Source organism: Topomyia yanbarensis, unplaced genomic scaffold, assembly GCF_030247195.1.
Source record: "Topomyia yanbarensis strain Yona2022 unplaced genomic scaffold, ASM3024719v1 HiC_scaffold_7, whole genome shotgun sequence".
NCBI classification, from domain to species: domain Eukaryota; kingdom Metazoa; phylum Arthropoda; class Insecta; order Diptera; family Culicidae; genus Topomyia; species Topomyia yanbarensis.
Window position 1 is genome coordinate 443,521 of NW_026683935.1, and position 65,802 is coordinate 509,322.

The 65,802-nt window shown below is 38.3% G+C and overlaps 1 protein-coding gene across 2 annotated transcripts; it reads left to right on the forward strand.

Moving 5' to 3' along the window:
- Nucleotides 1-13,045: 13,045 nt before the first annotated feature.
- On the forward strand, nucleotides 13,046-60,493 carry LOC131696081 (bumetanide-sensitive sodium-(potassium)-chloride cotransporter-like). 2 transcript variants are annotated; one of them, XM_058984614.1, is made up of 10 exons: nucleotides 13,046-13,300; nucleotides 14,161-14,459; nucleotides 22,387-22,483; nucleotides 57,186-57,570; nucleotides 57,632-58,167; nucleotides 58,224-59,200; nucleotides 59,259-59,518; nucleotides 59,587-59,866; nucleotides 59,931-60,204; nucleotides 60,264-60,493. In XM_058984614.1, exons 2-10 carry the CDS (start codon nucleotides 14,266-14,268, stop codon nucleotides 60,375-60,377), a joined length of 3,117 nt encoding a protein of 1,038 aa, XP_058840597.1. In that variant the 5' UTR covers nucleotides 13,046-13,300; nucleotides 14,161-14,265; the 3' UTR covers nucleotides 60,378-60,493. The 2 variants fall into 2 exon arrangements, with proteins under 2 accessions (XP_058840597.1, XP_058840599.1); XM_058984616.1 differs by lacking the exons at nucleotides 13,046-13,300; nucleotides 14,161-14,459; nucleotides 22,387-22,483 and adding an exon at nucleotides 55,075-57,115.
- The last annotated feature ends 5,309 nt before the right edge of the window (nucleotides 60,494-65,802 follow it).

The following is a 65,802-nucleotide window of genomic DNA, read 5'->3' on the forward strand; positions in this document are numbered from 1 at the left end:
AGGTTAATGCTTGAGATCGAGTTTGTAAGTTTACAGGTGCTAAAACGTTCACTTAATTACCGGGGTGTTTTAATGTTGGCGAAATCGCGAGCGTAAGTATGTTTAGATGATTGCAATTGCATGCTCGCGTTTGTGACCAGGTTTGTGTAATCGTGAAGGCCACGAGTGTTTGTTCGTATGTGAGCGAATATTCAATTGTGTTAGTGAGTGTTAGTATAAATCTAATTTAGGATATAGTAATAAAACAATTCATACAATTCCAAATAAAGAAAGAAGATGCAAAGAGATTGATTAGAAGTGTATATTAGAGTGACAAGAAAAATGACCCCTATTGGCCCACCCCTGAGTCGATTCCTAGTCCCACCAGGAGTACTTACTCCAAATTTTAAGCTTATCGGATAAGTCTAGCTACCGGACCAACGCGTCTGTAGTTTGTATGGGATTTCCGAATTATGTACACATGACAAAACACTAACGTGAACGGTTTGTTTGGGGTACATTTGTACCCGAGACAAACTTTAAGCTGGCACTGTTAATTTGTTCAAGAGAAACAAATAGCTTGCCCCTGCTTTAATGGAAGCTTAAAAATCAAATTGATTTATGATAGAGATTGCTTATGGTTAAAATAAACCTTTACGAAATAACAGGGATTGTAAATAGCTCTGGGGTGCAAATATATCCCACAAAACCGTTCTAGGGTTAACAGGACGTTTAAAGATTTTGAAGTTAGTGTGAAGCATTGCAAGAGAAATTTCCACCTGATTAACTCGAGTAAACACTTTGTTGTAGAAGTTTAACTACACTACTGCTTGAACCAGTGAATAAAAAATTAAAAAATCAATGCACTTATTATTAAAAATCTGGCGTTTTCTTGTTATCATGGTGGTTTGAACTTTGACCATTTTTGAACTTTTAATGGTTCATGCATTTAATGATCCATGCATGTCAGCATGGTGCCTCAGATAATAATTCACGACTGCAGGATTTTCGCAGTTAAAGTCTTCCGCGGGGAGCAATTTTGGAAGATCGTCTTTAGAACTGTCATTTTGTGTTGTTCCTAGAATTTTTTCATGAGATTAAAACTATATCTAAATATACGCAAGTAACAACGTGTCTTGTTGTTTTTTCTAAAAAACTAGGGGAGGGTAATGTCCGGGGCAAAACCGCGGTGTTGACGTAGGAGTATTCGTTGAAGTATCGTATTATTAAAATTCTGCTTGTATCTGTTTCAAGCGGCTAAATTCACACATTAAATCTGATTAACGGAGTTCAGTAATTTTTTTCTGGGGATTTGAATAGTATCTCGACGGTAATGAATTCAGTAAAACAATTATTATTGACGTCTCCGCATAAAATATATAATATAAGAGTTGATAATTATCGGTAAATTTCTGCCGATAAAATTTAAAGAATGCTGACTAATTCAGTTATCGGAAAATTAAATTTAGTGAATTATCAGTAAAAGTGGCATGTTTTAGTCAGAAATTTTAAGGTTATACTGAAAACTTGTACATACACAAAATAATTATCCTGCGTCAACACCCCGGTTATGTTCCGAACTTCACCTATCCTTAGCTGTTTTCCGTTGTTATGTCCCACATATTCTAAAATTTAAAACAGCAATGCCAAACATATTTTCAACAAAAGTGGGAAGAAATTGATTAATTCCGTTGAGTACAACAAAAGATATAAGCGTTCCACGACTTACACAACTTTTTTTCCGGAATTTTGAAAGGGGCCCTTATATTGAAAGGTAAGTCGTTAGTCACGACAAAACTTCTACCGTTTCTAAATGTTTGCGTTGCGTTGCGTTGCGTTGCGTTATGACGATGATTTTGGCGGATTGCACACTGACTTCATCATGTTTGACTGCTGATTTTCTAATAAGAGTTGCTTAGGAAATGGTAAGTAAGAATTCATACCAATCCGACCCATATTAAAACCTCAACAGCATGATAGCCATCATTGCCGGCCGCCCCCATCTCCATCGTTCACGGGGAAGGATAAAGGATAAGGTAGACAGGAAGTGTTGATGCTCCACTTACTTAACGGAAAGACGACGATTCATTAGACTCTTCCATAGGTGTCGCGGAGTTGGTAGTTTGGAAGGGTATCAGGTCTAGGATTCGCTCCAAGCAAGCGATGCGACCTGTAAAGCATATTTTATTAGGTAAATGTTTAGTTAGTCTTCGAGTGCACGATCACTCGAAAAAGAGAAGATCTTGTTTAGTTTTTGGTTTTTTTTAAACTCTGGGCAGCCGGCTACCGAGAGTATACTATGTTCCCTAAACAAAAGCAATTTGAACTCCACACAGCCGACCGTGGGAGTATTGCCTAGAAAAGCTAATCTTATCTGCGTAATGGGCCGGATCACTATTCATTGCAACAGTATTTGGACAGAATTCGCTACTTCTTCTCAACGATAAATTTATTGGCTTGAAAACTACCGTGTGATAACACATTATACAGGCAAAAATAGCGCGAGATGTTATAAATCAAGGAAAGTATTTCTTATTTTCCATATCGGATTGTTTGGAAATTGGATTGGAGCTTGAAATTAGGTTCATAAAAACAGACGCGGCGAATTTTCAATACGTATTGACCCGTGATCATAGATACTAGTCAGATTAGTCGTATTGGGGCTAATTTCCGATCAACTATTCATTTTTACGGCAATGTTTTCTCGGCTAGATCTGTTCGCACCCTCTCATTCTGCTACTATCGGCGGAAGGCTGATAGCACCCAGTCGTCGCTGGTCTAAGGACCAAATGTCATCAATAGACTTAGACTCGCGTGGAGGCATGAGATAGGAAACTTGTGAGAATTTTGTTATCCCACCGTTTGACGACCCTTCTACCGTTTCTAAATGTTTGGCAGCTGAAGTTGCCGAGCTGATTTCAACGTCAATTATTTCCGCTGTATTCAGCAGAATAAAGAGATTTTTGCACAATCTGTTAAAAGGTATTCTTAACAATTATGTAACAAATTCCGTAGAGGATGCGATTACCATAAATTACGATAAAAATGATTTTGTGAAAGCAGCTCTTAGCTGTCATTTGATAGGTATCTACACTTTAACGAACATAAATTTTGCAATCGAATGCAATGTAAATTTCCACTGTTGCTATCGGTAACGTAAATTATTCACAATTATTGTTTACTTCATAGCAAAACCCGAAATTAAATGTTCACTCTAAATCTTTAATAAAACAAAGACTCTTTTTAAGGAAAATGTCAAGCAATTTTCATAATTTTCATGAACGATCTCAAAATTATTGTTGTTTTCATATTGTTGTCGCAAAACTGCACAGTACTTTTGACAAAAGAACATAACATAGCAGCATACAATTGCGTTCTTTTCAGATTGCATTGCATTTGATGAAATCTACGAACAATACTAAGACAGTTGAAAAGTACAAAATCACTGTAGCACCGTGTTATGGTACGAACAATCCGCGCTCGGAGGTATGGGGAAAAGCAAAAAACGGTGAAATGATGTTTTATTTCAAACAGTCGTACAGAAAAGTATGTCTTGCCTGCATTTATTACCGCTTATAGTAAGTCTAGGAACTAGAGATCGCTTCTTCCTTTGATTGAAGTCAAGTCAACTTTGCCTGAATTCTAGAATTTCTCGTTTACCTGTCATTCATGTATGATCTATAGCGCCGATACTCACATCTCAACTCTCAAAAACAAACATACAATTATCACGAAGAGGACATGGGCGTTTCTTTGCACTGTTTCGATTCCAATTTCTAGGACGTACGTAGAGCTAAGGTTTCATTCAGGACAACTCTAACAAATGGTCCTTTTCGGGTGTGGCGCCAAACCTCCCCGCTTTCACCCCGTCTTGAGGAGCGTTTTGGTAGTCTGAAACCATAATTAACCATTTGTTCCATTACTCGTGGGCGCCCATGGTGGGGCCAGAGGAATGACGAATGAGAAAGGCTTGGCCTGCCGATTCTATGCGTCACTCGAATGCAGATGGTGAAAAAAGAAAAATAAACCGTCGATCGGACGTTCGACGCTAAAAAGCTTTCAAATCATCCAATAACCTTAGCCCTTTTTATTTACAACTTTGCACGCATGGAAACTTTTACCAAATATTTTTAACTGGTCGAATTCTATTTAGAGGAATACCATTTTCATCAAAGTTGCTGGATATGTCATGTACTACCTGGTTTTCCAAGGCTCAGGCGGAATTTAACACGACTACACTATACATTTTTAATTTTGTTGGCTATGCTAGCGGAAGGTAAAGAATGATCGCATGGTCGTTCTAAGTGAGGATTTGTGAAGTATTTTTTGGCATCGGCGGTAAAACATGATGATGAGTTAGGTTTTATAAACGACCATGCGGTAGCTTTGGGTAGAAAGCCTAACTCCTACCAGCAGAAGGCAAAGGATTCTTCACATTTCTTTTCGATCATGTCCATATGGGCCTGCCTAGTCCTAGTTTCTCGTTCTAAGTTTATAACTGATTCGCTCTAGAAAACCTATCTGTCTTTCAATTTGCTTCCGTTTCTCTTAGTCTTAAACTTGTCGAAAATAGTCAACAAAATCGATACAGTAGATTATATATATATATATATATATATATATATATATATATATATATATATATATATATATATATATATATATATATATATATATATATATATATATATATATATATATATATATATATATATATATATATATATATATATATATATATATATATATATATATATATATATATATATATATATATATATATATATATATATATATATATATTGGAGTCAAACAAGCTTACGGCCAAACGATGACTGCAAAGTCAAAATGTGAGCCACTTCCCTTACGAAGGATGACTTTTCCATCTTAGCAAACCAGTAACTTTGACAGGGATTAAACTTTGACACGGTAGGGTAAAAAGCAGTCAGGCTTATTAGTTAACTACTGGTGTGGCTATATCATATGAGTAGGTAGATAAAATCGTTCAATTCATTTTCTACGTCATCCAATGCCGGTCATAATAAACGAGTGTACAAAACGTCTCGTGAATGTTTTATTAAAAATACCTATTTCAACAAAACAAAATTGTACAAAAACGGAAATATTACAAAGAGCCGTTATTTCGATTCCTACAGCACAAATGGAACAAGAATAATCTTTCTAAGCGATATGCGTGCTTAGAATCAAAATTATATCGCTTGATCTTAAATTCGGCGAGATTCAGTGGATTGAAATGTTCATTGGAAGAGAATATGTGGCTTTCTCCGAAGTTGGATGTCGACTCCGACCAGTTTCATCATATCAAAAATATTATATGTACTGCTCACTATCAAGACGCTCTGAACAAATCTAAAAGGGCACAATTCTATTGCGTACTCGTATAATTCTCACTAGGTTTCTTTATTTGACAATGAAATTATCCTTTGCATTTTTGGAATTAACGTCTATATCGCGATTAAGCTGGCTGTTATATGCTCATCAGAAGAATTCAAAAGGTTAAACCAAACTTATCCTGCACATTTAAATGGTGTACATTTCCAATCCAATAAATTGGACAATCTTTAACTTTAGACTATTTCCTTTTTTATTTAGACTAATATGTAGTCTTTTATACTTTTTAATGACATTCAATTCTAGAGATTACTGAGTAGGAAAAGTTATGAAAATTTAAAGCCATAGTACTCGTGTGAGAGCAAGGATGTGAATTATATAAATCGGAAAACTAAAAGCGGCAGGATCTTAGAAACAGGCTTAAAATGTTACGGACTAATCTTTTGTCTTCTACTAGCAAGAGTCGAGCTTAGGCAGCATTACTACGAATCGCTCAAGTCTACCAACATGTCTCCCGGTAAAGACAGACTTGTCCCTATTTACCATGAGAACCGACAAAAGAGAAGTCACGTAAGATCACCACTGAAAATCTGTCGACGATTACAGCCAGTGTTGCCACAATTAAATCTGTACCGGGAGTTAAAAAATCTATCTCTTCTATAGAAAAATCTGTACCGGATTCTGTACCCAAACAATAACAAGGTTGTTTTATAAATATCGTTTTGTCTTACATATTTTTCATTCGGGGAAGTTAAACCAGACGCTCTGACTCGGTTGTTTTATTTGAGCTGGAATTACGCAAGAAACCAGTTAGAATTCCGGATGAGTGTGACTGGGTAAATCCAATATCAGATCCAGCTCAAATTTTCGCTCCCACTTTGTTTGCAACCAAAGGTGACCAACAGGGTGGCGGCGAGAAGCTGAGATGGGGCTGGTAATATCAGTAGGATACGAGAAACCTGCTTGCAGGAATTCAAATGGAGAAGGTCAGAGCAAACGTATGCACTCCGAGAAGATTCACTCGGCTTTCACTTAGACATCATCCCTTGCATTTGCTGGAAGCAGGTTTCTCGCAAATCGCATTCTAATGTCAACTTCAGTTCAAGCTCAATCAGTACCAGCTCCACTTCAGATTCTTGCCATCCCTGCTGCCTAACTCAACGTTTACCTGCTGTTTACTGGGATGCATCGCAGGGTTAAATTATTTTACCTTGCTGTCATGTGAAAAAATCTGTACTATTCTGTACTTTTTAATAAAAATCTGTAATCTGTACCGTACAGAATCTGTACCAAAAATGTTTCAAAAATCTGTACCTTTCCAGATAAATCTGTGCTTGTGGCATCACTGATTACAGCACCAATGAAATGCTGCTGTTGATCTCTGTTTGCCTTTCGAATGCCGAGGTAGATTTTTATTAGACCATTGCTCTTGCAGTGTTAGTGGGTTTGCTACTATGTGTAAGGTGGTGGCTTTGCCTACCTACAGCGACTACCCACCGCTGATGATGGGTTTCCATCAGTTCCTTTTTATTCTTTTTTTGTTTCGACTAATACATTTTCTTTTTTACTTTTTAACGACATTCAATTAGCTATAGATTACTGAGTAAGTTATAAAAATTTAAAGCCATTGCACTCAATTGAGAGCAAGGATAACTTTAGGCCTATGGCAAGGAAAATCTGAAAAATCAACGACAATACAAACGAACAGCGGTCAAAATCAACAACAATATTTTGTCAATATTCAATATTTTGTCGGCATTGTGAGACTTAGAATTTGTGATAGGGGAACAAGGGGAGACTTGACCAAGCGCAAAATTCTATTATTGGCTATGACGTATTCTATAAGGTTCTTAAAAAAAATTTCAAAAATTTAATTTTAAAGTTGTTTTGGCCTTCTCAAGGTAATTTTAAACGTTTGGAATGAAATATCTTTCCTTATAGAAAATATTCCGTAATTAATAAATTTGCGTTAAATGATGTAATTTTTAAACAGACTTTATATGGATATATCTTATCTACTAATAATTACTTTTAAAGTACTCATACATTATTTTATTCGTTATGAACTAGGGAAATAATATTGCATAAATCGGAACATTGTAATAGTTAGTACTAAAATTTTCACGACATTAAACGCAATAACTAATGTTGGGGAGACTTGAGGAAGATTTTATGGGGAGACATGACCAAGTGGTAATATTTACTATTTATTTATTTATTTTATCTCCGCAGTGAGGACTTGAGCAAAAAAAATGATCATAGAAAAACTTTTATATATTTTGAAAAAGTAAACTAAAAATTCTGCAAAAAATCCTGAATACGCACAATAGCTTTGCACATTATATCTCAATGACTTTGGAAGGATTGGAAGCTTTTTTAGAGATTTATGCAGGTTTAGCTGAAAACCTGATCAAGTCTCCCCATGTTACCCTATATACTTTATTATACTTAATCCTTTAAAATGGCAACTCTCGCCTACTTGTTAACGAAGTTTGGCAACTAAAGCTTCGATTCAGATTAAACCTGTAAAAAATAATCAAGAAATAGAAAATTTCGCGCTTTGTTCACAAAAGCCACCTTAAACTCATCATGGAATACAAAGATATTTCCTGGTCAAGACAACGTTCAAATGGTGGACGGTCTCTACTTCTGCATTCCCTCTTGGCCAAAGCACTCATCAACCTTAAACAACGCCATGGAACTATGAAGGTCAGATTATTACATGTTAATTCTGTCAGGTTACTGCTTGATTATGTAACTGCTATTTAGGGAAACACCACGCAAAATCTTTTATTTTTAGCCTTAGAATGCCCTGTTATCTTATAGCCATTACAATATGTCTTTACCATTGAAATCTATAGTAACTCTACCTTAGGGTGTCCGGGATTTTGCTTTTTTCGGAGATCGTGCGCATGATAGAGTCACTTGTCAATAAATCAGATGAACTCAGATCTTCTTGCATGTATAATTTCCCTGGAATTTATAACCATGCACTTCCTCCATATATTCCAATGGCTTTTACATTTAAACTTAACCATCAAAAAGGCACGCGGGTCTGCCAGGCCCGGCGGCTATCGATTTCTTAGTTACAAAGCGTTATGCATGCAGCAAGAGCTTGATCATGGAAATTCTATTAACTGACGCTAAAATTTATTGAAAAAGTAAGATAATACGGAAATGTCACATATGGTGTGCTTCATAGATTCGTATAAACTTTTTACATGCACAATAAGGCAAGGGGGGCCTAACAATCCCGCTAGGTATTGACGAATTTCGCGCCAAATCGTATTCGGAGTTGGCAGCACCCTCTCAGATTTTAATGAAACTTTCTGTACATGAAGACTTTGTCACAAAAAGCCACTTTGCATACTTTGATTTTCCAAAAATGATCTAGACTGTCTTTTGAAAAGGGCCAAACTTTTTTTACCAATTTTTTTCAAAAAGCTATAGTCTAAAGATGACAAATCCTACAAAAAAATGTTGTAGGGGTGATTTTCACAAAATTAGTCGAATTTTCAAATAAAAATATTGAAAGAATTCTTCATTGAATCCTACACTGAAAAAAATCGATTTCAAAAATTTAAAGTCGATTTACAAAAAAAAACCCATTTTTGTTTTGGATGAAATTTTGTTCCAAGATAGATAATCATGACATGAAAATCAAAAATTCAAGTTGGGCACTTTCAAGGAAAAAACGTTGTTTGAAAAAAACTTTTCCTTGTCCAAACTGATTTTTTTTCTCAGTGTATTTTTATAGAAAACTAAACCAATGAAAGTCATAATCATTCCAGAATCCAAAAAAACTCAGTTTGTGAGAATATATTGACTAATTTAGCAATCAAGCAAATTTTTATTAAGGGGTTAATACTTTTTTCATTTTTCATAAAATCGAATTATTTTTTATTGCTTTATCTGAATGTACAACCCCTCGAGAATGTTTTTCCAAATTTTTATAGAGATCCGAGAAATAGATCGAAAGTTACAGCGCTTCCAAGCGCGCTTCGTCTACCAAGACCAATAGTAATTTGAAATTTTAAACTCGATTATCTCGAAATGTCGTCTTACTAAAAATGATTGCTCCGTGATCACGATTGCCGAAAAACTACTCAATCAATTTTCTTAATTTTTTTTTTCAAATGATCGTAATTAATTTTTCTCGTACTTTAACGTTTCCTTTCATAAATTTTTGCTTACACCTGTTCAACGAAAAGAGCCCGTTACTGCAAAAGTGCCCAGGGGCCTTAAGACGGCTCTAAAAGTAATATATTATATCTCTCTCGGAGGTGCTGATATTTTCCTTCAATTTTAATAAGCAGTATTTTTCACGCCTTCGTAGCGAAAGTATTTCATTAAACTTCAGGTTTTTGCCATTTCAGCAGTTGTGTTCTGATTCCTGATACATTTGATGAATTCACGTTTCTAAAACAAATCATTAAAAAATCTGTTTTCTGGGCATCCTATCCTATCCTACATGATTTAAATAATGATAAATTAAAAAATCGGGGTATCTTCAATCATCGAAGTAACTTTGATCATATGGGACTTGTTTCAGTAACTGTAGGGAGTAGTTGACGGTTTTGGCAAGTTAACGGATTCCATTTTTCTAGAGTTTATATTAGTTATATGGTGCTGTCTCTTGGTATATACCTCAAGTAATGAAAAACATAACATGTTGTTTTGTAGAAGCTGTTGGCGATGTTGTGTTTTCGAGCATACTAAGTAAATTTTCAAAATTTTGAACATTTTATGTGATTTAAGGTGATTTTAAGTCTATTCCACGAATGATTTTATTTTTCGATAGTGACATTGGTCACTTTTCGAAGTAATCATTGCATATTTTTAGACGCAAGACATTTTTTTGAATTTTTCGTATTCCGGGGTGACTTTGATAACCTGCATGTTCACCCACATTAAGTTATTGATGTCAATGTTTTTCATTCAAATGTTTTGTCTAAACTAATTCTGGAAAGATACTCATTGTTAAATAGATGTTAATTAGTATTATACAAAGCGTTCAATGTACTGTAAAATTCGAGTAACCAAAATTCGTATAATTTGTGTCCAACTAGAATAAAAGATTCTGAAAACCTTCAAAACTGCTAAAAATGTTTTATTTCAGTGCTTTATCAATGTACAAAATGTTTCATCCATTTTAACACGTTGGAATATTGAACAATAAAAAAGTTGCGAGTTTTAGCTTAAAAAAATTTAAAATAATTGCCAACTAGTTTCACAAAAAATTGCATTTAAAATAAACAAACTCTTAAAAGTAAATTTGGTACATCCCACTCTAAAGGAAAATAAAATCTCGCTTGTAATTTATTACTCTTGCTCAAATCTGAGATTTATTAGTTTAATAAAAAAAAATAGACACTTTATGAAGCTTCGTAAAAATAAGGTAAAGTCAAATTTCGGTTTTTTGTAGTTTTTGTACCCAAAAACCGAACAATATACTCAAAAAGTATAACAAACCAGTATTTCATAAGTTTAGAGTAAAAATCATTTCAAACTAAAATGACTCGGTAGACTATTCTGGTTTAATAAGCGATCTACGAAAAAAGTTTCGAGTGATCAAAATCACCCCGATGATCAAAGTCACCCCAGTTTGCGGTACGTGAAAAGAGCTTTCAGTTATTTGTTACATACTTTTTTTTATAAAATATGCGGTTGTGGTAAGTTGGCGGTACTATTTACAGTGCAAAACTAGTCAAATATTTTTATTTCTAGAATTCGACCCAAGGTAGGAATCCTTTTCTTACGTATCTCGTCAATTTAAGAAACATTTACTTCGTCCAATCGTCTGAAAAATATCGAAAATTTACTTTTCAACATGAATCCTCCATCGAAGTCAAAATGCTGTCAAATTTAAATATTCGGTTAATATATATTTGTATTGAAAAGACATCCAGCACGTTCAATTAGGATACCTAAAGCAATACAATTTCAATTTGATTGCTTATTTTTTAGCGTACCGCTAACACCCCGTACATACCGCCATCTTACTCCGAGGCTGCTGGGGTAAGTTGGCAAGTTTTCCGCGTCACATATGTTTGTCTACAAAAACAAAGACAATGTAACAACCACTTTGAAAAAAATCAGACATGGTGCCAACAGGCCCTTTTATGTAACGTTTTCTGTTTTGCACGATCTACCTAAACAAAAACGATAAAAAATGAAAACTGAAAACACCGCTAACTAGCCCCGGCCTCCCCTACAATAAGACGATTCGCTCACACAAAATAGCGAAACAAAAAACCAAGTAGCTTCTAAATATGTTTCAAGATCTATCAGTTTCTATTGGTTTTTTTGTCATTTAATGATCTTCTTATGAACAAAAATTTTAATTGACAATGATCTTAATCCCTTTCGATCAGTCCACACAATCCCTTGTAAATAAAGGTAAATATATCAGGCGAGTAAAATCCAGGGCAGGCGAAATGGTTGCCCCCTGGGGAGCACCAGACCAGAATGTTTTTTGTGACAATTCGATCACCGAGCACTTCTTCGAATTTACACTTACGCGGTTCTTGCTACACCACAATCAGAGAAGTTTTTAAGCTGTAGTTGGAGCTGCAGTCGTCAATTGAGTGGATGAGACGAAATATTTTTAAATCGTCTGCGAAGGACCGAAGAGGAACCTTCAATACTAATTACATGTCATTGAACTAAAGCAGAAACATCAACGGGCTCAAAGTAGCTCCTGGGGCTATCCCGAACATAAAATGGTAATTTCCAATGAATACCATTATCTCTCGATCTGTAAGCTAGAATCTAAACAAATATAAGAACTATCGTTAATTTCGAATTACTGCCATTTCGACCATGTTATGCCCTGATACACTCTATCAAAAGCGGCAAATATGTGCAACTCTATGGAACCATTCAAAAATTACGTAATACTTTTAGAAGGGAAGGAGTATTATAAAATGTGACACGTTAAGACATATAGGGAAAGACGAGCAAGTGTTGCGTAATCTGTTTCAACTGGAGAAAACAATTGTTCTTAGAATTCGTTACGTACTAAAAGAGGAACTATAATTTATGAATTGTCCCTATCAAATAAGGGTAAATAATAATACAAACAATGACATCTACTTGATTTCCAGAAAGTTATGCGATCCACGTTTGAAAAGTGATAAATGTTCTCGCATTTTACGGCCCGCATGATATAATTTTAGTACGTATGTACTGAATATTGGTCACTACTCCCAAGCTTTCATAAGTGACACGAGTACATCCTCGCGAACACAATCTGTACAGTGCGGTAACAGAATGTCACGAGGCAATCTTTGTAAGATCATCCCGCTACGTATCGTGAATTATTTATCCTAACATTTACCTTACGATTAGCGAAAATGTTTTTTTATAAATAGGCTATCATACGGACACCAAATACATACATCACAAACTCATCTCCGTTTTCGTGACATCATCATAACGAACAATGCCTATCTGTAATACCGCTTTCTGCCCCTCAGCATTATGAGTATTTTTCGAACGATCGATCGATCGCAGGTACGTCACACGGGAGCCCTAACGAGCAACCACAACAACCACCCCCATAGATATCAACGAGCGCTTCCGAGCAGCAAAGAATAAGCAGAAATAACCAAGAACAAAATAAGCTAGTGCTAATTTACACCCCAAACCAGCCGACAACGCACCGCCGTATATATACTACGGGAGGGCGAAAATGGCGCTTTTCACAGTCGATCGGTCGCCGTGATCGTAAGTGGTGTGAGCTGTCGCTAGTTAGACAAAATTGACATAAACGAGAGGGTGGTTAACAATTAGCAACGGGTGGAATGATTGCAATGCTCAGTCAGTGACGAACCAGATTTAAGCTATGCTGTTCACAATAGAAGAATAACAGTATCAGAGTCAGAAACTATTCTGAACGATAAATTATTTGTGATTTTTTGCAAAATCAAGTGAAGCTGTTGGTTACAACTGAATGGTCTAGAACGTGGTATGTGATGTTAAAATAACGAATTGTGGAAATATAGTGTAATTATCAATTTCACTAATCGTTATCAAGCATGTGTAAAATAGTTGAAGACAGTGTATAGACATAAGGTCGGATGTTTGGCTAATACTGTTCCAGGAAGCTGTTTACATATTAGTTAGCAAATTACAGCATTTAAAGTTGTAAACTTGTCCAAATACTTTTACTAGAAAGCATAATGTTAGCTACGAATATTCTTGACTCTCAAGAATCTATTGAAAAGGGGTCAGCGTGGAAGTGATCATGAAGGGATAACACAAAAAAAGAGTCAAGGTGTAATTATACAAATACGAATATCCCGCGGAAGTGCTTAACAGTTATTTTTTAGGTAAATTGTACGGTCAATTAATTTGTATTGCAAATAAAAACTAATAACCGCACATTCTATTACACGAAATCACCAGAACGTATAAAACACGATTAGGTGGTTTTGAGAAGATATCTCAACTTATATTGTTAGGCAACTGATATTCAAATTGCTTTTGGAAGTAATTGCCCATAGTGGTACACAGCTGGTTGTACTCCCGCTTTACTCTTTCAAAGATTAAGTATATCAACTAATGCATGGATCTGAAAATCCCATTTACTCATACTCCCGTCTGTTGCCCCATCAATTTGAGCCAATTAGAGCAAGAACATTTGTTTTGTAAATTCGAATCAGTTAAGCTCTAATTTAATAACTTGATATAATTAGCACACACTTCGAGCACGGATCGATCGAATTAATAAATAATCACTACACATGCCTCATCTACGTTCAATAACAATCGATTTCACTCTGGAGTACCATTCATCATAGCGTCATACAATTCTACCACCCTCAGGTGAAATGTGTCCAGTTTACTGAACGTCTTCGAGTCCTCTCCTTATCAAATCGGACAATCGATTGATCTTAGTGCATCACACATCATCATCACTTAACAATCACGATGAAGGTGGACCGTTTCTCGATAACTCGCATCAGCAATCGCATTCTGGGAAACTTCAGGAACAACAATAAAAACAATAACAACCAGCATGCGGCTACTTTCACCATAAGCGGCAATTACAATGAAACGACGCTAGACCTTGATAATCGCACTGTCTCTTCGACTGATTCTGACTATGGCAGCTACCTGACCAGGTGGGTAATTCACGTTATTTCTATATATTTATGTTACCGATCGTAAAAATCCTATTTACAATGCATCATCGCTAAACGGTCTAGGTTTTTATTTCTCCTAATCTTTATTTGATGGGTTCGGAAGTCATTCGGAGATAATAAGCCGGGAGCAGTTAAAAGTTGGGTAGATTGTTACATAAGGGGCCGTACACAAATGACGTAGCTTTTTTTCGGCGATTTTTGATCCCTCTCTCCCCCCTCGTAGCATTTGGTCACAAAATTCTAACCTCCCCCTCGTAAATAACGTAGCATTTACCTACCCCCTCCCCCTCGTCCCATGCAAAGCGACCGGGTGATGAAAAAAAATTACATATGTTTTTCAATTATTTTAAATTCATGTCCTTTCAAAATGTTTGACGACTTCTATCAACATTTTCATTATAACAGCAAATTGCGTGCAAAATAAGCCCATTTCATAACAAATATAGTGTTGATAATTTTGTTTTGAATTTTAAATGTTAAGGGGAGCATGAAGACAAGTTCTCTCAGTTCACAATCGTGCAGCTACCAATGATTCTAAGAACCACACGTTCATCTAAATTACTAAATTTTGTTTGGTTGAATCCGAACTGAAAATTTAATTCAGCTCCAAACTAAGTCTACTAGTTAGCAACAATAGCTAACTAATGTAGCAAGTTAAATCCGTATACAAAATCTTTTCGTATTTTTGCGAACTTGTAATTCCGCGAATCGTAAAATTTACCTCATGAAAAACCGCATCAAAAGTTGAATTTAAATTCATTTCTCTTGGGAATGGAGGAACATTAAATTATTTTCTCTAAACAATTGGTTTTAAACATAATGCTACGTCGCACAACTTCTGACCCTACCCTCCCCCTCGTCACACTTCGTCACAAATTTGGTATACCCTCCCTACCCCCCAAAATGCTACGTCATTTATGCATGGCCCCTAAGAGTGTCTCGTCGTCTGCTTTTTTTTCAGCACAGCACATTTTGAATTTATTCTGTAACTTCAAATGCTGTGCAGTTTTTAAGAGGGATTGAAATTTTTTACAAGTAAGATATGTGGTCATTCGCTGGGTTTCCAAAGTTCAAAGAATAATCATTTGACAGCCTTGTTGAGTTGCTTCAGTCACATTTGTCTATTTTTAACGCAACAAAAAATAAATATTGAACCACCCTAATGACGATTTTTTGATATACCCTAATCAACAGCCAATTTTATTTTCAAGATTTTATAATGTCAAAAAACAAAGCCAGCGCACCAAAATTACTTGAAAAAAACTTATTTGGTCAACAACGATAAAAAATTTTTGAGTCTCCCTAATAAACAGTTAATTTTATTTCATATATTTTCCGATGTCAATACTTAATAAAAATTACTTGAAACCACCTTTTTCGAACCATTAGAAAGTGGCGATTGTGGTCTACAATCTCTTCTATACCGGGCCACACTGTGGTATGCGGTGTGTCCTGTTCTCAATCAATATTAACCCATTATTGCCCAACTTATTTTTCACGCGCATCACAAATTAAGTTTTCCGATCGGAAAAAATGATGTGGTCATTCCAGTATAATTATTTCTGTACTTAAAGTAGCTGATATAATAAGGGACAACCTGTGAAAATTTCAGATTGATCGATAAATTGGCTCTTGAGATATCGTGATCGCCGCGAATGAACTTTTCAACAAAATACAACTCCGAGATAATCGAGTTTTACTGTCGGTGCAGCGAGTCAACGGTCTAGCGTATCAAACACTACGCGCTGCCTACTAGTGGTCGATGGGTAGCGGCCTTTGAATAGCTGTAACTCAAGATGTAGTATTCCGATCTTAATGAAATTTTGAGAAAATTTTCCTCAGCGTATGTAGTTTCAGAATATCTAATTTACAAAAATTCGATTTTTTTCATCCTGACAAAAATGTGTAACCCCTTAAGGAAAAATTGATTGAAAACAAAACATAAACACCAGTTTAACCACTCTAACTTCTCTAAACATATTCTGGAAGAGTATATGAACAATATTAACTCATTGATAATGCCTGGTCTGCGTTATTGTTTTAGTAATAGGAGTTCTTCTTAGCACCTACTATATATAGTAGGTTGGGCAATAATGGGTTAATTTGATTCCTAAATATCATTTGTCAAATACACATAAAGGTAAAACTATAAATACAGCTAGTTTGGCATTTCAAATCTTTATTTTGAGATATTTACAGGTTTAGAGGTAATATAGGGTGATGAGCCTATTTGCGCCATGTTTCTATTATCACCCTACCCATTTAAAGCCGTTGGTTAGAGCAGTGTCTGCCATCTTTGTTCACCGTATTGAGTCAAATGGTAGCGCAACAATAGGGGCACTCGATTCGAGTTTTCATTGTGCTCAAACACGAGAAATTTACTGTTTTCAACGCATTTGTGTTATTATATTGGTTCTTAACAACGAAGCAAAGCGGTTGATGTATTTTTTTACGCATTCCATTGATTGTAAGGCAAGAAATTACCGAATTAGTGAGGCACCTTGCTTAATATGGTGAAAATAGGCTCATCACCCTACATCGCTTTGTTTGAGCTTCAGCAAACACTTCAGTTGCGTTAGGGGACAACACTTCATGTGCGACCGTTTGTGTTCATTTTGGTGTTGTCCCCTAACGCAGCGTTTGCTTCGGTCGTGGAAAAATTTTCATGAAAACTCGAAAATCTAAGTAAACAGTATTGTTCTGTGACTATCAATGATCAAATTCCTAGAACAAATGGATGCTCTAAAGATTGAGATAGAGCAGGTTTTTTGATAAAAACAAGTGTAGGTTAAAAATCAATATTTTGCTCTGTTGTCCCCTAACGCGACATTTTCACCTCTCAGAATTAAATGACAACCTGAAAAACAACGAATCCACAATTTTAACGTTGTGTTAGAACTTTTAAAGTATTCAATTCAGCTCTTTTAGCGTACATCGTAGGATTTTTCAAACGACGAGCTGTTAACAGTTGCATGATGCGTGCAAACGTTGTCCCCGAACGCGGGAATGTGCCCTAGATTCTTTAAACATGACATCAAATTTTGATCTCATTTTGCTATCCTTGTCTACTCTACGTTTCTTAGGAGAATTTTCTTTGTTTATATTTCTTTGGTAGAACATCAAAGTGAATACATATCTTCTTATCAAAAAAATTTCAACATCTCAATGAGCTTTCAATTTACTCGCACTGATAGGAGCAATAGTTTTCTGTTTGATATCATAGAACAATTTTCCTGCTCTCCAAGTTTGATTCTTTAACCGTTAAAACGACCAAAACGACAGCAACCTGAGTAATCATTTGCCGAACATCACAACATAAACTTTAGTTTTCAATTTATTATAAGACTCAGCTCGGGTAATGTTCGCACCAGGTATAGGAAGGATATTTTATGCCCAAATGGTCTTAACACCATAAAATGTTTTCGAAAATATTTCGAAACAGCCACGGTAATATTAAATTGGAAAAAAGAGCGAAATTCCAAGTCCCAAAAAGTCGATCTTAGTCATAAAATTTTTTGAGATAACATAAAATCTCGACGTTTCAGGTGTTTTAAAGATATTTGGCATCAAAAATTCTAATTCCATTTCTGAAATTTCATGAGGTCCCCCCTTTGAAAAAAATGTTCAATTCAGTTCTCTGGGAATTTCATATATAACGGGACATTTCACTCTATATTTCCGGAACCATACAAGCGATATGCACGAAATTTTATAAATGTCTGTGGGATTAATATACCTTTCATTTTGGACTAAGTTTAAAGAATATCGGCCCACCCATCCACAATGAACTGATGTGAGTTTGTTAATTTTAATAGGTGGTCACTTTCCCGGGGCACTTCCGGAACCGTCGATGGTGGTCAATGTAGTCAACGAAACTTCGGTAGGCCGTCAGGGGCTTAGAACTGCAAATGTAAGTTGTTTGACAGACATTTAAGCGGAATTTTTACCTTTTTTGCTTTCGTCGGAGTATCGGTTTGACTTGGAATTTACTTTGTGACCGCACGCCGTAACCGGAAGTCGGATCGGGATGAAATTTAAAAGCCATCTACGGGAATAAAACACTTTTCGTTTGAAGCCAAGTTTGGTTAGGCCATCTCCGAGAAACCGATGTGACTGTTATTTGGATACATCCGCCGGAGCTCCGGAACCGATGATGGTGGCGAATGTGGCCAAAGAGACATTGAATCGCTGTTAGTGACCTAGTACTACAGAGCCGAGCAGTTGTGGCCACATTTTGGAAAAAAGTCACGTTTAACCTTTGAAACCCATTATCCATTGTGTTTTGGTTGCAAAACATTTTGTTTTGTAGACGTTGTGGGCGATACTGTGTTTTCGAGTACACCAAGTAAATTTCCTATATTTTAAACACTCTGAGTTATTTAGAGTGATTTGTAATCTATTTCCCGAATGATTTTATTTTTCGATAGTGCGTTCAAAGAGCTTTCAGTATCTGTATAGATATTACATCTTTTCACGAACAAAAGTTATTTTTTGAACAGTTTTTATAAAATATGCGGTTGAGGTAAGTTGGCGGTGTTGCTCACAGGGCAAGTTGGCGGTACTATTTACGTTGCAAAAATAGTCATCAAAAATGTTTATTTCTAGAATTCACTCCAAAGTAAGAAAATCTTTTTCTTGTATATCTCGTTAATGCAGGTCTTCTGCACTTACTTTACTTCGGACAATTACCTAAAGAATTTCAAAAAATTGCTTTTGAATATGGGAGTACGTGTCAAAGTCAAAATGCCGGGGTATTGAGACTGAAATATAATAGGAAATGTCTGTTAATATACAGTTTTCTTGAAAAGACATTCAGCACGTTCCAATAGGACCTCTTAGGTCTTTTATTCTTCATTTGATTGCTAATTTTTTACGTATCTACACATACCGCCAACTTACCCCGAGGCCGGGGTAAGTTGACGGTTTTTCAGTGTCACATATTTTTGTATCTAAAAATGGAGACAATGCATCAAACATTTTAATAAAATTCAGAGATGTTGCCAACAGTCTGCCCTTTCATGCCACGTGTTCTATTTTGCAAGATTTACCACAATTGACCTCCTTTGACACCGGTTTTGCCTTACTAAGCCTTAACGCGGGTGTCGTCGTGAAAACTGTCGAATAGGAGTTGAGCACAGCTTGAAGCAAAATGTGACGTTGTTCCTGTTGTATATGATTCAAGACATGTCTTGGATCCTCCATCGCGCCTAGTTTGCGCACCGTGCATACCCAGACTCACTGTTCTCCATTCACCACTTTTTAAGTGTTTTATAATATTCACAATATTATTTGAAAAAGTTTGTTTACTCAAATTTTGTAATCTTTGTTAGAGAAATTAATGAAAATCCTTAAACATTCTCGATCTGCAACATACAAGAAGTCTTAAATGCATCTATTAATTTAGGAAGCCGCCAATGGCGCAGCCAAAAATTCGGTCTGAAGGGGGGTTGTTGATGATAATCGTTAATCTTTCGAAAATGCTAAAATTTAATGAAAGTTTTATAACTTATTGAAATTTCAGAATCATAAGTAGTCTAACAAATACCATTTCAGTCTACAAACGAGAATAATCAACATGGAATACCTTTCAAACCTCCATAGATTATTTTCTTGTATAATATGTCAAAGAATGTACACTTTTAAAGTGGAATAAATGTTGGAAAACTTTTCCAACAGTCAAAATCACTTAATTTCGAAACTATCCACTTTGAAGGTTTAACAACTTCAAAGAAGTTTTCCAACATGAAAAGCTCATAGTTTGATATAATATTTTTGGTGAATAAATCTCCTATAATTAATTATCAATCATCAAAAATAAGGTCATTTTATACAACTTTGTTGAAAATGTAAAGGCTACATGAATGCAGTATATCAAGATATAAATATATACTTAGGAAATTTTCTTAAAACCAGTTCTCTTAAATATAAGTTTCTTTTGTAAGCTTTAGAGACCAACACATTGAATAGGATGTTTATGTTATTATTTCCAAACATCAGAAGAGATTTATCAAATACACTAATGTGAGAATAACTTGTTTTAAAGGTTTTCTTTCGTATACAGTAATACCTCACTATAAAGCAACCTCGATATAAAGTAACTTTATTTTGAAAACCAAATATTGAAAAATATCAACTCATAATCGATTGTTATGGTGATAGTTGCATTTTAAATTATTTTGGACAGTTTTATTTACTTTTTCTTTGCACTAAAAATACCAAAATTTTTTCATTGACATAATTCTAAATATTTTATTTAATTAAATAAAACCCACACGACGAAATATAACAGTGTTCTATTTCCACAACATGCGACCGAGGTTCGTTCGTTTCTGGCTATCCCTCAGTTCATGAAAATTACAGGGAAAAATCTGATAAATTATAATTTCATTCCAATATAATTAAGGTTATTTATTCCCTGTTGGAAACCCCTTCTGGCTTAGTCTGGCCTAGATTTATCCATATTACTGCTTTGGACCTCAGAAATTTGCTGATAATTTCGTCGTACATATCTAATAAAAAAAAATATGACGCATTTCAAAGGCGAAAACGTTGAGCACGTTCCATTTGGTAGCAAATAATGAATTGAATGATCCGGTAACAACCAGAACTGGTGCGTTATGCAAAGAGTGACCTCTGTCGAAACCAAATACGTGTAAACGCACCCAAATGAAGGTCATATATGATTATTACGGATTCTACTAGATGATGCACTTTCTACGCGTTGCATTGAATTGTAATGTCAACCTGAGCAGCTAGCTGTACCTGTTATCGCGCTTCTTTGTACGATACAGCGAATAATGCCATTATTGACGATAAGACCCATAAGACAGATTTGCGCAAAACCAGACAGGTTGAGGTTGGAACTAGTATTTTTCGGATAAATCGTGCCACATGCTTCGGCAATCGTTACCATCATACCAATCCACGAAATGACACACATGATACATTCAATTCGGAGCCACCATTGCCGCTATTTGTTTTGATAGAATAATAAACCAGCAGGCGGAGGCTAGGACGAGCGCATGCGTTATTCATTAGTCGGCAACTTGTTTAAAAAAGCCGCCGGTATCTGGGCCGTGAAATGTCGCTATATTTTACAAAGATATAATATAATCTACAACAAGGTTTATTGTAATACATTTCTGTGCTTATTATCCTTTCCGGGACAAAAATACATTACTGATTAATCTTTGGTTCAATATCTTATCGACCACAGCGTCCGTGTCACATGTAAGGTCAAATAACGTCATTTCACTTATAAATTACTTCAGACGTCTAGTAATCTGATTCATTCTAATTACTATCGCGATTAGCATAAGTTGCAACATGATCGAAAGGCAACTCCATTTGTGATTAATTGCCGGTAAAATTAGATTGCAATTGCGTTCCAGAATTATGAATTAACTGGTAGTCTCCTACTGCCGCATTTTACATCCAGCATAAGCAACCCAATCTGACCGCTATCAGCTTGTAACTCTTATCGTATTGATTGTTATCCGGTAATCATGCTACGTTGCGTCGATCAGTGAATACTTAAATGATGCGAGCAATCTCGCAACACTTTCAGTAGTCTCAAGCAATTTACGATCCCATACTATTCAGTCGATGGGAACAGCTGCAAGTGACAAGACATTGTGTTTAGCTAATAATACGCAAGCAGCATTTTTCGATAGTTGTACGATTACCCGCGCATCCAACGGAAATAAAACAGTTCGGAAGAGTGCTCAGTGGAATTAGCATGCTTAATAAGAAACTAGGGCGGAAGAAAAGTGTGGTACTAGATGTCGGAACGGTGATGTGCAATGTAACTAGGTACAGATCGAGTACTAACTTTTATGAACTACATATAATGACTGATCGTTCAACCATATCGTATGAATGTTTTGATGGATTTGTGTGTTTTCAGGGAACCGTTGCCTCGTTTGGAGTACTATCGTACTTCGAAACGACGCATGAAGCGACCTTCTCTTGGCGAGTTGCACGGGGACCTCGATAGAAAACCGGTAAGTATATTTTACGATTACGTGAAAAATTATCTTTATGTTGTTAAATAGTATGGTGAACGATTTTTAACTGATTAAGGATTCAATCTGGCCCAGACACTGAATCTTTTCACGGAGAAAATCAGGATGAGCTAGAGCTTTCGGAATTTTTTGTGAGCATTCCTTGATACTACAATGTTGAACCATTCGTCGGTGTTTGTGTTCTAGTTAAATATTAGAATAATGTAGCGAATGCATAGCCTTTATAATATCAGTTTTTGGAATAATCAGAACCTCTGGACACTAGTGAATTAGTCGCCCTTGACAATGATCGTATGCAATGGCTGTTTTAAATCATAAAGCAATGGAAAATATTAAACTTTACGTAGCTGTTTCCAGAATATCAATATCGAATCAATCAATTTTATGTGGTTTTTTATCTAATTGAAAACGCTTCTAGTGTACCACAGTATGTGGTTTGTATGTGGCCTGTTCAGTTAATTTTTTGATCGAGGTCAGCGAATAAAAAAGGCGAGAATCGATCCGGGCATCGAACAGCCGAGTTCTCAGTAATAATTTTGGTAAACGATAACACACACTAACTTAAGTGAAATCTCGGCAATTTGAATTAAGTCAATCAAACGAAAATGGCAAATAATTTTCTTTTCAAACAGTCATACCTTTTACTGAGTTTGGGAATTCCAAAAACCACTATGTAAACTAATTAAAGCCTGTCCACGTTAAAATACGAATACCAAGATAATTTTACAGCAACGTAAATGGCGCATAATACCACAAACACAATAATTAAAATATAACAGAAAGCAGCTTGCTTCGATACTATTTCTTTTATTTGTAAAATTCACGAACTTTATATGATATACTCGCCAGTAGGTTGTAGTATTATTGTATCCTCAGATACGCTAGTACTTTGGAATAGTTTCCGCTTGACCAGTTCATTTGAGAATACCTTTCTAAAATAAAAACGCTATGGATGGTTAGAATCGTTGTATCACCAGCAGAGATATTCGATTTGTACGCAATTCATTTCAATTTATATTCGTGTGTGTCTGTCGAATACATGCAATCATTAGGTACTATCAAGGGGTGATTATCATATAAACGGTCAAAATCATAGTGAATCTTTGCGCGTGGTTGAAAAAGTTTCCATGTAAAGGCTTAAAGTTCTTTTGTTTTAAAGACTTTATTATAGATATGCATAAAAATATTTCGTTAAAATATCGACATGGTTTTTCAGTTGACATATCGGCCTTGTCGATTTTCATGATACTGATACCCAATTGAAGGTAATTTCACGATCTTCAATAAGCCTATTTTTTTATTTTTGGTTAAAACAACAAAATATCATTTTTTTACTCATTTTTAGATAAAAATTGCTTTAAAAAACGTTTATTTTTTTTATTTTTTTAGGTTTACATTGAAGAACTTCAAATTACCTTTCTGTTGCAATCAGAGAGGCCAACTTAAAAAAAAACATGTAGACTTTGCTCGTTGATATTTCCCAAATGAACAAATATATTTTGAGCGAAAAAATTTAACCCTTAAAGGCGCAAACCAACTTTTTTCAAATTTTCTGAAAATTATTTCACAACTTTAATACGTTACTATGATAATTTTGAGATGGTTTTCGAGATGTTGTTTTAAAAACAACATTGCGCATTTAAGGGTTAATAAAGATTTCAAAATGAACAAAAAAGTTTAAGTCCTTATATGAAAACTCTTTTCTCACGACGCGCGAAGATTCATTATAATTCTGACCGTCTATATGATAATCCCCGCTTAACATCAACACGGCTAAGGGACCATTCATAACTTACGTAACGTTTTGTAGGGGGCAGAGGATGCGAAAAATTGTGACATATGGGGGAAGGAAAGTAAGCTAGAACGTTACGTGACATGTTTTTTCAAAGAATTCGTTACGTAATAGGAGAGGGAGGATAGTGACAATTTGTTACAAGGGGGGATGGAGGAGTCAATTTTGAGCAGTTTGCGTTACGAAATTTATGAATGGTTCCTAAGTTAACCCATTCATGCCCATGTTGTTTGTGAAGAACAACGTTTTTAAACAGCTATAACTTTTGGTTTAAGCAAGAATTGCTGCCATAAAGAAGTAAGGCTAATAAATGTGACTATTACCTTTCATTTGAGCACTAATAGATACAAGTATTAGCTCTAGAACTGAATTTATTACAATTAACCTGATTGGATTCCGATGGAGCAGTGCTGCCAGGAACAGCTTACGTTGACGATGAAAAATGAAATTTTGATATGTTATTTTGCAATATTATTGAAAACATTTAAAACCTATTAATTTAGACCGTCTTTGACTACATTTTCCACGTAATTGGACTATTGTAAAAATTCTAGGAGAATTGTATTAAGCACTGGAAGGTGAAACTTGAGCAGCTTCTAGCACTGCGATGGAAGCACCTATCACTATTCAAAAAGGTTTTTCGTATTTCTGGACCCCACTATTTTCAAGTGAAAATAGTTTTGGACCCTTACATGGCATGAATAGGTTAAAGATAAAGTTTTTGGGAAAAACACGTCCTTTCTATTGACAACGTGTTTTTACTGATTAACAAGTGAGACAGATCTTACTATTGAGAACAAGTTTTTGCCTTTTTGTCTCTATCTTAAGGGGTATCTGCTGTAGTGAGTAAAAAAAACTTTTTTTGACACATACGCACATACATACATACACACACTTACAGACTGGCGGACTAAAAATGTCCGTTAGGCCATACCGCTAACTTATAATCACACCAATAAACACTACTACCGCCTATAGAAATAATCTGGACTACCACAGTTACCTTCGGTCGGTATACTAACGTAACGAGCGGTGAACTTGTTCCTGAGCGTCCGTCAACGCACAGGACATAGGCCCGTTCAAAGCCGTATAGCGACGGAACCACTTCACGGTTAAAAAAAATATTTTACCAAAAAAATTTTTGAGATGTTTTTTTTTGTTTTCATTAAACCATTTTCCGAAACTCGAACTTTTTTTTATTTTTTGGTCCATCGAGTAACTACAAGTCTAAGCTTTACAAATCTTATTGAATTTCCTATGTCAGACAATTTTATCAAGATTTATCGTGTTGGCCACGGCGCACCTCGACGTGGAAATTGTTGAACGTCTACTCTTGGAATGCTCGTATGTGTGGCTCTGCGTGGCAGATTTTTTTTTCGTGCGCAATGAATGCGTTATCCGAAAGTACAACTCCTTAAGAATACTTTCCCAAATTTTCATAGCGATCCGATCAATAGATCGACAGCTTGAAGCGCGTCTCGTCTACCAAGAGCCGTGAAAGCTTGAAATTTCAAACTCGATTATCTCGAAATGTCGTTTTTCCAAAAAATGATTTTTCCGTGATCCAAAAAACTACTTAACTGATTTTCTACATTTTTTTCATTTGTTCTTAATTAGTTTTTGTCGCACCTTAACGATTCCTTTTTATACACAAACTTTTGTTTCATAGATAATAATTTTTAATGCGAAATTTAGAACTTATAGCATCGAGTTTTTGGGAAAAACGTTCCCATATGCAAGAAAAAAATATTATTTATTCAACTAAACGTTAAAGTACGAGGCATACTCATATACTAATGGATTTTTTGAGTTTAAGCATTTTAGTTGATTTGTTGAACTTCCATCGTGATCACCGCAAGCCTCTTAAATATAAAAACCTTAGAAAAAACCTGTTTTAATCCACCTAGCGGTGCAATTGTGCCTTTCTCATTTCTCTAAACTATGGCTCGGAGGCTGTTTATGTTCAACATAATTGTGGAAATGTTTATTACATTCTTAGTACACTTTGCACTTATACAGAATGGCTTGCCAGCCACGAACTGGATGAGCTACGTGACGACGGCGAAAGTGCCACGAACAAACGACTCCCCAGCTTAATTTGGTATGCTTTGTGTTATAGTGGTGGTTTAAAGATGAAGGGATTGAGAGGGAGGGGTATAAGGGCTGGATGGGGTGGTGGTCTGAGGGGTGATGTAAGGGGATTTTAAAGGGAGGTGAGTGAACAGTAGGGGGGATAACCCCTCTACGTATACCATCACTTACGCCCCTGTTAAAATTCAGAAGCCTTATGCCAGTCAAAAAAAAATTTGGCCGGGATTAGGTTGACGTTTTTCAGAGTGATTACATAACCATTCTATATGAGAAAGGCAAAAATGTGCCAAAATCCAAAAAAGTTTATTTTCGTTTTTTTTTTTGAGTCTGCATCAAATCTCGACGTTTCATGCACCTTAAAGACATTTAACATCAAAAATAAAAATACTATTTTTAATTTTTCCTATAGTTTATATGGGAAATTTCTGTGTGGCCGCACTCTTAAACCCGTAATTCCGGAACCAGAATTCCGATCGATCCAAAATTCAATACCAGCCGATGGGAAGGTTGCACCTTTCATTTGAGACTAAGTTCGGTCCAGCCATCTCTGAGAAAAATGAGTGACATAATTTGACACATACGCACGTGAAAGTGTGAAGTTTGTTTACATCGTGTTGACGTTTGTTTTGCTCTGGAGAAAGTTGCATTTTATCTGTGTTTTACTTACCGTTTTTCGGCGAAAAAACTTCCAGTCGCTTGATGGACATTCCGTTTCGTATCGTGTACTGCTCACTAGTGAAATCCTTGTGAAAACTTTGAAATCCTTGTGAAAACTTTGTGAGTCTACGGTGAAATTGTGAGACTGCAACCTGTGTGTAATTCCCCACAAATAAATTTACTCGCTCACTTCGCCATCTGCACGCGAGTAGTGGAAAGTGTTCCCCACACTTCAAGTTTGCGCACAGCGAGACGAAATCTCGGGTGGGTTTTCAAAAGGTCGTAAGCGACAAAAGGCGGATTGAAATCAGCCATGAGTTTTAGTTGCAAGTCATGCGACTCTCCCGTTAATGGGATTGAGAAAATTGCATGTCGCGGCCATTGCGGATCGATTTTCCACCGCACCTGTATTCCCGGTATGCAGCGATCCGCACTAGACCTGTTGTCTAGTTTCAACAACAATCTGTACTGGCTCTGCGACGATTGTGCTCGCTGTTTTAACGAGTGGGTGCAGCAATCCGTTTCCGCTGCTCCCATTGTGGACACAAAAAAATTATGTGAGGCTGTAGATAATTTGAACACGGTCATCTCAAATCTCTCGAGCCGTATTGAAAACCATTTTCCGGCCAATTATGGTTCTGTAACTCAAAGGGGGCTGTTTGTCAAGCGACTTCCGGAGGATCCGCCCACTCCGAAACGACGTCGCGAGAATAATGCTAAAATTCGCGCCACTGCTGCCGCGGTTTGCGGTACTAGAGCCATTCAGCGGGAAATCAGAACAGTTGCGGATGAGCGGGAGCAATTTTGGGTCTATTTGAGCCGTCTTGACCCGAGCCATACAGTGGAGGAAATCGTCGCCATGACCCAAGAATGCCTTGGAATAAGCGATGCACCCAAAGCAGTTTTGTTGGTCAAAAAGGACACCGACCTCACGAAACTCAACTTCGTTTCTTTCCGAGTTGAGCTTCCGAGCGAACTAAAGGACACTGCACTCAAAGCGTCCACTTGGCCGACTGGAGTACTCGTTCGGGAATTTAATTTTGACCAGCCAAAGCAGGATAGATTTCGCTAACGGGCTACTGGGATGCACCGCAGCTTGTATTATGGAAGCCCTCGATCCCCCCGCCACAGTCCAGCTACTGCAGCCAACGTTCACCAGTCGTCCCGGTCCTGTGAGCGGGAGTGGAGAAAGGGTCTTCCAAACTTCCCTCTGCGGCAAGTACCCATCCTTTCTGAATAATTCAAGCGCTGAAATGTTCCCCGATTCCAGTTCTCCGTTAATTGTACCGTATCAGCACCAGACGCCGTTCTTCCTGCCTGCGAAGCGCAGCTGTTTACGAGAGACACCTAGTTCAGCTGCATTGCACACATCCCACGTAATATCTCTTCGGTCACCGGGACGCACACTTGCCGCCAGCCGTGAGGAAGCCCTTAGTCCCCCCACCACAGTCGAGCCCTTCCTGCCAGCGACCAGCAGCCGTCCCGGTCCTGTGGTGGAGATGGGACGAGGGGTCTTCCGCAAACCTACCTCAGGCAAGTACAATGCATCTATGAGCTCTTCTTTGCCTCAAAGCTCTTCGATTTCCAGCATTGGTCAACGACGGGCTAAACTGCTGCTATACTACCAAAATGTTGGTGGTATTAATTCAATCGTTGAGCAATACCGTCTTGCAGTCTCCGACAAGAGTTTTGACATCATTGTCTTCGTCGAAACATGGTTGAACGATGACACACTTTCCAGTCAGGTGTTTGGTACTGAATACGAGGTGTTTCGCTGTGACCGGAGCCCTAGCAACAGCCGAAAATCCACCGAAGGCGGCGTATTAGTAGCGGTTAAAACCAGCTTGAAGGCAAGAATCGTCGAGAACACTTCTTGGGATTGTCTAGAGCAGGTTTGGACGATTATCGAGCTTGGCGACCGTAAGTTGTACTTGTGTGCGTTGTATGTTCCACCCGACCGCGCTCGTGATACCGAATACGTTGAAGCACACTGCAGCTCAGTTTTTACTATCCTCGAAGATGCTAACGCTGTTGATGAGATCATGGTACTAGGAGATTTTAATCTTCCTAGCATTTCATGGAAATCTTCCCGTAATGGATTTCTTTATCCGGATTCGGACCATTCCGTTCTCCACCCATGTGCAGTGAGGCTACTTGATAGCTATAGCTTAGCCACGTTAGTACAAATCAATCCTATTGCCAATGAGAACAACCGCCATCTCGATCTTTGTTTTGTCAGCGACCAGGTTTCCGCCACATCAATAGTGACGGCTCCCTTTCCCCTAGTAAAACCAGTGGCACATCATCCTCCACTGATCGCCACGATTGATAGCTCTGTTGTGCATGACTTCGATATATTACCGCTTTCTGTCTCCTACAATTTCCGTAAAGCTGATTATCGCAGTATCGCAGACCTTCTTTCCACTATCGATTGGGAAAATATTCTGGACCCCGAAGATGTCGAAACCGCAGTTCAAACCTTTTCAAACGTTCTGGTGTACGCTATTGACAGGCATGTTCCAAAGAAAGTTCACCATCGACAAACCGGCCCTCCATGGCAAACGAATACTCTGCGACGGCTGAAGTCTATAAAAAGAGCTGCCCTGCGGAGGTTTACCAAGTATCGCACAATATCACTCAGAGACTATTACGTCAGTCTCAACCATGCGTACAAACGAGCCAGTCAACACTGTTTCTATCGATATCAGCAAAATATTCAGCGTAATCTCAAGTCGCATCCTAAACGTTTCTGGAAATATGTGAACGAGCAGCGCAAGGAATCAGGACTGCCGTCGTCTATGACTTTCAATGGGAACACAGCTACTACATCTCGAGACATATGTTCACTTTTCTCGGAAAAATTCGCGAATGTATTCACAGATGAGGCACTAACTATTGAGCAAATCGAACTCGCGGCTAGCAGAGCTCCACTTGTGGGTCACACTCTGGGAGCTATCGATTTTAATGCAACGATGATTACCAGAGCTTCCTCTCGACTTAAGTCATCTTTCAATCCGGGACCCGACGGGCTCCCCTCCGCGATACTGAAAAGGCACATCGAAGTTTTGGTTGCTCCGCTTCTTCAGATCTTTAGAGCATCTATTACTAGAGGTATTTTTCCATCTTGCTGGAAATCAGCGAACATGTTCCCAGTTCATAAAAAGGGCAATAAGCGAGACGTCAATAATTACCGTGGGATAACTTCATTGAGCGCTGTCTCGAAGTTGTTCGAACTGGTGATTATGGAACCTCTTCAGGCTCACTGCAAGCAGTACCTAAGTGACGATCAACATGGCTTCACGTCCGGGCGGTCAACTGCATCTAACCTGTTATGCTTAACATCCTACATAACAGAGAGTATGGAACGTCGCGCTCAAACTGACGTCGTTTACACCGACTTATCCGCCGCTTTTGATAAGCTAAACCACGATATCACAATAGCAAAAATGGAGAGATTTGGAATAAATGACAGTGTTTTGCAGTGGTTTCGATCTTACCTCACAGACCGAGAGATAGCGGTTGTCATAGGAGATTGCCAGGGCCCTATATTCACTTCTACGTCAGGAATACCTCAAGGGAGCCACTTGGGACCGTTAATGTTTCTGATTTACTTCAATGATGTACATCTAATTCTGCAGACTCCCCGATTGTCCTTCGCGGATGATCTCAAGATTTATCGCATAATTCGTACAATTGAAGATTGCAGATTTCTCCAACAGCAGCTTCAAGCCTTTGCTGACTGGTGTACCATGAACCGCATGTATGTAAACCCGAAGAAGTGCTCGGTAATATCGTTTTCACGGAAAAAGGATTCGATCTATTTTAAGTATCGTCTTCTAGAAACAGAAATCGAACGCGTCAGTCACGTGAAGGACCTGGGAGTGATTCTGGATTCTCAACTTACGTTCAAACAACACGTCTCCTACGCAGTCGGTAAAGCGTCTCGAGCGCTAGGATGCAACTTCAGGATAGCCAAAAATTTTACTGATGTTTATTGTCTCAAATCGCTGTACTGCGCTTTATCCCGATCAATCCTAGAATATTGCCCTGAAGTGTGGAGCCCAAACTACAATAACGGCGTTGAGAGAATTGAAAGCGTACAGCGTCGCTTTTTACGCTTCGCGCTCCGTAGATTGCCGTGGAGAGATCCTGTCCGATTACCTAGCTATGAAAACCGGTGTCAGCTGATTCAACTGGAACCCCTTTATGTTCGAAGAAATACAGCAAGAGCTTTGTTCATCGCCGACACTTTGCAAGGTCATATAGATGCCCCAGCTATATTAGAACAAATTAATATAAACGTCGCACCACGAACATTACGCAACAACATTATGCTTCGATTACCGTTCAGACGCACTAATTATAGTATGCATGGAGCCATCACTGGTCTACAAAGGATTTTCAACCAGGTTGCTTCAGCTTTCGATTTCAACGTGTCTAGACAAACTCTGCGTCAGCGATTTTCCAGACTTTTTAATCACATTTGACTTTTTTACCGTTTTTGTGAATTATTGTATGACCACTATTTGTGTATATGACTTGAATGTTAGTAATAAGTTTATTATTAAGACCAACATCATTGGGGCTTTGGTATGCCTGTTGGTGTATAAGACTAATAAAGAAATACATACGCACACATATACACACACATACACACACATACAGACTTTTTCCGATCTCGACGAACTGAGACGAATGGGATATGAAACTCGGCCCTCCGGGCCGGGATTATGTTGCCGTTTTTTCAGAGTGATTGCATAACCTTCCTATATGGGAAAGGCAAAAAGATTTAGATAAAGCAGCCGAATAAAACGGATTGTACGAATTTGTGAACCAATGTTTCAGAAAGTTCTGCAATGTGTGTGTGAAACTCTCATTATTTGGAAAATGGCTAATTCATATACAATGCACTTTCAAGTGCTTCCATTCTCTTTTGTTATCACTTTTTCGTTTTCGTTTTTTTGTTCTTAACGGCTTACTGAATTATCCAACGCCTCTCTACTAATGTTGGCACTGAATCTTCAGTTGAAGCATTCTCAGCATAAGGCAAATATTGGCAATTCAAACCTTCACTATAAGTTAGAAGAATTATTATATTTACATCTCCCTTCGAGAGTTCAGGGAGTCTTTCGGCGACTCTTCTCCCGGTGGTGAGTTATGAATATTTTTGGACTTTGGTCCGTTATTTTTCATAAATGTCCGTTCCAATACATTGAATATACTTTTTCAACAGTATTTTCCCAAAACAGGTGTTCTTAGTTCTCAAATGGAATATTTTTACATATGTGTCATACAAAATTCAATACAGATACGAAAGGTTAAAAAACGCTCGTGGAATGTATCTTTTCAAAATTTTACCGAGTTTGAGATATCCAGGAATTTCCTTGCTTATAGTAGGGGAGACTGGGGATACTTGATCCCTGAGGAGACTCGATCTCATCATCTTAACTCAAAGGTGAATCAGAAAACATTAATCGAATATACTGTGAAGTAGCGTAGCTACCTTAACCCGTTTTTGCTTGAACCTGGGGCTGGTTCAGATGCTGTTCAAAACCGCTGTCAGGTTGGCGGATTGGAACTTGATTCAGTTTCATTTCGAGCGGGAGTGGCATTAGTATGCTGAGAGGGACTTGTCCTGCTAAGTATCATCTGAAAAAATTGTCAAAAGTCAAGATAACATTTGTCGATTCTGTAACTACGAGCCTATTCTCTGCCATTGTTCAGTACTATTTCTTCGAAGGGAGCGATACTTCAGAAGGCATCTTATGATGCCTCATGAGGTAAGGCATACCTGTCCCAAACGGATCCTCAGCTACATTAATAATGTACTACCCGGTTGGGACGACACATGGGGACAAACAACTCACTTCCAAGTTCCAACTACATTGGATTCGGGCTTTTTGTAACATGTAGAGCAAACAGGGGCAGCCACTAAAGATAACCCAAATAGTGGTCGTAGTGGCAAAGTTTTCTCCTAACAAAAAAAACAAAAAAATACTGACAGGGAAGGGGAACAAACGACGCGCGCATGCGATTGCTGGTGTTTGCGTCATACAAAGTAAATCATTCGGTACAGTTAATGGTTATTTTAGGCTGCCTAAATATTATTCATACTCTCTTCGCGTATAAAATCAATAGTTTTCTTTTGTAAGTACGTAATAACTCACTCCAGATAGCCCGCTGTTCGGAATATGTATTTTTTCCCGTCGCAAAAATAAATGAATAGATACCCCAATTATATTTTCTAATGGCCTGGAACCTTGTGTATCTCGGAATCTGTGTCTCGCGCGTACATGTTACAAAATCTGTAGCTTTATCCTTTTATGTAACGTTCCGGGGAAGAATAATTATTAAAATGCGTATTCGAACGGTATTCGTATTTCAACTGGAGGTCACACACCGGAAAACTTTGATTTAAAGTAAAAAGACAAAGCGCGCGAATACTTAGCTAAATCACAATCTCTACCAAGATATATCCTGATTCAGTTCCCTACCTACTAAAACCATACCTCTCCTGCGACATTTGTGGATGTTGCAGAGGATTCCTCGGTCCTAATAGTCACAGGGATTGAACTAACATTCCTTCCCATCGCAAAATTGGCCAGCATTGGCATGGCCATCTACGTTATTGATCATACTATAATCTTAGTCTGTTTAGGTTGCACTTTGAGTATGATGTACTATTCCCAAGTATCATACAATTGGTTCAATATGCAATTTCAAAAGTTGATTAAAAAGCTACTATAAGTTCACTTTCGCCATGTTGGATTTTTGTGTTTCGTTTTTGACTAGTCAGTAACTGACACCAAGTTGGAGACAGTTAGAGGACACTAAACGAACACAAAATTAGCGCCAGTTAGACGCTATATCCAAACAGTTCACTGGCCATATGGTCGGTGTTAAGTCAGACCGGGCTAGTGGCAAAATATTGATTTCAAGAAAAACGAGTTTAAAGTTTGAATCGCAGCACCCTTTACATTATTATTGGAAATTATTTTTTCCCATAATTCTTATTTATTGTTACTTATTTTAAATCTGAAAAAGTCGTATGTAGCTGACGAAATTCTTTATCCAATGCAATCATTATCTCATTTTTTTATGTTTTGCGACTTAGTCCGGTCTGACTTAACACCGACCATATGTGAAAGTTTAAAGTAAGAGGCTTTACCCGAGAGATGTTTTAGGTATTAAGCACAGGAACTCTAGTTTGCTGATGAAAAAGCGAAAACGAGCTCTTGTCTTTTAATGACGACAAACACGGTCGCTTTGTTGAGCTTCCTGAACCGGAACACATCCGATTTAAATGATATATATGCCTTGAAAACATTACATTGCTAATAAAACTGTACGTAGTGATGCAAAATAAGCTGCACCTGCCTAGGCATCGTATCAAGCTATTCACACAGGTTGCATCGCGAGCATTTAGCAACGTTTCATGCGATACGCACGTCGAAACCGTTTTAGGAATAATCCAGTTGTCCTTCCGTCTTACGAACAACGCTGCGCATTTATCAAGGCGGTTTCTCTTGTCAAACGTCGGAAACAATTACATCACATCTTTATCTTCGAGGCGATTATCAACAACATCGATTGTATTAGGCACGAAATCAGCTCTCATGCTCCCAAATGTCACCTCAGCTGTTTAGGGGTTTCCTGTACATCGCACGTCGTATGGTTACAATAATTACAATAGCAGCATATGTTCGTAAATTTTGCGAAGGTTGTGAACAATTTGATATTAATATTTGATTTGATATTTGATATTAATAATAATATTATATGCGGTATAACTGTCAAATACGGTAGTTGATTAAGATGATTTAAATTATATGACACGGAAATACTATCGATCATACGGTAACTGAAATACTAGTTGTATCTCTGAAATGGATTTTTCATCATTCGGTACAACTAAGCGTATTTTTCTAAATAACCATTTGTCGCGACTAAAAAACAGTGACTGAAACAATTAAAACATCTTGTCGAAAATCTGATACTGGCTGTTAGCATAAACACACACAGGCACTATCATCAACTTATCAAATCATCTGAGTCGGCCGAATTCAGATGTTTTCAGTTTTACCCACGCGGTACTATAAGCACAACAAACATTAAGTAGCCGGTGCTACCTAACTGGGCTGCGCGGCCGGTTTCATTCAGCCGCACCCGTGTATGCCGGCTGCGAGTGTGACGTTGTGCTAAACGGAAAATGTTTGATCAGCGGTAAAAGTCGCGAAAAGTGTTGAAAAATAGTCAATATAGATAGATTAGGTCGAAAAGTTCTGGTATGGCATGTAATATGTTCCTGTAGTTTGGAGTCCACAATTTTTACACTATCGAAAATCGAAACTATAGATGAGGAATTTAATCGATCTAAGAGTCTGCGGAAGAGGTTGCTGCCTTTATATGCGAAACATTAGTACCCCTCCACTGCTTTCGTCGTATTAAGCATCGGCTCACTTTGCCAAAAACGCTGTCAATTAGGTCATGAGGGATTCCATGAGAAACCGGCAGACCGCAAAATATGACCATCGTCGATTCGAACGAAACTTTGCAGGTGTGTTCGCTGTATGAATCTCCATGATATTCTCTGGCAATTGGAATATTTTGATACAAGAGTAATATTTCAAAAGGGCGTAAACGTTTTTACGTGTATGAATTTCAAAATTTTTTGGTTCGATTACTGTATTTTATACAGCAAAACTATCTGAGAACAAGTTACAGGGAATGAATACTTCTGTCTGAAAAAAATATACACTGAAAAAAATGTTGTCATTTTTCAAATAAACAAAAATTTATGATAAAAATTTAAATTGCGAAAAAACCCATTTTTTTAATTTTTTTTATATTTTGTTACCAAAAACCTAAAGAGAAAAGAAACATTTTGATTGTGATTGCATGATGGAGAAAAAATCGGTAAAAAAGTTTTTTCTAACAATAACTTCGTACATGTTTTTAAATTTCATACTAATTGACATACAAAATTGTAATTTTATTACAGAATATAATTCTAAGCACCATTTAAAATCAAAATGCATTTAACAAAAATCTTCCAAAATGCGATAGTTTTCGAGATATTTGAAATTTTGCTACTTCAAAAACAATTAATTCGTGTAATTATGCTCTTTTTAAAAGTTATTCGCGTTACCCCATCAAAAAATGTCAAAAATTTAATGTTTATCGTTTTAAAGACGTAAAAGCAACCTTTTTAGTGTATTTGGATCATGGAGAAGCTTTCAATAAAAAAGTTTTCCTAACAACAACTTTTGACATTTTTTTTATAATTCTTACTATTTGCAGTCAAAAATACAATTTTCTTTTTGAATATGATTCTAAACGCCATTTTAAATCGAAATGCTCTTAACAAAAATTTTCTAAAATGTAGTAGTTCTCGAGATATTTTAACTTTTGTTTTAACAACACAATTATTTTGTTTTATTACGACCTTTTCATAAGTTAGTCGCGTTTCTCCATCAACAATAATAGGTTTTTCAAAAGGCCCGTAAACTTTCGTGCAACTTTCTCTTTGACATCAAGGCGATATTGTAAACCATTTGAAAGTTACATGAAAACAACCAACATATGATTCAGCTATATAGTTTAATCTTGCATGACGGTGAAACGTGTAAAGTGTCATTGGAATCTAAGATGGTCGGTCACGATTTTAAAGATTTTCGGACGGATCTTCGTGGAATTCCTCTCATGGAACAGGGTATATATTTCGGTGAGAAAGACATAATTTCAATTGCTCATCGGACGATTGTTAACAGTGTCTCGAGAAAGACTGGTCAACTAACTGGGAATATTCTGCAGTTTAAAAAAATTGGAATAAAGTGTCTAAAAAATCTGATGAACATGAAACATTTGTCCAGAAGTTGATAAAGAGTGTTCGTTAACATAAAATAAAAATTGTGAAGGAATAATACTAATTTCATCTCGTCCCCGTAATAATATTTCAATAAAACTTCATTTTTTAATTGATTTCAAAGAAAAAAAATATGTTGAAAACTTGAATTTTCCGTGCAGCAGTTGTGTTGCAGCAAAGTAAGTGAAATATAATATGAATATATAATCAGCTACAATCCATCCTATATTTTATTGTACAAAAATTCAAGATTTATATCTAATTGCGACATTTCCCGATCATGATTTAAAACCACATTTCGATACAACTGATACAAATTTTTACTCTAGTATCCAGGCGAAATGCATGTTTTTATCCCAACGATAATTATCTTGGATACTATTTTTCCGACGAGGGAGAATCGACATCCACTTGAACTCATGTTTGTTATTTCTAAACTCTTGGTATCTGATTTTCCCGGAAATGTCGAACTTCAACACGAAAGCTGAGCTGAGATTGCCTCGATGGTTGAAAAGTTAATAGATACGACCATGTTTGGGATCACCCTCGACATGATCGTCGATGTCATAAACCGGTTGATGAGATCGTTCCGGGTTGGTTCAGATGACGTGCCATACTATAGACGTTGTACTGTTGTATCAGTAGAATAGTATATATTACTCATACCGGGTTGTCCATATACAACGTGGATAATTTAGGGGAGATGAGCTGATACGAAGAAGTCCAACATTACCCATGAAAGGGATAGTGTGGATAGGGTATGACTAAACTGACCAACTCTGATGAAAAAATCCGTGCGAAGCGTAATCTTTCACCACGCTCAGACAAACCGTTCGCACAGTGTACGGATTTTTTCGTCAGAGTGGGGCAGCTTAGGTATGACTAATGTCCATGTGAGCTAGTCATAATATAAATATTTCTTCCATAACAAAATAATATGATCAACAGTAGAACCGTTATGCTGCGTTGATATCAAACACCAAACTGATGTAATGTGGTTGGGCAGCGATACCACCAAAGATGTTGAATGTTCAATTGAAGTGACATGTAAAACCGGACGTTACTAGGATTATGGTTGGACAGAGAATGGGCAAAAATCGAAAACGAAAAAAGCAGTTTTTCCCACACCGTGTGTTAGATCTTCATAAAAATCAATCAGCTTATTACAATGTTGTTGCAGTACTGCTGATTGATTTTTATTCTCTGTTCAATCTTAAGAACCGTCTACAGTAGGCGAGATCACCATGGAGATAACAGATGTTATAAGACATCTTGCATAACGTATAGACACATTCTTTCGTGACGTTTACAACGATTTGACGAATCTTCATTCGACAAATATGTTATAACTTTATCAAATGAACGCCTACATTAAAACTTATTCCAGATTCGGAAAGTAGACAAAATTTCACGAAAAATTCAATCAACATAAACTGAATATACTAGAATTTGATGATTTGACTTTTATTGAAATACGTTGAAAGTTCAAATTTGTCACGCGTTGTAACGTCACGTTACATTATCGGTCATAAAACAATCCTCTTCCAGTATGTTCAGTTAATGTTGATTGAATCTTTCGTGAAATTTTATTTACTTTCCGAATCTGTAATAAGTTTTGATGTAGGCATTCATTTGATAAAGTTATAACATATTTGTCGAATGAAGATTCGTCAAATCGTTGTAACGCCACGAAAGAATGTCTCTAATATTTTATATTATACCTTCAGAAACAGTTCAGAAATAATTCTCGCTTGACGATGGAGGGAGAAGATGATGTCAGTAATGAAGGTTTATTCTATAAACGGGACATTTGAACGACTATCACTGTGTCTTATTTTAAAGTAACAGAAAACCTATAGATATCTGCCCTTTTTCAGATTGTGAGTGACATGAACAAATGGTAGAAGTATAAGACGAATATTTTTCGAATATGTCCAGACAATCTCACAAATTAGATTTTCTAACGGATATTTTCGAATAGGTTGTAGGTCTACTTAAGGAGAAGATTATTTTAGAAATCATCATTTTCTCTAACCAAGACAGCAAAATTTTTTGAAACAAGATTTTCATTGCAAGGTTGTGCATATTATAAAATACTCATAAAACTATTTCAACAAAAGAAATTTATTATCATCGAAGATATAGAGTTCGCCTAACCATGCTGCATTTTATTTCGTTGCTTGAGGTGCCAACGATATCTCGCGAATCGCTCAACTGAAAGTTATGGGATTTGTATTTTTTCTACAATGGTGACGATTGTTCCTGCAGTATTGTTTTAGGTTTTTTTTTGCCAGCACAACATATAGAACCCTTTAATTACGCAGTCTACGATCAACGGAATACGTAAAAAGTAGCATCAATATCTTCGCTTCGTTTCTAAGAAACAGTATAGTAACGAAAATGGTCTAAAATGGTAACATTCCTCGTGTTTGAATGCAACGAAACTCGAATCGAGTGCTTCAATTATCACCCTACAATTGGCGCCAATGCGTTGGACGATGATTTCAGACGCTACTCTGTATGCAACGACTTCAGCTGTGTAGGATAATAAAGTACATGGCAAAAATAGGCCTATTACCCGATCAGAAACATACAACAAATAGATTTCAAAACTGTATCTTGCATTGCTTCTGTTTTGTTCGACGTGAGATGATAGGCTGGATTTATATTATTAAAAAATTGATTTTGCTAATTTTGGGAAACCATTCCCGCTAACAGGTTTGATTGATCACTATTACTGACGCGTATACTAACTCTTTAACGACCATTGTCTTTAGATAGATTCACATACAAACGATCAAAAAAAAAATGACCAAAATTAGTTAAAACTCCAAATTTTAACCAAATAAACCAATGTGTATAATTTTGACACAAATTCGTCTGGGCAGGAGTCACTATATGGCGTCCCACAAAGTATTCATCTTGGCTCGCTTAGTTTATTTGTATTTAGCAAAAATATATGTAGCCATATCAAACCTGGTAAATTGTTATAAACAAATGATCTCAAAATCTTTCACTCTATCGCTACAGGACTTGACGCTTTAATGCTACAAATGACATTGGTGCTCTTCCATATTGGTGCTCTCGGATGTTTTTAGTGCAGTCTACAAGAAAGAGCTATCGGAAGAGATGATTCGATTTGTGGATTATGATCTGTGATCTGTGATTCATAGCGATCATATAACTGCTAAGTTTAGTCAGCGTTTCACTATATCTCTCGCACCTGTTTCTGGTAGAATCTGGAATTATAAGTTATTCGCTTAAAGAAAGACTTTGTCAGCACTCAAATTCAAATTGTAATTGGTATAACTACCCCGGTTGATTTGAGATTGATTTGTGGTTTTTGAAAAAATTAAATGTCTAAAGTACCACTGGTGGTAAAAATGTGAACTAGACTCATTGTAAAGCCTAAGTTTGAATATCAAAAATAATATTAAAATAAAAAGTTTCTCTGGCCCCCGGTCGCTTATTTTCCAACCTTTTGCAGGAAGGAAAAACTTCCATAGGTTCAAGAACCGTATTTCCATGAAGGAAACTTCTTTGTTGGAATGCTACTTAACCCCGTCTTCGTAGCTTACAACAAAACAATCGATGTGAAATGCCTCGTGCACGTAAACTTGTGAATAGTGCTATTGACGCATATCTTCTATGCAACCTCACGTGTTATTTATGCTGTCACAGTCCATATGACTGTTGATAATATAAGCAGGCAAAACGTCAATTGTTCGGCATATTTGATGTACCATAAATCATCACCTTCTGATGATTTTAAAAGGGCTATATCACACTGTCGCAGAAATGGGTTTCCACTCATAATCAGCGGTGATGCAAATACCCACCACATAAATTTGCATATACTTAAGGGAGTCTTCTACTCGCGAGGCCTAAAATTGAGCACTTTTTTGGGAACAAATTGTAAAGCATCTACTCAATGGATTTTGAAACTTTTTTTTATTTTGAAGATACATGTTTTGACTTTTCAATTTTACTTTTGAAGATGAAAAGAAAAATCTCTCGCGACCTTGAAACTTCATTGATGACTTTGATGTTGAAACTATATGGATCCCGCTTAAGTAAAGTTGTGGCAAATTGGGTAATCTGTAATCAAAAAACTCATATTTTTTATAATCATAGTCACGTTGGCTATGTATAGACGAGAGGGATTTCTTATATGTAAAAGTTATGTAACGATTGGTGAAACTTTCCAATATTTACGTTATTTTTTGGCCGTTTGAAAAACATTACTTCCGGGAAAACACGTTTAAAGATAAAGTACGGTGTATAGCTCAATAGTAGTAACTTACTAGATAATCTACTATATCGGGTCCACAGGGCTCACCTTCCTCATCACGAAAATGTTCTTGGTTTTGCACATTTTGCACTCTCTGTTGAATTCGGGCCTGTTTTGCCGCGACACCGACTTTGCGTTCAGAACGAGTTATACGTTCACTGTCGAGTCGAGTAGCACATCTTTCAACTTCAGTCCCCAAGGTAATTCTCATCACCTCCATAGCTTGTAAAATCGATGAAAATCCTTGGTTGAAGATACTTACTGCCAAATAAGTCGCAACATTGACCATTTGCCTGCCAAAATTTGTGCATGTGTTTTGGCGCTAAGGAACAGATTCAGACTATTCAGAGACTCATTGATGTTTTGGGTGTGAGCTCCTAAGCATCTTTCTAATACATCATTAGATGATAGACTTTCGTAGATCCTGACATGCTCGAAAGTTTCTAAAGCTCTAATGGCTGAATCTGACACCACTTGCACCAACTGTCCTCGCCAGCTGAACACTTTGAATGTTGGGGATTTTCGTTAGATGACGAGCAGTGTTCAAGGGAAGCCCAGATTGCATTTCGCATACGCTCTACAGAATTTGAGTTTCTCCAAATCGCCAGTCCATAAAATTTTATTAGCTGACTGATTGATTTGTCCTTCAACTTTCCCTTTCCTATCCCACCGATACCTTTGTTTTCTTTCTTCAGTTTTCGTAATCTCGTTCCCATACGCTTCTCAACATACCCGACGCATTCTTTCTTCCGTACGATTATCTCGTCCCCAAAAAACAAGGAACTATTCACAGATGCTCACATATTCATAAACCGTCAAGAATGGACCGGTAAATTCTTTAAACAATGATTTTTCCATAGACCAGCGCCATCGTGGTGCACTGCGCTTAGTATTTCAGAAACGGGCTGAGATGGACCCTTTCGGTTCCCAGAAACATGCCAAGGAATATGGTTTTCACCAAATCCATTCTGTTGCGTATCCTAAGATACATATAGATTGCAATTAAACAAAGAAAAAAAATCGATTTTTTGAAACCATGAGAGTAGGGGACCCCCTTAATGTAAGAAATCACCCAACATTTGCACGATCTTGCAGAAAAGAGGTGTTAGATGTAACTCTCTGCTCTAACACATGAGTTCGAAAATTGGCTCGTACCCAACGAGCTCGAACCTTCGATACCTGATTAGAAGTACATCGTCTTTGTTCATTTAAACGTCTAAATGTAGCAAACTCTTGCAGTTCTACTGTGTGATAATACAATTTTGAAGTAAAAAATTGCATTTAATTTTGTGGATTTTGTTAGACTGTAAATTTCCACACTTTTTTATTAAACCGTTGAACTAGAGTCTCTATGCAATATAGAGTCCCGTACAAAGGAATGCGCAACACTGCGTAGAATATAGACTATTTATTTTTTTTCTGGCAACCGGAATATTTACTGTAACTTTGAGTGACTTCGATCAAATCACAGAATAAATTCATACTGAATGAAAAATTAAGCACTTTATCGTGGCAAACGAAACATCCCAGCGAAAATCATTTCAAACATTATTTTATCTGATTTATTGAATGCTAATTGATCAATTACTAAAGTGTTTAAATTTATTCAAAGAATTCGAGCCAACGCAGGACTCAGGTCATTTGAAGCGGATTTATCTCGGATGAACGTGACACTCGTATAGAACAGTAACAAAACCATGTAACTGTGACAGAACAATAACGTTTGCGAATCTATCAATGGAAAATAAGCCTGATAGTCGTTCAATGGCACTGTAGAGGTTCGAAGAATCAATTAAAATATGTATTCATCACGTTATTGTTAACTTGTTGATTTTTGTAAGCAATATAAGAAATTAGAAAAGGTAAATATATAAACAAATAGTGTTTCACTCGTATTATTGCAATATTCTTCCTGACAATAACAATACTCCCCTTAGGAGCATGTATGGGGGCATAGCTAAAGAAGTATGTTTGTTTACTTTGCACGATAGGTAGCCGGTGACATGTTCGATAGGTTGAATCGGCTTCATTCTGTGCGAGCCTTTAAATAAGTAAACAACGCCTTTGCGTTGAACCTTTTCAAATTTTCGGTGAATCGAACATTGAGTCACTTCCCACAACATCAAGTGTGAATATTGGCAGTTGCGAGAAGCGTGTTCCTTCTAATTCCTTAAAAAAGGGAAAAAGTTTGTTCAAAATCAAAGAAAAGAAGCACCATCGCAGAGATGCTCTTTTCAGCAATGCTTCGGCTCATTGTATAGTTTCGAGTCTCAATACTTATGCAAGCAAGGTTGGAGAAAGGTCACTATTCTATTGCGCTGAAGAACGATCTGTTAAAAAAATCTTCACGAGTGTTTCTTTTCAATCGCTCCTAACTCATTCATGTCCAGTTTCAGTGTGTTTGATTTAAGGTATGATATTATTTGGTTCTCTCCGGATAACGAACAAATCTGTACCTGGCTGAAACAGAAATTAAAGGAGATAAGTGATAAGGCAGGGGACTTCCGTTATATGGTCAAATCATATAACCTTCACCAGAGTAAGGTATTCCTTTACATTCCGTGGAATCCCAAAGAATGTTGGAAGAGTGCTATTTGCTGGAAAGTTTTGAGAACCATGTCGATTACAGATAAAATAGAGCAGTATTTTGTCTGTAATTGACTTTTTGTATTAAGCTTTATTTGACACGGCTCAATGCGTTAGCACAACTGAGCCATGGATCTTTTAAGTTTTTACAATATAAGTAAAAATAAAAAAAGAATTAAGAATGTCTATCTGCCAGATCTTGTTGACGCAGTTTGCTACTGTGTGTTGAGATCCTGTTCCTTGGCGGTGAAGCCGCTTGGGGGTCGTGCAGTCCGCCTTCTCTCGCGTTATCGTTCTCGTCCATGTCATCATCGGTACTTTTTTATATATTATTTTCTATTTGATTATATTGTTTTGTTTGCATTACATTTTTAATTTAGTATATTAGTATTAAGATATAATATGCTTTCGCAGTTAAGTGATTTTTGCAGTAGGAAGTTTTAAACCTACTTGTCATGTGAATAAGGAGCTAAACAAATCTTATAAACTAACTTAAAAACTATAAAGAGAGCTAATCGTTGCAATTGGTGATTGCAACGATTTTTGTCGGAAGTTGCTTATAATACTGTTCGTCATAATTTCTAATGTTTCTATGTTTGCGAGTCTGTGCAACTCATTTGTGCTAAACCAGGGAGAACGCTACAAAATCATTTTCAAAATTTTATTCTGAATCCTTTGAAGCGTTTTCTTCCTAGTAGCACAACAACTTGCCCATATTGGCACGGCATATAGCATTGCCGGTCTAAATATTTGTTTATAAATTAATAGTTTGTTCTTTAGGCAGAGCCTAGAATTCCTATTTATAAGAGGGTATAAACATTTTATATATTTGTTGCATTTTATTTAGATTCCTTCAATGTGATCCTTAAAAGTGAGTTTTTATCGTAAATCAAACCCAAGTGTTTAACTTGATCTGACCACGTTAAATTCAAACCATTGACTTTAATAATATGGTTATTATTTGGTTTAAGAGAAGAAGCTCTTGGCTTATGCGGAAACACAATTGTGTTTTTGCCGCATTAGGGGAAATTTTCCATTTTTTCAGGTAATCATTGAAAATATTCAAGCTTCGTTGCAGTCGACTGCAGATAATACGAAGACTTCTACTTGTGGCTGAGATGCTAGTATCATCACAGAAAAGTGACTTTTTACAGCCTGTAAGTAGATTTGGAAGATCAGAGGTAAAAATATTGTATAGGATTGGTGCGACGCTTGATCCTTGAGGGACGCCTGCTTTAACGGGTAGTTTATTAGATTTACAATTCTGATAAGAAACCTGTAGGGTACGGTTAGTACGATAATTTTTAATTATCTTTATTATGTAAATTGGAAAATTGAAATCCCACATTTTGGCAATTAATCCTTTGTGCCAAACACTGTCGAAAGCTTTTTCGATGTCTAGAAGAGCAACTCCAGTGGACTAGCCCTCTGAGATATTTGCCTTTATCATGTCGAATACGAAATCCAAACTGCTCAGGAAGAAAAATAGAATTCTCATTGATATGTGACATCATTCTAGTTAGGATGATTTTTTTCAAATAATTTACTAATAGAAGAGAGTAAACTAATTGGTCGATAGCTAGATGCTTCTGCTGGGTTTTTATCTGGCTTTAGAATAGGAATAACCATGGCATTTTTTCATCTTTCAGGAAAGCATGCTAATTCAAAACATTTGTTGAATATTTTGACCAAGTATCTCATGGTGATTTCGGGAAGGGTTTTAAAAAGAATGTTAAAAATTCCATCATAAGCTGGAGCTTTCATATTTTTTAAATTTTTCATGATGGATTTGATCTCATCATAGTTTGTTTCAACAATCATGTCTAGAGACAATACTTGATTTGAAACGTTTTCATATTTTCGTGAGACTTCGTTTCCAATAGGACTCACAACATTGAGATTAAAATTATGTACGCTCTCAAACTGCTGAGCAAGTTTTCGAGTTTTTTCTTCGTTTGTAAGAAGTATGTGGTCACCTTCCTTTAAACGTGGAATTGGTTTCTGAGGTTTCTTAAGAATCTTAGAAAGTTTCCAGAAAGGTTTAGAGTATGGCTTTATTTGTTCAACCTCTTTCGCAAAATTTTCATTTCTTAATAGTGTGAATCTATGTTTAATTTCCTTTTGCAGATTCTGTTAGATACATTTCATAGCAGGATTCTTGAGAACGTCTTCGAACATTCTTCAAGCGAATCAGAAGTTGAATATCGTCGTCAATAATAGGAGTATTAAATTTTATCTGTATTGTTGGTACTGATAAATTTCTAATATCAACTATAGAATCACTTAAATTTCGTAATGTCGTATCAATGTCAGCTATATTTTTTAAATATGATCATGATTAAAATTATTCTCAATATAAGTTTTGTACCTTTCCCAATTCGCTTTGTGATAATTTAAAACTGAGCTAATGGGATTGGAAACAGCTTCGTGAGAAAGTGAAAAAGTTACTGAAAGGTGTGTTCGAGAATTACCTTGGGACCGAGGGAAACAGTAGTGTCGGTCTTCAATTTAATTACAACTACCACGTGTGCGAAGGTGAAACTTTAACAACGAACTGAACTGGGAACGATTTCATCCAGTTTCACTCACGGTGTTGTCCGGCGGATTTTAGCTACTGTTACTGAACTAATTTAATTTCACTGTCACAGAACTTCGGTATTGAAAAATCACGATGACTTCTAGTCAAAACTCTATTTTATTGCTCGACTGATTTATTGAGTAAATCTAATTTGATGCAGTTTCAACAACGGGTGTATTTCGACTAACTCATTTTACTATATTGAACGATAGCGATCTCGAGTGGTGAATATAATAAACGATCATGTCCGAAAGCTACTGGTTACTACCTGCTGATAACGATCGGGTAATGTGAAACAGTGATAAGCGCTGATACGGGATAAAAAGAGAGATGACAATTATAGATTTGTGGATCCCGTTTGGTTGCCAGAATCTACCCTTTTCTTAGGTTTGAACATGCCGCCCATCTTGGAATCATAGGGATTCCAATCAAATCTGTCCTGACACATTTGCACTGCACTGCTTCTTTTACTCTAACCTTTTATCTCTATCTATCTTCTACTACTATTTTGAAATTCACGATTCAATTGTAAATGTTCATCATTTGAACACAGTCTCAGCATGAATTCAATTCTGTTTTTCAATTTTGTTGTTGCTTCACTGCGATGTGATGACACGTACCGGCTACACTGGAGGTTCGTCTCGATGGAATAATGGAAACCGGTGAGAATATTACTCTCCAGACTGGAACACTTTCGGATTATCAGTTGCGACGTTTGCGATGGTTTGATGTTGCCATCGATGAGCTTTGTTGATCAGGAACAATTTCGGATAATTGAGTGACTGCTGTTATTGTGCTCGAACTTGCTGCTAGAAGTGCATCATACTGCCGTCATCCTTCCTTCTGGCGTGGTCCACGGGATGCAGGTAGGTCACATCAAATGTTTTCTAGTAAAAGTAGGGTGGTTTTTAATTTGAAATTAAGAACATTAACAGAACTCGCCTGGAGTGGAGGCCTCCTGGCCTCCACGGGTGCCGATTGCACCGATGACGCCGACGAGGATACTGCACGAGAGTGGAATCATCATGTACTGTTGGGATGTCTGCGATGCTGCAACGTAGCTGTTGATGACCATCAGAGTTGGTTGGCCAAACCTTCTGACGACCAATCGATTGCTGGCGCTGCTTTCGTACAACGGGCCCATTGCACGACGGGAAACTTATTCGGATAATAAGGCTGCAGTACTATCATGATGTGACGAAATTTGATGTGATTACTAGTATGAATGGTACCGTGCACCATAACCGTGACGAGAAAACATGCTCGGGGAGACGACACTGATGACATAGATAAAGTGCGATTGACGGGTTGGAAATGTGACGACTGGATGACCTTCAAGTATCGACGTCCCGGGCCGGGACGTAAACAGCACTAGCTATGGAGGATGAACATTCCTTAAGCTTTTTGAAATATATGATGAAAAAATAACTTAACTGGATTGCGGGAGCTCTTCGTTTGAAGGCTCCCGCGGTGCCTAAGCACCTTGTTGGAAGAGAACTAGTTCTCTTCGTGTTGAGACTCGATGTTGTCCCGAATGGGAAGGACACAAATTTTGGCAATGCCCCTCCTGAACGTACCATCCTTGGTGCGGACAGTCACGACGCGTATGTTTCCATCGGTACTGAAGAACACTTCCGCCACACGTCCCAATCTCCATTTCTGGGGAGGTAAGTTTTCCTCCTTGACAAGCACCATCGTTCCGATTTTGATGTTGTCCCGCTTCTTGGTCCATTTTGTTCTGGCTTGTAAACTCGATAAGTATTCCGTCTTCCATTTTCGCCAGATCCGCTGCACGTAAGCTTGGCTTCGCTGCCAAAGCGCCAATCTATTTTCCGGAATATCTTGTAGGTCCGGTTCTGGAACAGCGGTGAGTGGTCTGCCAGTCAGAAAGTGCCCGGGAGTTAGGGCTGTATAGTCATGCGGGTCGTTGCTTAACGGTGTCAAAGGACGAGAGTTCAATATTGCTGCTACTTGTTGCACTATGGTATGAAGCTCATCGTACGATAATGGATTGTTGCCAATTGTACGACGGAAATGACCCTTAAATGATTTCACAGCCGCTTCCCACAACCCTCCGAAGTTGGGGGATCGGGCCGGAATGAATTTGAACTCGATTCCATCATCTTCTGCTGCACGAATCATTGAGTATTGAAACTGTTGGTCATTGAGCTGCTGGCGGAGTTCCTTAAGCTCCCGGTTTGCTCCCACAAAGTTTGTGGCATTGTCGCACATCACCAGACGTGGTCTGCCGCGGATGGCTACAAATCTTCTAAATGCTGCGAGAAATGCCTGCGTAGATAAGTCTGCGACAATCTCTATGTGCACTGCTTTGGTTGCGAGGCAGATGAAGATACCCACAAAGCACTTCACGGGAACGCTGCGGCGAACGGGATAACGAATATAGAACGGGCCGCAGAGATCTACGCCTACTTTCTGAAACACGGCTGCTGGATTTACTCTGACAGAGGGCAGATCTGCCATGATCTGCTCGTGTACCTTTGGTTTGCTCCGAAAGCATTGCACACACTGGTGAATTGTTCTTCGAGCGAGGTCCCGAATTCGAGTGGGCCAAAACTTCTCCCTGACCGATGCTATTAATAACTGCTGACCGGCGTGAAACAATTTCCGATGATAGTGACTGATGATAAGTTTGGTCAGAGGGTGCTGATGATGTAAAATCATGGGATGTTTGCGGGTTTCGGGGATGGGCGCGTGTGCTAACCGCCCACCCAGGCGTATGATTCCATCTACTAGCTGGGGATCATAACTAATAAGTATGGACGACGATTGCACTTGTCGACCTTTTGCTAAATGACTGATTTCTTCCGGAAAGCTCTCCTGTTGCGCCAACCGGACCAAAGCGGTGACTGCTTCCTCATATTCGACGAACGATAATTGACCTCTGCGTCTATGTGATACACTGCCTGCTTTAGTATTGTACACAAATCGACGAATCCACCCTGTCATGTGAACAAGGTCTGGAAATGACGAGCGTAGCGAGAAAAGTTCGTTTGGTGGCTTTGCTCGAGTGGAAAGAGTCACTGATGATTTTTCTTCTAGCAACGATTGGTCAGGTTCTAGAAGAACTTCTGTGGTTATGGGCCATGTACTGCGGTCATGACTAACCCACTGTGGGCCTTCAAACCAACGCTTCTGATATTGAAGTTGGGCGGGCGCCATGCCCCGCGAAATTATGTCTGCCGGGTTCTCCACACCGGCCACGTGATTCCAAACACCTGATCTGGTAATGTGTTGAATCTCTGACACGCGGTTGGCGACAAATGGTTGCCAACGGGATGGAAGCGAGGACAGCCAACATTTGACAATCATTGAATCCGTCCAGAAATACGCCGGCATGGGCGTTTGAATACTACAGACGAGTTTTTCGTACAAGTGACTTAGGAGTAAGGCCGACGAGAGCTCCAATCGAGGGATTGATTGCCTTTTTTTCTTTCGATCTGGATCTTCTAGTGGTGCAACCCGTGATTTCGCCGTGATCAACCGTACGGTGACTGATCCATCGGCCGATGTGCTCCGGAGGTAGAGACATGCTCCATAGGCGACTTCCGAGGCGTCACAAAACCCATGGATCTCTGAACTGACGGAGGTAGTGCTGAATCCTGTCCAACGTGGAACGTGAAGCGATTCCAGCGCAAGGAGGTTTCTTCGATATTCCAGCCAGAAGTTCTGGGATTCGGTTGCAAGTGGTTCATCCCAATCGCACTTCTGCTTCCATAGTTGCTGAAGAAAGATTTTGGCTTGTACTATCACGGGGCCAATCAGACCAAGAGGATCAAATAGACGAGCTGCATCGGCTAGGACGATTCGTTTTGTAATGGGAAAATGATCGTTCCATGTGGGTGATCGAAACATGAATCTATCGGACCGATGCTCCCACAGCAATCCCAAGGTCTTCACAGGTGAACTGGACGAATCTAACTCCAGCGTGGTGCGATCATCGAGCAAGTTTTCCGGCAAGTCTTCTAGGAGTTGTGGTTCGTTAGACACCCACTTCCTCAAGGTGAATCCTCCCGACTCGGTCAATTCTACCATCTCCTGGACCAACAACTTTCCATCTTCGATTGTGTCCACTCCTGTCAACATGTCGTCGACGTAAAAGTCTTCCTTTAGAGACTTAGCAGCATTAGGGTAGCTAGCTGCTCCTTCTATTGCCAGCGTTTGAAGGCATTTAGTTGCTAAATATGGAGCGGATGCAGTTCCGTACGTGACCGTAGTTAGCTCATACGTACGGATTGGTTCATCAGCAAAATTCCTCCACAAGATTCGTTGGAAATGCTGGTCGCTCGGCTGAACCTTTACCATGCGGTACATTTTTTCTATGTCCGCAACAATAGCCATTCGGTGGAACCGAAAACGAATGGAGATAGATAATAGATCCTCTTGGACCACGGGTCCGACCATGAGCGCATCGTTGAGGGAGATGCCACTAGTCGTTTTGCACGAAGCATCAAAGACAACACGCAGTCTAGTAGTAGTGCTGTCTGGCTTCAAGACCGCGTGGTGCGGTAAATAATATACTGGGTTTGGTTCAACTTCATCGGACACAAGCTTCATGTGTCCGAGCCGTAAATATTCGCTGATAAATTCAGTATATGGTTGCAACAACTCAGGTTTCTGGTGGAGTCGTTTCTCCAGTCCGAGAAATCGTCTTGTCGCTATGGCTTTTGATTCTCCGAGTTGCTTGATTCGATAATCTTTCTTTGGAAGAGTGACAACGAATTTCCCATCTTTATCGCGCACCGTTGTATGATCGAAAAATTCTTCGCACGTCGACTCCTCCACTGACAAAGTGCTCTTGCTGTTGCATGATTCCAGTTCCCAAAATTTTGTAAGTAGATCACGAAGATCGAGCGATGCACACGGGTACGAAATGGTTCTGGAAACTCTAGCTGTACCACTGGCTACACGACCTGATACAATCCAACCAAAAACTGTTTTCTGCAGCGTTGGTCCATCTTTTGAAAGCTTCAGTTTTCCGTCTGTAAGCAGATCATAATAATACTCTGCTCCTATGATAATATCTACCGGGCCAGGTTCGTTGAATCGGGGATCCGCGAGGTTGATGTCGTCCGGAATAGACAGTTGCTGAATATCGACAGATTGAAATGGTAAATCGGACGTGAGCTTTGGCAGGACATGAAGCTTGACGTTTTCGCAGTATGTGGAAATGTAGGTAGACCTTGGAGTTATCGTTGCTTCTACCATCGTCGTCGATTTAACGACCGATCCTCCAATTCCTGCAACTGACAGGTAGCTGGTCATCTCGGGTAAGTTCAGCTTCTGATACAGATTCGTGGTTATAAAACAATACTCGGAGCATGAGTCCAGAAGCGCTCTCGCAAACTGGACGTTTCCGTAAGGATCAATCACTCGCACCATGGCGGTGGATAACAAAACTTGTCGTGCTGGAGTGTAGGTGTTAGCAGACAATGTGTTGGTGTTTCCCAAGGAAGTGTGATCTGTGGTAGGTGGTTGGTGACAGTGTGATTGCAAGTTCGTGTGTGCGACAGGGAGTGAGTTCGTAGTGGGTGCTGTGTTGTGACTGTGTGTGGTCTGGTACTGTGGCTGTGGTTGTGTTTGTGAAGTGCTCGCTATTGATGGTCTGTTCTGCGCAGATGATGACGGTATAGATGATGCAGCTGCTCCGCCGTTCGTCGCTCCATTGTGCAGAAGCGTGTGATGTTTCTGCCTACAGTATTGGCAAAAACCCTTTGTACAGAATCGAACCATATGCGATGGAGAGAGACAATTTAAACACAGCCCACGACGCTTTACGTGCTCGTACCGCTCAGTGACCTTCATCTTTTGGAACCTTTGGCATTTGAACGCAGAATGGGGACCTTCCCCACAGAATGGACAACGATTGGCAGCTTCAGTTGTCGCGTGAGAATGACTGACGGTGAAACGAGGTTTCTTCATCTCTGTCTGGCAGGGTTTGGCTGGGGCAATCGACTGAAGTACAGCACAGTGATTGCGAAGAAAATCGACTAACTCATCATAGGTAGGAACCTCCTTAGAACAATGGTGCGATTCCCAATGGCGGAGAGTAACAGAGTCTAGCCTAGAGCACATCATGTAGACGAGGATGGTACTCCAGTTCTGAGTGTTTTCGCCGATCTTATCTAACATTTGCAGATTCCGGTCATACTCACTGAGCAGATGGCTCAAACCGTCGTAACATTCGCGTTTCATTGGTTCCACAGCAAAAAGTGCATCAAGGTGAGCCTTTACAATTAGTTTCTTGTTTTCGAAACGTTTCTGGAGCAGATCCCACGCTATTTTGTAGTTCGCCGCTGAAATCTCTATAGTACAGATTTCCTGCAGCGCGTCGCCTACAAGCGATGACCGAAGGTACGTGAATTTGTCTATCTCTGTTAGTTGGTGGTTGCGGTGAATTAGGCTTATAAACATGTCTCGGAACGTGACCCAATCTCGAAGTTTGCCTCCAAAATTCGGGAGTTTAATTTCTGGCAGCTTCACCTTCGAGAAAGCACTGGGAGTTATTGGTACTGGTGCAGTTGATGACTCCGAAGACGTTGAAGCATGGGCCGTTGGGCCAAGCAGTCGCTGCAATGATGCCCTCAACTCGCAGTAAGTGTCTTCAGCTTGCTGTATGACAGAAGATTGTTCAGCTTCCCGCCTTTCACTGAGTGCTGCTAGTCGAGCCTCACGATTGCCTGGGTCTTCCTTCGACTCTTGTCTCTCCTTCTCCTCTGCATCTTCCATGATCATATCTATTTTCCTTCTAATTGTGTACATCTTCTTCATTGCACCTTCTAGCATCTCCAATCTGGTTTCGACATGTGCTTCATGCTTCTCTCGCTTGAATCCCTTGATGAACTGCTTCACACCGTCGAACGTGCTTCGAATCTGTCGCTGCTGCAACTTTAGATCCTTTAGTTCACTTGACATTTTTAATTTAATCACTCTCGAACCACTTTTCAAAATCTATTTAATTAGTTCACTCTCTAAAAATTCAATTCACACTGTAGTCTATGTTTAGTTTCAATATTATTCTGAAGTTCACTATTTTCCACTCACTTCACTACGACCGAAATACCTCCACGTCCGCGCTTGACAGAAACAGACCGTATTAAAGTTGACAGCAGCAAGGGAAAACAACCGAGCGAACAACAACCAATCAGAAAAAACCAGCAGATACCAAGACCAACCGTCAATCGAACTCAAGGGCTCCGAAAGTCACATGCAATCAAAAAAGACCGTAGATACACACCATTTTCAAATTTATTTTTGGGTCAACCAACATGCTAGCGTCACACCACAGATCATGCAAATTACTTCCCTTTATTTCGTTGATCCCAGTTGGCATTGAGTTGTCCTACGTCCTTCCTGAGTCACAAGTGAGATGATCGCCGAAAATCCGCTTTTCAACACGTGGCTCGTTGATCACCGAATACTGCCTAACAGCAGCCGTTGTCTTCACGATGCACAATGGCCGTCGCACTACAATGGGACCCGCGCGTGCCCACGCTGTTCGCAATGGCGTCGAAGCACTGACGCCTTTGAACGTTCTTTGTCTTTTCCGACTTTCCCACGGTCCACCGGTCCAAGAATCCGGTTCGAAGGACCAAAAAATGTTCGAGAATTACCTTGGGACCGAGGGAAACAGTAGTGTCGGTCTTCAATTTAATTACAACTACCACGTGTGCGAAGGTGAAACTTTAACAACGAACTGAACTGGGAACGATTTCATCCAGTTTCACTCACGGTGTTGTCCGGCGGATTTTAGCTACTGTTACTGAACTAATTTAATTTCACTGTCACAGAACTTCGGTATTGAAAAATCACGATGACTTCTAGTCAAAACTCTATTTTATTGCTCGACTGATTTATTGAGTAAATCTAATTTGATGCAGTTTCAACAACGGGTGTATTTCGACTAACTCATTTTACTATATTGAACGATAGCGATCTCGAGTGGTGAATATAATAAACGATCATGTCCGAAAGCTACTGGTTACTACCTGCTGATAACGATCGGGTAATGTGAAACAGTGATAAGCGCTGATACGGGATAAAAAGAGAGATGACAATTATAGATTTGTGGATCCCGTTTGGTTGCCAGAATCTACCCTTTTCTTTAGGTTTGAACAAGGTGATCAGAATCAAAGTCAGCATGTCTAATCAATTCGCTACAAAGGTGACTTTGATCTGCCAAAACCAAATCAATTGTTGATAGATTCCTTACAGACGAATAGCACGTAGGAAACAAAATTGAATAATAACCAGCAGAGCAATTATTTAAGAGTAGTTTACCGTTGGAATTGCTTCGAGCATTATTCCAGGATCGGTATTTGGCGTTAAAATCACCGATTATGAAGAATTTCGACCGATTTCTTGTTTGTTTTGTAAATCTCCTTTCTTGAAAGGAGTTTTTGTAAATCTCCTTTCAAGAAATTAATTTGCTCGCCAGTGTACTGAAAAGGCAAATAGGCTGCAATAATAAAAATGATACCGAAAGCAGTTTCAACTTCGATACCCAAACTCTCGATCACCTTGGTGTCAAGAGACAGACAGGTGTAACAGAATGTTTGATCCTGTGATTAACCGCTATTGCGATTCCTCCGCCGGATCCAACAATTCGATCAAAACGATGAATAACAAAATTAGAATTACTCTTCAATTTAATATTTGGTTTTAAAAAAGTTTCGGTCAAAACGGCTATATGCACATTATGTATCCTCAAAAAGTTGAAAAATTCATCTTCGCACGTTTTTAATGAACGAGCATTCCAATTTAATAAATTTCTAGTCAATATTAAACTTTAATTTCATTACAATTTTGTTAGCAAATTCCCACCCATCTTGAAAATCTTCAAACATGGAGGTAGAATTTAACATAGCAATCATCATAGGTAACATAGATTCTTGCAAGTATTTTAATGTTTCTTCCGTTGCGCTACCTAGTTCCATTGGACTAAAGGAAGCGTTGGGTGCAAACGATTTTGTAGGCGTGGTAGCCGTTATTTTGGCCTTGTTACCTGCCACTGAAGCATAAGATGACACACCATTGTAGGATGGTGTGATGTAGATAGATAGAGAAGTTGTTAATCTATTTTAAAGCGGATTAACACGTTTGGGCTTGTTTTCTTGAAGTGTACATGAAGAAGTAGGTAAATTGTTTATTTGATGTTTTTGTTGCCTAGAACGAGAATTTATAATTTTTTCTCGAACAGGACAAGCCCAGAAATTCGATATATGGTTTTCGTTACAATTAGCGCATTTGAAACTTTTTTGTTTTTGTTTGTACCGGACAAGTATCTTTTGTGTGCGATTTATCTCCACAGATCATACATTTGAAATCCCAAAGCCTTGGCATCTACGACACTGGGTCAGATTTTGCATTCTGCCTCCATATCGTCTATAATGTTCCCACTTTACTCGCACGTGGAACATAAAACGTGCTTTTTCTAATACTTTTAAATTATTAACCTCAGTACGGTTAAAATGAATTAAATAAAGCTCCTGGATAATTCCAAACGTACTGGCGTATTATCGCCGCTAGCCTGTCTCTTCATAAGAATAACTTGTGAAGGAGAAATCTTTCAATTCGTTGGATATTTCATCCAAACTTTGACCTTGTGGTAACCCTTTCAAGACAGCCTTGAATGGTCTATCTGTCTTGAATTCACATGAATAAAATTTATATAACTTCTCCGTAAGATACTGGAGTAGTCGTTTGTGGCCAATCAATTCCTCCGCTGTAACTCGACATTCTTCACTTCGGCCAATCTGAAAAGAGACTTTCACGTCCAGAAGGAACGTCGAAAGCTCAGTTCGAAAGGCTTTGAAGTCGGAGATCATCACTGTTATAGGCGGAGGTGATTGCGTTTTCTTCTCATTGGCATTATGCACAATGCGAGAAAATTTACAAATTTCATCCGCTTCACATTCGGATAAAACATCAAATAAGTTGCTGCAATCAATTGAATTTTCGGGTGGAGAAGATACCCTTTTCCATTTAGTTTTAATTTTTGGCACACGGCCTTTCTGGGATTACCCAAGCATGTTGGAAGAATTAAATATTTAACGTTAACACTATAGTTAATAATGGAGTGACCTCATATTTACATTGTTTTTGGAGCCTGTTCACTTCGAGACACTTTCTTCGACAGTTCGGTGATGCAGAAACCAACTGCAATTCTATGCGATGTGAACTGTATTGGACATTCTATTCGTTAGGATGGGAAAGATCAATTATAATTCATGGTGGTGTAAAAGTCAATTTAATTCAACGCTTGGTCTCGTTCGGATGATGAAGATTGTTCTGTATCATGATTTCAGCTGTAGATATTCAGTCTGAAAGGTTAAACGGGTTGATAGATAATGATGATTTATAGTGAAACTGATTTACATTTATTGTCAGATGGTGCCTAACGTGGTAGATTGACTGGGTAATGGTTCGTTGCCTGGAAACGGGATCACTTGCGATAAACGATCATATTTTAAGAACGTAGCAGATCCTATTATCATTCGATTAAGCGGTGCTTTGGAAGAGTAATACTTGCGATAAACGATCATATTTTAAGAACGTAGCAGATCCTATTATCATTCGATTAAGCGGTGCTTTGGAAGAGTAATATTTGTGCTAATATAAATTTTATGTTACACTTTTCATTCAAGCGATCTTCAATACTATGCGCCTCCATTGGGCTATGCAAGCTAAGTTTGTACTTGTTTGTCTTATCTGTGGCTTAGCTCCAGTCACATGTATGGTTCCATGCATTTAATACTCTATTAGGTTACTAATTCATAATCATCTACCCATTTGTCTTTACAGGATTGCAAAGAAGAGGAAGATAAACCGGATGCTCACGGTCACGGTATCAAGCTAGGATGGATCGAAGGTGTACTAATACCATGTCTGCTCAACATCTGGGGTGTAATGCTTTTCCTGCGGCTCAGTTGGGTAGTGTCGCAGGCTGGCATCATTCATACTTTGATCATCATCGTCATCTCCTACTTGGTGTGCGTAATCACCGCCCTGTCGCTGTCGGCTATCTGTACAAATGGACAGGTCAAAGGCGGAGGAATCTACTATCTGATTTCACGCTCTTTGGGACCGGAGTTTGGAGCATCTGTGGGTATAGTGTTTGCCTTCGCGAATTCGGTAGCAGCTTCGCTGAACACAATTGGATTTTGTAATTCTTTGAATGATCTGTTAAGTACGTTTCGAGCACAGAAGACAAAACAGAACTTGTAATCGGAAGTCTTCTTTTATTCCAGAATCGTTCGGGACAAAAATCGTTGACGGTGGCGTGAATGACGTTCGAATTGTGGGAACTGCTGCTATCATTGTTATGGTTGTAATATGCGCAATCGGGATGGAATGGGAGGCGAAGGCACAAAATATCCTGGTAGTTACAATTGTAGTTGCCATTTTCAACTTCATGATCGGCGTGATAATAGGACCAAGATCCGACAACGAAATAGCACATGGTTTCATGGGATTTTCGACGCAAGTTTTCACGGAAAACCTGAAACCGGACTACCGGTACAGCGAAAACGTGAACCAAAACTTCTTCACCGTTTTCGGAATATTTTTCCCCAGCGTTACAGGTGTACAGGCTGGAGCAAACATCTGCGGAGATCTGAAGGATCCTGCATCCGCGATTCCCAAGGGAACATTGCTGGCTTTGCTGATCTCAGCTATATCCTACATATCTTTTGTGTTCTTCGCTGGAGCTGCCGCTGTTCGAGATGCTTCTGGAAATATAACAGACCTGGTTAATGGAACTTTTGTTTCCTGCACTGCAGAAAATGTAAGTTGTTTTGAAAAATGCAATAAACTTTTATTCAATTTCGTTTTGTTTTGCAGAATTGCGACTATGGCTTACACAACGACTATACAGCGATGCAGTTGATGTCACTCTCCAGTGCCATCATTTACGCTGGATGCTTCGCGGCAACTCTCAGTACCGCTTTAACAAATCTGCTTTCGGTTCCCAGGATTATCCAAGCACTCGGTATTGACCGTATCTATCCAGGCCTTATCTTCTTTTCCAAAGGATACGGAAAGCACGGAGAACCCTATCGCGGATATGTACTGGTGTTACTAGTATCCGCACTGTTCGTTTTGATTGCAGATATCAATGCAATCGCTCCCATGATTTCCAACTTTTACCTGGCTTCGTACGCTCTGATCAACTTCTGTACTTTCCACGCGGCCACCGTCAAACCACTTGGATGGCGACCAACGTTTCGTTTCTATCATCCCTGGCTCAGTCTAATTGGTTCGATACTATGCGTCGCAATAATGTTTATGTTAAATTACACTTTTACAATCGTCACAATAGTGATCATCTTCATTTTATACCTGGTAGTTGTCTATAGAAAACCGGACGTTAATTGGGGTTCCAGCACCCAACAACAAACCTACAAAAGTGCACTCTCGTCCACGTTAAAACTACAAACCATTGGAGATCATGTCAAAAACTATCATCCCTCGGTACTGGTTCTGACGGGTAATCCCATGAATCGTCCACCTCTACTCGATCTAGCGAATCTCATCACGAAAAACCACTCTCTAATGATAGTGGGAGACATCATCAAGGAACGACTGTCCCATCGGAAGCGTCAGGAGCAAAATTCGCAATGTACCAAGTTTCTGGAAGTTGGTAACATTCGTGGATTCTATCAGCCTATAGATGGACTCTCATTCGAAGAAGGTGTTCATGCGTTGATACAAACTTCCGGTGTTGGCAAACTTTCGCCGAACATCGTTCTAATGGGTTACAAATCTGATTGGATGACATGTCCGGTAAAGGATCTACTAACGTATTATAATGTTTTACAGTAAGTATTATAATTACCATTGCGAAGGTTTTCAACGTTACATTATTTCTTTTAACAGTGATGCCTTCGATTGCCGTATGTCAATTTCAATTCTACGTCTTCAAAATGGATTGGATTTCTCTCATTTGCAAACCGAAATCGTCTCTACACCTAGTGTCGTGCCGGCTAGCAATGGAAGCAGCAACAACTTCCACGGGATATCTACTATTGCTGTAAATGGGCTTAAACCTTCTCAAAACCTAATGCACATCGATTCCAACCTCAATCTCGAATCATATGCAGATAGCAACCACACAACGATGACAACTCCTCAGCCATGTAAGTCTGCCAAAAGTAGATGATTCAACTAGATAAGTTAATTCATTGTCAATTTTTGTATAATGCAGCACCTCTGCCCAACCAACAAATGCAACGGTTAGCCCGTGACAGTATAGTGTACTCTACACGTGGTGGTTCGTTTGTTTCCAAGGAGATCCTAGATCGTTTGAGTGTTTTCCAGCGCAAGCAGCCCAAAGGAACCATCGATGTTTGGTGGCTTTACGACGACGGCGGTCTCACGATGCTAGTTCCGTACATCATCTCGATGAGATCGAAGTGGTCTCAGTGTAAGATTCGTGTGTTTGCTCTAACGAACCGACAGATGGAGCTAGAGGTCGAAGAGAGAAAGTAAGGTCCAATGATAGTTTTTTTACTCCTATAAACAAAACTGATTCCCACCTCCGTCTTCCAGCATGGCAAATCTCCTCAAGAAACTACGAATCAACTATTCCTCGCTCATCATGTTACAGGGCGTTACAGATTCTCCACGACAGGAAACTGTCGATATGCATCAGCGATTGCTGCGAAACTTCGGGGACAATGATGCCACCCATATGCCGATTAGTGAAACGGACAGGCTTGCACTGCAGGAAAAAACAAGCCGACAGCTGAGGTTACGTGAAATGCTGCTGGAGCATTCCAGCAGTGCAAACTTGATCGTTATGTCTATGCCTATGCCTAGATTGGTGAGGGTTAAGTTATAGAATGTAACTTGAAGTTCGATAATTGAAACTATGTTTTACAGGGTACGGTATCGGCACCACTCTACATGTCCTGGCTTGAAATGCTGACAAAGGATATGCCTCCATTTTTGTTAGTTCGGGGTAACCAGACGTCTGTTCTTACATTCTATTCCTGATTTGTAAGTTGTACTTAGTAGAATAATGCACCAGAAGTATTATTTAATTCTTATTTATATATTCAGAAAAGTATTATTTTTAGATAATAAAACGTTATGAAACAGAACATATTTTAGATTTAATTTATCCTTTTCATTAGAATCCACACAATAAACAGTTTCCTAAATTTTGCCAAATGTATGTTTCTACTCGAATTTAAATGTACGGTATCCATTGCTTAAAATGAAAATAGACGATGCCCACTTTAAACACCCATTCAGACGTTGTTAAAACTATATAGCTCTAAGCTGCTTTCTATTTTCAGCCCGTAGTCAAAATCTGCCAAGTGTGTAAAGTTTTCGTCGGTCGAGCCTTTTTTGTAAAAATGTAGGATTCACAACGATAAATATAAAAAATAGGACGGAAGTATTTATGATCAAATAACGACGGAACGAACTCATTCGGACGAGCCGGTTTATCAACTCATGCGCAGTACTATCACAGCAGAGAGTTACATCTAACACCTCTTCCATACCAAGACCGTGGAAATGTTAGGCGATTTCTCCTGTCGAGTATATGCAGATTTGTACTGCTTAAGTATTCCATCAATTCAGTGCTCCTTAAGCTGATATCTGAGCTACCCCAAATTATGGGGCTGGCATTTGCATGATACAACCCTTTTGAAATCATCAGACGGGTATTATTCATTATGCGGCAAATATGCCGAGCAAAAGTCGTATATCCTGTTCATGTTTTGTTATTCATTTCGTTTATTTGATAAGGCACATTTGCGTTAGCTTAAAGGTGCCAATTTTTCCTGTCCCAGATTTGTTGTTTTACTTTCTAGCCGACGGCGCGGCTTTTTTGTTCCCTTCGCTACTTCCTCTACAATTCGGAGAGTATACTCGTCACTACTATGTTCACCACATCCCTGATATGCTCATCGTTGCACGTTTTTCCGACGATATTGTCGATTGTCATCCATACCCTTTCGAACTTATTCGAAACTAGGGCCTTCGAAGATCACGTGTTTCGGTGTCTCATGCCCGTTCACACACTTCGGGCTATGGAGTGCCGAAGCATGTCCAAACTGATGCACGTACTTCCGAAAGCATCGGTGCCCGGACAAAAACTGTGTCAAATGGAAGTTCACCTTTCCACGCTTTCTATGCATCCAGGCCGACACATTTGGGATGCGTCGATTTCTGCGCCTTGTCCCACTCTTGCTACCACTTAGCCAACGAGTCCACTCTGACCTTGCATTTCGTATATACCTCCGCTGGTAGCATTCCACGTCCTCAGCTAGAGTGATGCAGATGGGAGTCGTTTGCATTACTCTAGAAATAACGCATACTGCCTCCGATGATAGTGCGTGGATATTCTGTACGCAGCGCAGCAGTACGCCATACCTCAGAATTGAGGATGAGACACCTACCAGGAGACGTCTCGTGCTGCATCTTGCTCCTCCGATGGTCGGTATGATCCATGCCAATACGTTAATTGTCCTCGCAGACTTCTCACATACACTCACATAGTCGACATGGCTGTTGTAATTTTATCGGTCGTCGACCATCAAACCCAGGTGCCGACTTCCCCGGGGCAGTTGCGGTGTTAACACTCAATTTTACATTATATTCCAGTGCGTTAGGCCTGAGATACTCCAGCCTTGACCCTAATCAACCTCTGCCCCATGTTCGTCTTGTAGGCCAATACTCGGATCTGAAAGTAACTTTTCAGAACCTTGCACAAATAGTCCGAAACCAGCATTCTGTCCAGCACTACGGTGATAGCCACCCAGTTGGCGCTGTTGAACGCGTACTTCACGCCGATCGTTGCCATGGCGCGATAGCGATTACCCCTTCTCTTATGCTTCAATGTTATCTCCGCGCTCACGATGACTGTGCAGATGTCGTCCACCATCGAGATCCCTTTCTGGAAACTGAGCGGCCTCTTTTTTTTACAATGGAGAAGACGTTTACGTCCTAACCCAGTACACGTGCTATTGGTAGGTGTCCAAGCTACCACACGGGGTGTACTGGGGGCGTGTCGGGCTCGAATGGTGACGCTGCCATTAATACCGACTAAACTCCATTGGGCTCCGCCATCGTTCCCCCCAGGAACTACCTCTCGGTATTACTTCTGGGGGGATGGCTGTACTTGATGTACTCATTCACTCTCGCTCACGTGTTCATATGTCCTGTATGAGGCTTACTTGGGTGCTCTCTCTATCGCACCTTGATTCACTCTCTAACACTCCACATGAAGCTGACTTTTGTGCTCACCTTTTTCGTTCCTTGCGAGGCTGACGTGTGTGCTCACTAGGGTGTCCCAAAATGACATCATGTTAAAAAAGTCATCGGGCTCACTTCTTAAATGAAAGGTTAGGGTATTAGGACCACTTTCTTCTTCGGAGTGAGTTTGCTAAAACGCTTCCTACTGGTGGCGACTTTTGATTTTTTGAAAAATGGGCCGATTTTGGATAAAATTTTAAATTTATGCCTGTTGAAGTGGTCCTGAACTGTCTTAGATTTTTTCAGCATTTTTTTATTTTTCTGGAGATCCAAACGGAGAAGTTTGGTTAGTTAGTTTGTACAAATTTGGAATTATAAGAGCGGCATGGCCATTAAAACTTAGTAAAAAGTGAAATTTTTGGTGTTTTTCAGTATTTTTTCTTCAAAACTGGGTATCTACAAAATTTTAAAAGTACAGAAAACACTTTATATAGTTGAGCCGAATTCAGGGGCGTAATTTTGCTGAAGAAAGTGTATAGCTACGGCCAATGGGGTATAAGTTATTTACGTTTTTGTTAAATAACCTTTTGACATTTTATGATATTCATAAAAAATAACACTGTTCTACAAAATAAAACAACTTAAGTGGGCTTAGTCCGCATATTATTTTTCGGAAAATAGAAGAAAAATGATGAAAAATGGCGTTTTTCGCTTGTCTCTAGTACATCAGAATCGGTTTTTATGAGCATTTGACGATTTTTTTTAAATATTTTCTATATTAATAGCCACCTAGCGGGTTTGAAAATCACTAAAATTAAACAAATATGTCGAGTTAATGGCAAGTTATGGCGTATATTTGAAGGCTGAATTGATTAACGTACTTACATTTAGTATATAAAGTCTTATTTTCATGTTAGGAACTTTGAAGTGGAGAAAAATGCAGAAGAGTGAGGTGAGTGCTGAAAAACTGATATTTACTGTTTAGATCACATAATTCCGAAATAGTCAAATTTGGGGCAAATATCCTCGAAAAAGTTTTACAACAGAATACAGCGCATCTTCTGACACAATCGTTTTGTTGAAGGTGCCTCCTAGAAGTAATTATGGAGAATTAACTCTTCAAAAAATAATTAGAGACTTGGCGTCATTAGCAAAGTTATTATTTTTATAATTTAAGTTACAAAAAAGTCATCAGTTGCTCATTAAACCTCGTCCTGACATACTAAAGACGTACAGAAAACGTCATTATTCATAATCTTCCTTCTATTTTTCGAAAAACAATGTGTGGTCAAAGCACATTTGAACTGATTTACTTTTTGGAACAGAATTATTTTTGATAAATTGCTAAAAATGTCAAAGGTTATCTACCAAAAACTTAAATAACTCATACCCCATTAGCCATTGCTATACACTTTCTTCACCAAAATTACGCCCCTGAATTTGGCTCAACTATATAAAGTGTTTTCTGTACTTTTAAAATTTTGTAGATACCCAGTTTTAAAGAAAAAATACTGAAAAACACCAAAACTTTCACTTTTTACTAAGTTTTAATGGCCCTGCCGCTCTTATAATTCCAAATTTGTACAAACTAACCAACCAAACTTCTCCGTTTGGATCTCCAGAAAAATAAAAAAATGCTGAAAAAAATCTAAGACAGTTCAGGACCACTTCAATAGGCATAAATTTAAAATTTTATCCAAAATCGGCCCATTTTTCAAAAAATCAAAAGTCGCCACCAGTAGGAAGCGTTTTAGCAAACTCACTCCGAAGAAGAAAGTGGTCCTAATACCCTAACCTTTCATTTAAGAAGTGAGCCCGATGACTTTTTTAACATGATGTCATTTTGGGACACCCTACTGGGTATCTACAAAATTTTAAAAGTACAGAAAACACTTTATATAGTTGAGCCGAATTCAGGGGCGTAATTTTGCTGAAGAAAGTGTATAGCTACGGCCAATGGGGTATAAGTTATTTACGTTTTTGTTAAATAACCTTTTGACATTTTATGATATTCATAAAAAATAACACTGTTCTACAAAATAAAACAACTTAAGTGGGCTTAGTCCGCATATTATTTTTCGGAAAATAGAAGAAAAATGATGAAAAATGGCGTTTTTCGCTTGTCTCTAGTACATCAGAATCGGTTTTTATGAGCATTTGACGATTTTTTTTAAATATTTTCTATATTAATAGCCACCTAGCGGGTTTGAAAATCACTAAAATTAAACAAATATGTCGAGTTAATGGCAAGTTATGGCGTATATTTGAAGGCTGAATTGATTAACGTACTTACATTTAGTATATAAAGTCTTATTTTCATGTTAGGAACTTTGAAGTGGAGAAAAATGCAGAAGAGTGAGGTGAGTGCTGAAAAACTGATATTTACTGTTTAGATCACATAATTCCGAAATAGTCAAATTTGGGGCAAATATCCTCGAAAAAGTTTTACAACAGAATACAGCGCATCTTCTGACACAATCGTTTTGTTGAAGGTGCCTCCTAGAAGTAATTATGGAGAATTAACTCTTCAAAAAATAATTAGAGACTTGGCGTCATTAGCAAAGTTATTATTTTTATAATTTAAGTTACAAAAAAGTCATCAGTTGCTCATTAAACCTCGTCCTGACATACTAAAGACGTACAGAAAACGTCATTATTCATAATCTTCCTTCTATTTTTCGAAAAACAATGTGTGGTCAAAGCACATTTGAACTGATTTACTTTTTGGAACAGAATTATTTTTGATAAATTGCTAAAAATGTCAAAGGTTATCTACCAAAAACTTAAATAACTCATACCCCATTAGCCATAGCTATACACTTTCTTCACCAAAATTACGCCCCTGAATTTGGCTCAACTATATAAAGTGTTTTCTGTACTTTTAAAATTTTGTAGATACCCAGTTTTAAAGAAAAAATACTGAAAAACACCAAAACTTTCACTTTTTACTAAGTTTTAATGGCCCTGCCGCTCTTATAATTCCAAATTTGTACAAACTAACTAACCAAACTTCTCCGTTTGGATCTCCAGAAAAATAAAAAAATGCTGAAAAAAATCTAAGACAGTTCAGGACCACTTCAATAGGCATAAATTTAAAATTTTATCCAAAATCGGCCCATTTTTCAAAAAATCAAAAGTCGCCACCAGTAGGAAGCGTTTTAGCAAACTCACTCCGAAGAAGAAAGTGGTCCTAATACCCTAACCTTTCATTTAA

What these genes read in the sequence shown, in the direction of transcription:
- LOC131696081 (XM_058984614.1), top strand. Translation starts at nt 14,266, where the DNA reads ATGAAGGTGGACCGTTTCTCGATAACTCGCATCAGCAATCGCATTCTG. An exon ending in GGGACCTCGATAGAAAACCG is followed by an intron (nt 22,484 to 57,185) that starts GTAAGTATATTT and finishes TTGTCTTTACAG; the next exon opens with GATTGCAAAGAAGAGGAAGA. An exon ending in CTATGCCTATGCCTAGATTG is followed by an intron (nt 60,205 to 60,263) that starts GTGAGGGTTAAG and finishes TATGTTTTACAG; the next exon opens with GGTACGGTATCGGCACCACT.